The 71,562-nt window shown below is 40.6% G+C and overlaps 3 protein-coding genes across 6 annotated transcripts; all 3 read right to left on the bottom strand.

Annotated features, from left to right (window-relative positions):
- Positions 1–19,521: 19,521 nt before the first annotated feature.
- On the bottom strand, positions 19,522–33,812 carry LOC113019738 (SHC-transforming protein 1). Of its 3 annotated transcripts, XM_080302333.1 has the most exons (13): positions 33,536–33,812; positions 32,621–33,340; positions 29,517–29,587; positions 26,156–26,216; positions 25,938–26,057; positions 25,783–25,836; positions 24,245–24,296; positions 24,022–24,148; positions 22,259–22,442; positions 21,386–21,458; positions 21,066–21,162; positions 20,820–20,967; positions 19,522–20,734 (listed from the first exon to the last, which is right to left on the bottom strand). In XM_080302333.1, exons 2-13 carry the CDS (start codon positions 33,311–33,313, stop codon positions 20,570–20,572), a joined length of 1,845 nt encoding a protein of 614 aa, XP_080158459.1. In that variant the 5' UTR covers positions 33,314–33,340; positions 33,536–33,812; the 3' UTR covers positions 19,522–20,569. The 3 variants fall into 3 exon arrangements, with proteins under 3 accessions (XP_080158459.1, XP_080158468.1, XP_080158456.1); XM_080302342.1 differs by having other exon boundaries at positions 25,783–25,833; positions 32,621–33,806; XM_080302330.1 differs by having other exon boundaries at positions 32,621–33,805.
- A 2,337-nt stretch (positions 33,813–36,149) lies between these two features.
- On the bottom strand, positions 36,150–52,796 carry secisbp2l (SECIS binding protein 2-like). 2 transcript variants are annotated; one of them, XM_026163538.2, is made up of 18 exons: positions 52,587–52,796; positions 49,436–49,629; positions 48,058–48,385; positions 47,801–47,939; positions 47,004–47,227; positions 46,315–46,339; positions 46,045–46,160; positions 45,617–45,727; positions 45,400–45,510; positions 43,074–43,241; positions 42,768–42,909; positions 41,973–42,148; positions 41,759–41,891; positions 41,488–41,650; positions 40,562–40,782; positions 38,653–38,807; positions 38,298–38,517; positions 36,150–37,840 (listed from the first exon to the last, which is right to left on the bottom strand). In XM_026163538.2, exons 1-18 carry the CDS (start codon positions 52,605–52,607, stop codon positions 37,245–37,247), a joined length of 3,243 nt encoding a protein of 1,080 aa, XP_026019323.2. In that variant the 5' UTR covers positions 52,608–52,796; the 3' UTR covers positions 36,150–37,244. The 2 variants fall into 2 exon arrangements, with proteins under 2 accessions (XP_026019323.2, XP_026019327.2); XM_026163542.2 differs by having other exon boundaries at positions 46,045–46,157.
- Positions 52,797–53,055: 259 nt separating this feature from the next.
- On the bottom strand, positions 53,056–60,759 carry cops2 (COP9 signalosome subunit 2). The gene is made up of 13 exons (XM_026163550.2): positions 60,601–60,759; positions 60,009–60,122; positions 59,830–59,907; positions 59,615–59,740; positions 59,432–59,521; positions 59,269–59,346; positions 58,813–58,987; positions 58,507–58,685; positions 58,029–58,081; positions 55,748–55,845; positions 55,582–55,664; positions 54,639–54,697; positions 53,056–53,569 (listed from the first exon to the last, which is right to left on the bottom strand). Exons 1-13 carry the CDS (start codon positions 60,652–60,654, stop codon positions 53,425–53,427), a joined length of 1,332 nt encoding a protein of 443 aa, XP_026019335.1. The 5' UTR covers positions 60,655–60,759; the 3' UTR covers positions 53,056–53,424.
- Positions 60,760–71,562: the final 10,803 nt, after the last annotated feature.

The following is a 71,562-nucleotide window of genomic DNA, read 5'->3' as shown; positions in this document are numbered from 1 at the left end:
CCATCCAATGGGCAACGGTAGTGTGGAACGTTTTAACAGGACACTGGGCAACATGATTCGTGCCCTCCCTCCTGATGCGAAACACGACTGGCCCCGGCGCCTCCAGACCCTGACATTCATGTATAACTGTACTGTGCATGAGACAACAGGTTACGCTCCTTTCTATCTCATGTTTGGTAGGGTCCCCCGTCTTCCAGTTGATGTGCTGTTCAAAAACATACTGAAAGATCCTGAAATCGGTTGTTATGATAGCTACGTGGTGTCCCTGACAAAGGATCTTCAAGAGGCAATGGCTATTGCTCAAGGACATGTTGACAAAGAACAGAGACGTCAGGCTGAGCTCTATAACCGCCGTGTGAAGGGGAACTTGATCGCTACGGGTGATAGAGTCCTGGTTTCCAACAGACGTGAGAGAGGGAAGCGAAAAACAGCAGACAGGTGGGAGTCCGCCATATACACTGTCGTTGGTGTGAAACCTGCTACTCACACATATGTGATCAAGAATCCTATCACTGGACAGGAGAGGGTTGTGCACCGTAACCTGTTGATGCTTGTTAACTTCTTGCCTGTGGACGTGGACAGTCACGCAGATCGCACCTTTCAGTCTTCTTCTGAAGCTGGATCTGGCGATGCCATGGATGCGACGGGATTGCTGTCTTTCTCAGAGAGTGGGGATTCTGTGAACAGAACTCGGCAATGGGTTGACAAATTGTCGGCTGCACGTTCGGACAGCTGTGAGGGCGCTGAGCCCTCTGGTCATGTTTTGAGCATGGCTGATGAGCCTGAGAGTGTGAGTGATTTGCACCATCAAGCCGGTTCAGTGACCTCTGAACGAGACTGCTTATCGGCCCCCTCGACTATCAGTCAGGGAGGGAACAGACAACTCACGCCTTCCACCCACTCTGGTCCTGGCGATGTACAACCAGTCAGATCTCGTTTTGGACGCATTGTCAAACCAGTCAATCGGTTGCTCCATGTAATGTCCACTCAAGAGGTTGTTAATGATGCAAGTCAGATGATTGGCAAAGTCTCTAAGTCATTACGTCAGGCTTTTCAGTAAGTTTTTTTTTATTTTCTACATTGTGGTTTCCAGTTTGGTGTATTCTTTGTTCCATTCTGGTTTTCCATTGCACCACCATGTTTGAACTTCGGTCCCGATGCGGGGACATTTCTTTTTCTGTGGGGCATGGTTTGTGTGGGGTGTAGACGGCATCCTGCATCCAGGAGCTGGTAGTGAGTTGGCGCCGCTCACTCTGCTTCATCCTTTTGGGGATACTTCTTGAGTTGGTGTGTCTATATAACCATGTCGGGTCTGTTTTCTTTTGGGTTTCTCTTTTGTTTTGTTGATTTTGGTGGATGCTGTGGGTTGTGCATCTTTAATTTTGAGTGAAATTCTGCGGGGGTGGATGTAACAGAGTTAGAAAATAGCTTAATGAATTTCCTCAAAATTGATGTGCTTTGTGAATAGTTGGAGCCACCTGGTGGACAAACACAGCAACTGCAACTGTTAAGGTTCCAAATTGCTGCACAGCGCATGCCTCAGCAAAGGAAAAAAACTCCCAAGCTGGTGGTAGGTGCTAGTGAGCGATACTGTTGTCAATTTTGTAATTGTATTAATGAAAACACCCTCATAGTGGTAATTGTCAACATGTATTTTGATTGTAAGCAGTACTAGCATGTATCCCGAAAGTTACAGGCATTTTGATGCATGGGTAATAATAATAATAATAATGGATACTTTATTGATCCCCATGGGGAAATTACTTGTTTTTCTCTGCATTTGACCCATTCACTCAGTGAAGCAGTGGGCAGCCCACTAAGCAGGCACCCGGGGAGCAGTGTGTAGAGACGGTACCTTGCTCAGGGGTACCTCAGGGTAGCCGTTAAGTGGATTCGAACCGCCGACCTTCCGATCATGGGGCGACCACTTTACCTACTGAGCTATCCCTGCCCTGGGTAGTAACTTTATTCACGAGTAACATTTTTAGTTAGCATGCTAAGCTAATACTTGTTAGCTAGTCGGGTGCTTTTTGACTTGCACTCAGCTCTAATGCTTCTCTATGAGATTGTGATTGTTCTAATTCTTTTTAACAGAACTGAATGTTGCAGTTGCTTTGCAGATCGTTAATGAAGACTGTGTGCTGTTTTCTTTGTACCAGGTAGGCGCTGTTAAGTATACGTTTTAATTGATGCTGTTGTATAGGAAAAAAAATGATGAACAATGATGATTGTTTTATAATAGAAAAGCTGTTTTTATATGTTATTGTTGTTGTTGGTTAGGAAAAAGGAGAAAAATAAATAAATAATATTGCTACTATACGATCACAAGTTTGGTTTCAGCTAGAACTTTTAAAATAAAGATTTTGTTGATGTTGTGTTGTATAAATATATCTTAGTCATTTGTTAAGTGTTATGTTTGGAAAAGGAAAAAGGAAAAAAACTCCCAAGCTGGTGAACTGAATGTTGCAGTTGCTTTGCAGATTGTTAATGAAGACTGTGTGCTGTTTTCTTTGTACCAGTTGCCAGAATAAAGAGGGAGCCCAGAGTAAGGGCAAGTCCAGCGTTGCAGTGCCGTCCTTTCTACATGGGCATATCACACCATTTGCACAATAGACTCTCAGAACAGCAACAGCTACACATGGAGACGGGAATCGTGCTCCTGATGGTTACGTCCCCACACCAACACATCGTCAATGTGACACACCACTCCTTCGAGACCCTCGATGACCTCCGCCATCATGCGCTGAAAGTGTTCGGGCGCTGAGTTGATCCCAAACGGTAGGCGGTTAAAGTGGAACCGCCCAAAGGGTGTGATGAAGGTGGTGAGTTTGGCAGACTCATCGGACAGGGGAATCTGCCAGAAGCCCATGTTGACATCCAGTTTGCTAAACACTTTGGCTCCTGCGAGCATTCCCGAGACTTTGTTCAACCGATGGCAGCACATATTTTTCCCTGCACACATACTCATTTAGTCCGGTAAAGTCTACGCAAAGTCTTAGCCTAGGGCTGTTTTTCTTTGGAACAACAACCATGCCGGCACACCAATCCGTTGGTTCCTCAACTCGGGTAATGACACCAAGCTCTTCCATTCGTTGGAGTTCCTCTTTTACCCTTCCCATCAGAGGCAGAGGAAGCCTTCGCGGAGTTTTGAGTGAGTACGGCACAGCATTCGGTTTGAGTTTAATGTGATAGGCCCGCTGCACTTTCCCTAGACCATTGCAAAGTTTAGGGTAAGTAGTCTTCAGAGTGTCCATTGAAACCGCGTCAACTCGCACCAGCAGGCCAAGAGCTGTAATGGCGGGCAGGCCTAGCAGTGGAGTGCTCAGGTTTCTTACAACATAGACCTTCTCTGTTGTCTGTTTCGCTCCGTAGTTGAGCTGTAGCTTTGTAAAACCTGCAACGTCCAGTGGTGTTTTTCCAGGGCCTAACAAAGGTTTTTCTGGCTGCTGGAGAACTGGTCTGTGTTCGTTAGCAAAAATCTTTGATAAGTCCGAGTCAGCTATTACAGTCACATCTGCTCCAGTATCCAGTTTGAAAGTGATTTTTGCATCTTTCACTTGTATGTTGGCTGTCCACGCCTGGCCGTCACTGGAAACTGAGCCTAGGAAGAAACCTTGCTCCTCTTCCTCCTCAATACTTTGCACTGTCTTGCTTTGTCTGCAGACTCGCTGGTAGTGACCTTTTTTTCCACATAAATGACATTTTGCATCATTTGCTGGGCACTCAGGTTTCGGATGTGGAGAGCCTCCGCACTTGTAGCATTTGTTACTTTGTCTCTTGCTATATTGCTGTTGTGTTTTGACAGTTTTATTTTTGAACATGTTGAACTTTGTTTTGTCGTGCTTTTGTATCACTCTGTCAACTGTTTTCGCATTTACATGCATTACATTTGTTTCACTTCTCAAAGCTGACTGTTGCTTTTTGATTTCTTCTGACTGCCTGGCCATATTTATAGATTTATACCAAGTCCAAGTCTTTTTCCATCTGCATGCGCTCAGACAGCCTCGTGTCGGCCAAGCCCACTACTATTCTGTCTCTTATCAGCTCATCGTGGAGCGGTCCGTAGTTACAGTGCTCTGCTAATGCATGCAAGGCAGTCACGAATGCATCAACAGTCTCATTTGGCTCTTGTTTGCGCATATTAAAACGTGCGTGCTCATAAACAACATTTTTCCTGACAATGAAAAAGTTGTGGAAGCTATCTCTCACTTTAGCATAGTCCCGTTGGTCTACATCACTTAACTTTAGTCCTCTCAGGACGTCATCCGCTTCGTCTCCCATACAATATATGAGAGTGTTCACTTGATTTTCCTCCGAGCTCGCAGACAGATTACTTGCCTGACGGAATCTCTCGAAGCGACGGACCCATCTTGTCCATTCGTGTGGTTTGGAAAAATCAAAGGGCTCCGGTGGTTGGATGCTAAACGTAGCGCTGGGAGTGCTAGCCGCGGTGCTAACTCCTGCCCTCGGACGATCGTCTGCGTCGTCATTCGGCATTTTGTTTCCACCTTCCCCTTCTCCTCACACTCGGCAGATGTATGGAGTCTTACAAGTCACACAGCACTTCTGACACCATGTGTGATTCTTACTCTGAATCTGAATAAGTACGCGGGACCACTATGTGCGGTAAGACCATCTCTTTTTACTTCCTGTATTACCATCTACCGGCATGCATTGCCAGTGCGTAACACGTAATTACACAATCAAACAGTGAACACATACTGCCCATACAACAAATGTACCAGAGACAATTATGAATACACCACAGGCACGATACCACTTTTTTATGTCCGATACCGATACCAATATCATAAATTTGGATATCTGCCGATACCGATATGAATCCGATATAGTGTTTTTTAATCAACAAAACTGTTTTTTTAATATCTTGCTGCATTTTGTATAAGTTCATACTCAAGTTTAAAAAACAACAACACTAAAGCTATTCTGTTATACCTGTATGTAAAAAAAATATTTCATAGTTCAGCAATACTGTACTGGAACTGTTTGTATGTTATTTCTCCAGGCCTATAGGGGGCGCAGGTTTGCACAGTTTGCTATGTTGAGCCAATTAGTCACTAAAAGAAGTGTGATAGGAAGTGTTTGCTCATGAGTGAAGCAAGACATGGTGTGTTTCTTCCGATCCAAAGCCACCCACTCCGTTAAATCTCTTTGAGTGGCAATATGAGTAAGTTTCTTAGTTGTGTTTACCTTTCAGACAGGGTATATGACATTATTGAAGCGATTTGGAAACATTTGATGTGTTTTATATGTCCACTTAAGTTCAACCCAAGCTAATGTTTATGTGACATTTCTGTATTCTGTATCATTTCAGTTTCACACTTTTTTGCATTAAATCCTGTCCAAATACAACACGTGCCTTGGAGGAAGTGATGCAAGAGAGAGTTTAGCTGGCTGTGAATCTCAATATAGGACACTGGGTCACATTGGGTGCAACAGTACAAATACTGATCAATCTAATAAACTTAAACCTGCACCATCCTCCCTATTCTGGTATTTGAAAGAGTACTTAGCGTAAATATTAAGCAACCTAGCTAATAGGGTTCCAACTCCCAGCAACAACAAAAATAAAAAATAGGGAATCACCCCTCACGCTCCACCTCATGATGCTTAATCAATGTAATCAACCTTAATTTGATGCAGTGTGGGAAAAAATGCACAGAAATAAATTATTTTTCAAGAATAATTAAATAGATTCAACATCTTTCTCTAACAGAACTGCAGACTGCACAGATGGTGCCTTCCCAAAGGAAAAAGTATATTAGACTTAATAGTTACTATATACAGTAATGGACTTCTATTCATTTTTACATCAAATTAAAATTTTGGGTGTCAGATATTTATTTAATAAAAGCTAGACATTTTAAATGAGAATAAGAAAGAAAAGTATGTCTTTGTGCCCCCTTTTCCCTGTTAATGCCCTATCCGCCCCCCTGGCTAAACTTTGCTAGATCCGCCCCTGCACAGTTACCAGCCGTCAGCTACGTAGAAAAAGATCCTGGTGTAAAAACTAATATTAAATAAATTCTAACAACAGCTTATCAAGCTTAAACGTGCTGCTGTTGCTCAGGCGCTGGTTTCCTCTTTCTGGTGCAAAGTGGGCCAAAAACAAACAAGAGAGACGGACTGGCGACAGAAAAGCCGATCAGCTGATCATTAAGCAGTTTCATGATTGAAGTAGCAGCAGGAGAGGGGGAGAGAGAGAGGCAGTCGCTTTACAAACATTCAGAGATGGACTTACACACTTGCTTTACTTCTGTCTGGGATCACTTTGTCGGAGATGAAATGCCTGGTTGGTAGCGAAGCTCCAAATGCTCAACCAGACCGTGGACAGGTCTGGCACAGCCGCTCTATCACATGATGCATACTGCTCCTACTGCTAAGGTTATGAGGCGAGTTACAGCGTGTCACAAGTTTTGTGAGGTGCTTTCGTGATATTTAATGGATCGGATTACATTTTTTATTTCTCTCCGATATCCGATCCAGTAATTTAGGTCAATATCGGACCGATACCGATATGTAATATCGGATCGGTCCATCTCTACCTTTAACATTTACATTTTCTCAGTTTGAACATATGTTTCTATGTTTTACTGTGGAGAAAGTATGGGTAGATAAAATATACAAATGATATACAAAGTTAATTAGGGATTTATGTGAAAACCAAACCAAAAACAAACTATGAGATGCCAAAAATTACAGTTCCTTGAGTGGCCACTTGAGGCTGGCTCCAAAAGTAGCTAAATCCTCCACACACACATGTTGTAATTTTATAAAACTCTATATAATTGGATAAAAGTTCATTGAGGTGTCTGTGGCTGTTAGCTATCTGCCAGACTTCAACTTCACTCATTTCGGTTGCTGATTTGCACCCTGCTCCTTGTCAGTGTTTATAGCATTTTATTTGTGTGGTATTTAGCACTAATTAGCAGGTATCTGTGTTTATGCATTCATACAGCCTGCAGGTTGCTGGTGTGAGTTGACACCTTAGCAAATAAAAAAGAACTAATGGATGATGTTTTGTTGGCTATGTTCAACTTTTATAAAAACGTTTGAAACTGTACATTTAACAATGTATTACTGAAGCAAAAAGTTTTTCCCTTCAGTCATTACACATATTTGTGGGCAATCATCTTTTAAGCTTTAAATCAGTCTCTTCTATCATGTAGTCATGCCGTCATGAGCCACTTCTTACAAAGGTAGTAACAGAAGGTATTGAAGTTTTAGGCAGGCTTATTTTAATGGTATTCAAACATAAATAACTGGATCACCCATACCATTCCCCCAACTTTTCACTCAACATTTCTCCTCTCTGCTGTTTTCCCTGAGTTCTCTGAAAAAAAATATCCATGTGAGCTTTTCTGTTCTCAAACATTATCTTTGCACTTAAATATTATTTGGACCCACATTTATGTGCTCCATTATAATAGGAATAATACTGGAAGTACTGTTGAGTATGCTTGGTAAAAGTGAACGACATCTAAAGCTGAACTTCATATTGCACCAAGATAACAGACTGGTTACTGGCAAACGGGGCTGGAGTGGTTTACAGTAAAACGGCCTCTCCCTGGTTATCTTGGACCCTTAACTCTCTTGCTGAACCTAACTGTGATTACCCTCTGCAAGAGAAGTGTGACCTGGATAGAAGCTGAGATGAGGGTGAAATTCTGAGTACTAGATTTTGAATTCTAAGTATTTGATTCCAAGTGGTTTGTGGGTGAGTTAAAGGGAGTCAGAGGCAGCTCACTGGCTTCAACACCAAAAAACTCTTGGCATTAGCCATCACCAGGCTTCTGCTGCAGCCATCTGTCAGTTGTGGTGAGTAAAAGTAGGCCTACCTTCACTCAAGTATTGCGCGCAAAGTGGTTGTTTCACATTTTGAAATTCAAGAAATTCAATATGCCTTCTTGCTGTGAGGCAACAATACTCCATCGCATTCAAACAACTGTGGGGATGCTGGGGCCTATCCCAGCTATCATAGGGCGAGATGTCAGGGTGTCCTGGGTTTTTGACTGAGTGTTTTGAGTTTCCTGTGTTTTTTGTCACTTTGTATTGTGAATTATGTTCTCATTGTTGGTCTTTAGTTACTTCATTGAGTCTAGTTTCTAGTGCCTAGTATTTCCCTCTGTGTATTATTTATCATCTTTAGCCTTTTGGTTCTTAGAGTTCTATGCCTTATGGTTTATGTCTCTGTGTTCTTAGTTGCTCTGTCTCCACCGTGTCTAGTCTGCATCCCAGTGTTATACTTCCTGTTTTACTTTGAAGGTCTGTGTCTCATGTGAGTGTATCCTGCTTTGCTTCCTTGTCTCGTCAGTTCTGATTTCCCCCAGCTGTGCTCTCCTTCTGTGTCTCATTTCCTCGTTATTCCCCGGTGTATTTAAGCCCTGTGTTTCTTTGTGTCAGTGTCGTGTTGTCCCTCATGCTGTGTGTTCCCTTGTGTGCATCTCTGTGAAGTTTAGTTTATATTTTCCCAGTTTCGTTTTGTATCTTTTCCTTGAGTCAGCAAATAAAGCTGTATTTTGAGTTCATCCCTCGTGTCTGAGAGCTTGCATTTTGGGTCCAACTCCTGCCTGCCACACAGCGATTCTTGACAGAACGACACGACCGGACATGAACCCAGTGGCACTCAACCCGTCAGGAGATCTTCGCCAGGACATTATCTACTCCTTCAACTGTGGCTTGAACATAAGGGGAGGGAGTTTCATCACGCTGTGGAAACAAGGCTACAGCGGTTAATTTCCGGTCTTCCTTGGCTACTAGGTACGCTCCACCCACTCGCACAGGATTTTAACCTAAACGAGCTCCACCTTCATCCCCTAGCTACTACTGCTCACCTGCCCGACTCGCCGGATGTGGAGCTGCCTGCCCCATCGGTGCTGTCATCAAAAAAGAAGCAGCGCCGCCGCCCATCGCCACAGCCAGAAGTCAGAAGAGTTGCTGGCTGTGATGAGTGAAAGAGACAATAATCAAGAGTTTTCTGACTTAGGGACTGTTTATTCCGAGGCCGTGTTTTTTGAGTCAACTGCCCAGCCTGAAGCTCAGTCATCTTCTCCGCCACTGCCTCAGTCTCCAGTGTTTCCCGCTAGCTCAGTCATCTACTCCGCCACTAGCTCCATTTTAACATCAGCCATTAACTCAGCCTGCTATTCAGCCTCCTATGTTGCCATTAGCCCAGTCTGCTAATCAGTGTTCAGCTCAACCTTTAGTTTGGCCACTTGTGCAATCCATAGCTCAATTACCTGTTCAGTCGGTCGCTCATTTGCCTGTTCAGTTCCGAGCTCGGTCTCCTACGCTGCCACTAGTTCAGTCCCCCGTAGCAGCTCGGTCTCCCTCTACTTCAGTCCCCCCGTAGCTGGTCGGTCCCCCTGTAGCTGGTCAGTTTTTTCCGCTGGAAGGTCCGATGGACCGCTTCAGCCCCCTGTCTCCGCTGGAGGGTCCGAGGGATCTATCCAGCCTGCAGCACCTCGGCCTCTGGCTTCCATGCCATCGCCTGCTTCGCCTGGTCCTGCGGTTGCTACGCCACTGTCCAAGCTACATCCAGCGCCTCAACATCGCCGGCAGCTTTCCAGGCCACTGGCTGGGCGTCATAACCGTCATGGGCAACCTCCGGACCTGCTCTGTTGCCGCTGCTGCCTTCCGCGTGGCCAGTCTCTGGATCTCCTTCGACTGCGTCGCCGCCGCTGCCTTTGGCGCGGCTGGACTCCCAAACTGAACTGTTTTGGACTCCTGTGTTGCCGTCCTCCGGGTCGGCCCCCTGAATCATTCATGAACTGCTCCCTGTGTGCCAGTGTGTTTTGTGCACGTTTTGTTTTTGGACTCTTTGTGCTCCTGTTTTTTGTTTGTACGGTCATTTTGGGTCCAACTCCTACCTGCAAAACAGCGATTCTTGACACGAGAGGCGGGGTTCACCCTGGAGAGGTAACCATTGCACGGCCAATGCATAAATTTCCACTGCTATACTCAGGTATGTGTATTACAGATTACTTGGTTAAACTCTTAGACAGAAAGACCTGGATAATCTGTACTTTTCTAGTCCGAAAATGAAACTGAAGTTCTTGTTTTTGGTTCTAAAAGTTTCAGAAACATGGTTTTAATCAAATATTGCCTTGGTTTCCATTGCTACCATGTGGAACTCTTTGATAATTTTTTATCACTATATATCCTTTAAAGTTTACTCACATGCCCGGCTGTCTTTTTTATATTTGCAACATTGCTAAAACTGGCAACATGACATTTCAGATTGATGGTGAAATATTATATCATGCTTTTGTTACTTTGAGGCTGGACTGTTGCAGTTCATTACTATCAGGCTCAAAAAAACCTAATTGGATACAAAAGAAAAAGAGTGCTAACGTGGAATAGAGATAACAGATATACATCCCATATTAACTTCTCTACATTGCCTTCTGGAGAAATGAATAATTTAATCCTTCTCATATAAAAAGTCTTGAATTATCAGCCACCTTCATATCTTAAAGACCTCATAGTGCATCCTAGTAAAACTGTACTTTCAGAGTACAGGCTTACTTTGGCTTCCTAGACTTTTCTCTCACGGACAAATTAAGCTTATTCAAGTCATACCACTTCAGTAAATGCATTCTGAGTTACTCAAGATAATCTAAAAATGTGTTCACCAGATGAGTAACATTCCCCAGACTTTTGCTCTGACCAGCATGTTTAAAACTCCTGGATTTCCCCCTTTGATGCTAAGAAAGTAATTTGAATATAACAATGCAGACATGTGTATAGGACGAGCACGCATGAATAGATGGGCTCATGCTGTATTCCCAGACTCACAGACTGATGTCAGAGTCTACGGCAGGATTGTTTCTTCGTGTCATGGTTCCCATCACAGGGTCACCCTCTGCTCTTCCTCAACACAGAGTGGGTGTCATTTACAGTAAGACACCACCTCCTCACCCCACCCTACTTTCCTCCTCTCCACCACCCACCTCTGTGTATCACCCCATCCTTCTTTCAGTCTCTCAGCTAATCTCCTGACTTTTAGAAACTGAGCGTGGGTTTCATTTTAGGGAATGTTTACTCCTCTGTCCTGAAATGGCTGAACCAAAAAAAGCCTGAAATAGTAAGACTGAAACAGAGATTAGATAAACACTGTAGAAGTAGAAGTTCTGCCTTATTGTTTCTTCACAACCCCTCAATTCTTCCCTCCCCCTCAGAATACCAACTAACTGTCATTTAGTAATAACACAACCTGCGTTTTATATTTCACTTGTTTTGCTGTATGGGACGCGAGCCGATCTCCTGCAACAACCCAAATATCATTTCACCAGCTCATCTCCCCGCCCTTGTGTTTCACATATCCCCTGGCAGTTTTTAATAGCTTAGATTGAGATTGCTTCTCACTGTGCTGTGAGCAGCAACTGCAGCAAGACTTTCTCACACTGTATGTTGTCTTTGGCTCCGGCACGCACGGTTCATTTCCTTTTGTCTTCTGCAGCACAACTGCTGCCAATATTCATATGAAATATTTCAAGAAAATGAGCTGCAGCAGAAACGAACCCCCCCCCCCCCCCTCACCCCAACACACACTCACACACACCCCACTCTTTCTTTCTGCATGGGTGTGTATGCATGTAACACGTGAGTTTGGCTGCCCGGTGCTCTGTATTTGTATTTTCTATGAGGATAATGTACTGGTGCAATTCAGATGTTTGGGCTCAGTCAGTTTGTCATCACAAATCGTCCCCTTCACTGCCACATAGCACACTACAGACTGCACACTGGTGCTGCACAAACTCAAACATAACCACAAAATAACTCAGAGGAATCCCTTCTCGTCTCCAAATGGATCATTTTCATTATGTGTACCTAGGCACTGCGTGAACTCATTTCCCTTAAATTTTGTTTCCACGGAAGAAGAAAAATTGAATTTCTGGGCTCATGAAATGTTGTAGTTGGTCTATTTCACGGTGAGGATGCCTCTTTCAAGGAAAAAGGCCCATGTGTAGGAGGAGAGGAGAAATGCGGGGATGACAGCATGAGTCATCCCTAAGAGTCCTGGGAGCTGAGTTTTAATAGCTGGTTTACGTAAACCAAATGTTTTTCAGCAATACTCAGTTGTGTGACCCTTGATTGAGAAAAGAGTACGTTACATCAGAAAAGCCCGCTACCCTAGTGTAATCAATATAAAAGAACTTGTATTAATGGAACCGTTAAACCCCAATCAAGAAAGTTTCACGCAAGCATGCACCGCATAGACCTGTTTCACTGCACCCATTTGGGTTTGTAGTAAAGTGGAAACACAGGTGTTACTAATCACCTTAATCAATGTTCTGTCCCTAAACACAACAGACCCTTAATTAAGGTGATTAGTAACACCTGTGTTTTTCCACTATTACTTGTCAAAATGGCAACTGAAAAAGTGCTTTGTACCAATACAGAGTTAGCTGAGAGAAACACCTTAACATCTCTTTGGTGAATAAAAAGGAATTCTTTCTTTGTGCTGTCCTAAGTAACTAAATTAGCCGTCATCATCTCTTCATATCACTAAGTAACACAGTATACAGGAAATGTCTGTTGTTTAATCCATACTCTTGCTAAATTAGGGGGGAAAGGACAAGTTGTTTTTATTGGGTGTGTGTGCTTGACTTTTCATTGACCCAGGTCAATGGTTTCCTGGAGGCTTCACTGATTGCTTGGCAACTTAAAAGTGAGGAGCTGAAAATTGATTAAACAGACATATGAGTAAATACAAAAGTAAAAGCTAAATACAGGAGTGTGCAAAATCTGATTTCTTTACATTTGGCAGACTTTTTTTGGTTCCAAACTGAATCCAAATCCCATTTCTTTAGATGAGCCTATGAAAATTGCCAAAGATAACGCAATCATACAATAGGCATGAAATTGTATTTTTGCACCAAAATGGTGATTCCCAAAGAGCTAGAAGCTTGGCAGTAACTTGGCAAATCTCAGCATGGTGTGCAGTGTGTTCTTAAAAAAGTTGAGGAAACTGGACAAGTGGAAGACAAAAGAAGTGGCACACCCAATGAACAGTATATGGCAATGCTCTCCTTAAGAAATAAGAATAAATCAGCCAAAGACTTGACACAGGACCTGAATGAGAAACCTGAAATTTCATTTGATCCAATAACCGTTCACTGAAGCCTCATAAGAAGAAGTAAACAGGGATAAATTAGACAAGAACTAGAATGAAAATCAGAGGCAACAGGTTTGATAGAGTGATAGATACAAATGTAAAATATTTGTTTCAAATCCTTGATGAAAGTGTGCTTACGAGGAACAGTTTCCTGATGACTGCAAGGTCCCTAGTACAATTCTGGCTCAAGCTTTTGTTGACTGCCATATTGTTTCAAGTTTGCATCACCTTTCAATGAATTTCAAATGACAAACCCCAAAGCGCGAATTTTTCCTTTGTCCTTACTTTTAGGACAACAGCAGTATCCAAGCCTTCCACTCACAGCTCTTACAATGGCCATAAATGCTGTAGACAAAGCACAGATATAACCTTAGCTGCAGAGGCACTAGTTTTATTGGCTTTAAAAATATCCTCATCTAAACTATTCTTTTGGCTGCAATGCAATGTTTTCTCAAAATGCTGAAGAGCCGTATTAAATAAAGCGAGTTTACAAAGCTACTCAACATTAAATAATTACCTTTTGGCATTTGTATTTGCATACATTTATTTTTTAGGTTGTAGTTTGTGATGCCAGGTGTTCACATGCTGAATACTCAGAGATTTATTCAGGGTCTGCGGGGTACACTCAATAGTAGCAATGCAAGCTGTTCTAGTTTGCCTATCTTCCCTCCACGTGCGATTTATGCAGAGTCAGTGTCCCCCCACAAGAATCTGACCATCTTAGGGATGGAAAACATTCCCTGTTTCCCGCTGGTGGTTCACTGCCATCTGTAAGAGACACACACTTGCAGAGAGAACCATAAACACACCCCGTGCAAAAAGACAGACAAATACACTTTACTCCAGTTTTAATGTTATAACTTTATTTTAGGACATCAAGTATGAATGCATTCTTTGTTTGCAAAAGGAAGAACAGAGAGGAGGTGAGGAGGATGCCTGAGAAGGGGATTGTTACTGCTGATGAAGAAAGAGCAGTAACAGAAGAGAAAACAAAGAGCTGTGGCTTCAAGGCTTTTTTACCTTGTTGTGGCCTTGTTTCCTTGTTTCCAAGCATAAATCTCACTACTGTGAAAAAAAAAATTGTAATAATTTATCACTATGCTACCAACTGCAGGAGGCTTCATTTAAGTACTATGCATTTAAAACACTGGATTAACAAACACAATGACTGAGCCTGATGGGATTGTCAAATTGATGATTAAGTTGGGCACAACCTGAAAACAAGGAGCTGGAGTGGAGGTGGGTTACAAAGCTGCTTGCATATGTAATGCAAGATAATGTTCCATGTGAGGTTTACTCACTGGATGTCTAGAAGAGTATCTGCTTAGCTATCAGCTGATGCGGACTAAACATTGAGAGCAGCTGATTTGCAGCTGAGCCTCCTAATGCAATTACAAACAATAAAACTGCAAGAACATATCCTAATCCAGACTTTTGGGAGATTTGTGAATTGTACTGTAAATTACATGAATAAAGTCAGCACCAGTCACAAATGGATGAAAGACTGATTTCAGTTTATATACTGTAGTAAACTTTTACGAGAAGGTTCCCCTGAAACTTTGAGACCTCTGTTCAAAATCTTTAGCAGGAGTTCTCTTAAAAAGTGGGGAAAAAGACGTGAATTAGGGTGTACTATTAATTATGTCTTTTGAGGTCCTATAGAGACCACAGGTCCTCCGGAGCAAAGACAGAAAGTTATGATAAAGATTTACTGAAACATCCGTCCTGCTGTTTGCTCAATTCCAAGCCTCTGCTTGAAAGACAGGGGAGAAGCGTGAGCTGCTGGCCAAAGCATGAGCGAATGACAGAGGAATGGAAAGCAAAAAGAGACCAACACTGGAGAAGTCGCCTTTTGAAGTTGGCCAACAAAACAGTTTTGATTCAAGTCTCCCACATCTGTCTGCTGCCTCGTGCAAAAATCCTGGAATCCCCCACCCCCTCATCATCACCGTGTCACACACACACACACTCACTCACACAGAGACACACACGCATGCGCACAGACTCATTTCCAATGCACCGGCACAGATCATGAAAACAAACATTTTCAAGGAAGTTCTTTAGCCAAGTGGCAGATAAGCATGGCTGCTAACTGAACATGATCATGCACACCCTTGTAAGTCCATCTACACATGCACAGTTAGAGCACACACACACATGCACAGTTGGAGCAGAAGCTAATGACATGAACTGACATTGACCTAGTTTCCAGTGGGGCAATGATAAAGAGAGAGTGGAAAGATGAAGATTTGAAAGAGGTTAAGAAACTCCAGGGCATTTTGTGCTCGAGGACAAAGTGTGTTGCGCATGTGTGCATGTGTGTGTGCATATGTGTGCGATTCCACTCAGTAAGGCCTGCCAAGCTGCCATGCTAAGCCAGGGTAAAGAGCCTGTGAGCACAGGGAGGTAAAATCTCAGATTGAGGGCTGCTGAGGAACGAGGCAGTCGCTGTGGGGGTTACGCACACACTCATCTATTCTACACAGACCCGAGCCAACAGCAACTCACTGTATACTCATTTAACAGAGACTCGTGGCTCTCTCTCTCTTTCTTTCACAGCACACCCTCACTGGTCCCTGACTTGTGGAAACAGGAAATAGAAACAGGCACAAAGGCGTCGGTCTCTATATTTTTTTGTGCATTTTGTTTGCAAATCTCACATGACTCACGTGTCTCCACCTCTGGGCTGCCTCTGGGGGAACATACATGTAGATTTTGGCATGGCAATAAGTGCTGCAACATGGCCCAGTCAGTGGGCCAAGTCTTGCTTTGCTTCCTTCCAGATCTGAACTCTGTGTGACTCTGATAACATTGAAACGAGGAACAATTTCATGCTCTCGTATTCTGGGCGCTTTTTATGACTTTAATTGTTCCATTAAGGCGCTTCAGGGTCTGGGAATGCTTTGTCATTTGAGCAATCTGTATGTGTGTATGTGTGTGTGTGCAAAGTTAATGCCCTCAGGCTCATCAGCACTCAGGTTTATTCTGCAAAAGGACTTCAAGTTCAGGCTTTTATATTAATGCTCTGGATCTGAACTAAATCCACAGAACTTGAAGATTTTTTTACAAAAAGTTTATCATTTCCTTTTTCTGAGGAAACGTCTCGATATCGGTTCAAAGAACACACTCACACACATATGCACTAACAAAGGAAAGCTCAACATGTGCTTACACCATTTAAGGTAAAGTTCCTTTTGTTGGTCGAGCTGAATATTTAAATTACTCTAACAGTAAATCTTTCTGCAAGCGAAAACTCAAGGCCTCATGGGCTCATGTTGCGAGGTGGAGGGAGATCTCATGTCCAAGGGTGTCTGCATCTATTACTGGGGGTCATGTTCTTAATCAGATGATTGAATAATGAATTACAGCTTGACACAGTGGAGATTTTGTGAAACGTACTGGACATTATTCAATTATTTTAATTATTGGGTTCGAGGGCTGTAAAAGTTATGCGGTGGACCACAACCCTGACTTTTTTATTATTAATTATTAAACCGATGGTTTCCTGGATTAGTTTAATAACTTTTTTGGTCAGAGCAAGTGATAAATTGGTTACTTATCCATTTTGTGACATTATATTCTTTGTCTTAACGGTCACTTTTAAGATTTTTGTTGTTGTCTAGTCATCCACAGTGGCCATTATGTATTAAGTGGTTTCCACCAGGAATTAGGTCCACCAGGGTCTTTCTGTGTGGAGTTTGCATGTTCTCCCCGTGTTTGCATGGGTACTCCAGCTTCCTCCCACAGTCCAAAGACAATGCAGTTAGTGGGGTTAGGTTAAGTGGAAACTCTAAATTGCCCATAGGTGTGAATGTGAGTCCGAATAATTGTCTTTCTCTTTGTGTTGGCCCTGTGACAGACTGGCGACCTGTCCATGGTGTACCCTGCCTCTCGCCCTAAGACAGCTGGGATTGGCTCCCACGAACCTGAAGCGAACGGATGTTTGGAAGGCTGGGACCAAAAATGTCTCAGTATTACCATTTAAAACCTCCTGATCATATATCTATTCAAATGTTGAATGTCCAACCTTCTTTTTTTCTAACTGAAATATCATCGGTGTCTTTGAAGTCACTTAAAATTACTGCCTTTCACTGAAAGTGCCAAATTTCTTTTTATACCAGAGTAAAAATATGCTTTTATCCTGCTCAAGAGTCCAAGAGTAGAGGGTTATCTATAGACAAACATTTCCTTTGTTCAAATTATCAACACCAGTCTGATAAATTGACTGTCTTGTACAGTTACACTCCGCAGCTTTGCAAGCTAGGGGCCAGAGGTCAAATGGTGACCTCGCAAGTTTGACAACATGTGACCCTCACCAGGCCTCACAAGTCTGAAAGAATGGCATCACACACTAGGTCATTGTTGTTTTTGGTGAGTTGTTCTGGGTGAGGTCCGTGTGACTCAGAGAGAATCCACATGGGCATGAGCGAAGCAGGAAAACCGCATTTCTTGGTTGTAAAATTATTTAATTTCACCCTTGTGACAGCATTCATATTAAAAGATGATATCTGATTATTTTATTTTGTTTGTTTGTTTGGACAGAGATGCATTCAGTCCCTGCCTGTTTACTGACTGTATCAAATGACGCAGATATCATTATTACATTTACCTTCTGCATAAAGTGTTCAGGAAAACACGGGGACAATATTTCAAGTGTGTTCATTTCCTGTTCTTTACCAAGAATTGTGGGAAGTTAAATGGCATGTAGGTTCTGTGATAACATCCAAAAGAGTTACCGAACAAAAGGCTTCGAGTGTTGCTGTTCTTTAGATATCCTATCAGTGTTTGTCGCTTTTCTCTCGGTTATTGGCAGAGCAGTTTATTTACCCATCAACCGCCAGTTGTTCCTCAGTCTCAGCCTGGCAAACAGTGCTGAAGGTGATTAGTGTGGGAGAGACCCTCCAAGTCTCTCTGAGAGGGCAGCACAGCCCCAAACAGTCCACTGCATACTTTGAGCATACAGTCATTTTCTTTTTACTACACCGAAATCTACAAGTGACAGGGTGCTGAAATCTGAGGGAGCAGCGCTGCAGTTGTTGTTATAGGCTGTTTATTACCAGCTATTTTCACTGATTTTTCAGACACATCTGTGTGAATATCATTAAAACAGACACTGAAATGCAAAAAGGTTTCACTCTTTGTATTTAGCTCTTGTGAATTTGCTTTATATTGCATATAAGATTAAATGGAGATACAGTTTTAGAAAACTATCCAGATCTATTTGACCAATCAGGGGAAAATGTGCTGGCATAGTATAGGATGAAGAGCTCTTGTAAAGACTGATAGCGCCACCTTGTGGTGTGAAATATCCAGTGAAACATGGATGCAGTGAAACATCCTTTTGTTTTCTTTCAGTAAAGAAGAAATAATTAGATATTATATGCAAAATTTTAAATAAAATGAAAAATCATAATGACTTTTAAGAAACACACATTGTGTAAAAATGTTGATTTCTTTATATTTTCCAAGTGGAAAGTAAGTTAATGGATTTATTGAAAGATCTGCAACTATACATGGAAATATAGTACATAAGGTAAAAACTTAGACAGCCGTTTTGTCGTTTCTTTAACCAGTCTTCAGGAATAGTTCTCCAGGCTTCTAGAAAGGCCTTCAAAGCTCTTCTCTGAATATGTAATAATGTGTTAAATAAATACGCTACAGTGTTTTTGATAATGCGATTAATGGTTTGATATTCACACCTTTTGACTAGGATCTGATGTTCTGGGGTTTTCTTTAAAGTTGGGCTCAATTCTGTCCACTTTAGTCCAAATCATTTGAGGCCACTTATTTGAAATGCAAGGGAATTTTTTTTCTCCTTGTTTCTTTTTTATCTATCACAATCAAAAAGCTGGTAGTGTTTAAATTTAGTAAACTAATGAAACAGAGTAAAACTCCCAAGGCCAAACCTAATCATGTTCAATAAAACAGCCAGAATCTTTAAAATTGTTGCACAAAGTTGCAATTAGCATGCTGATCCTAAACATGGAGTTTACGAAATAATAATAATACATTTTATTGGCTCTTGCTTTCAAGCTTCACCATGTGAGCTCAGCCCATGAAGTACAGAAGATGAATCATCCATAACATCAACTTTTCTTCTTCTTCTTTTACCTTCAGAACTGCTTTAATTCTTCATGGAACCGATTCAGCAAGGTGCTGGAAAGATTCCTCAGGGAGTTTGATCCATATTGACCTGATAGGATGGCATGCCAATATGATTCAAAATCACTATATGTACATGTGGATGTGACGATTTGTCAGCTGCATATCCACAATGTGAATCTCCCAATCCACTAGAATCTCGGTGAGTCAGCTGGTCGTATTATTCTGAAATAATAAGATCAGCCCATCTGACAAAAATAACCACACCACATTCAAAGTTACTTAAATCATCTTTCTTTCCCATTCTGATCCTCAATTTAAACGTCATCGTCATCCTGGGAATGTCTACATGCATGACGAAGGGGTTGGTGACTGTATGTGTATAACAACTCATAATTATGCAGGGTATCTAAGGTTTTTGTAGTAAATGGGGAAAAAAAAGAAAATTTCAATACAACCAAGTTATTCAGTTAAATGTTATCGTGAATACAATGACATCTGAATGCTTTTAGCTTTTCTAAATTGAACAATAATGTGGGCAATGTTGTGAGGAACTGTTTATTTTGTGGTACAATCCCTAGTCACTCGAAGCTAATTCCATTAGTTTGATATCTTTTTGTTGTGGCGTGAATTGACTGGAACTCTTGGATGGACTGCAACACGATTTCAAAACAAAGTTCTGTTATTCTGGTTAGAGGTTTAACGTCAAATAAATCACCAACAAAATCCGATTTAATCACTTGTGTAAAAGACCCAAAGATGTGTTTAACCACATGTAATGTGGACCTAAATGGGGCTTCTAGATACAAAGACCACTGCAGTTTCATATTCAGTATGCAACAAACAAGTGGGATGAAAAGTTATTTTTCTCAAGTTAAGCATGGAAAGTGGGAACGAAAACAAAAGAAAATCAAAACTAATGAGCACGAGACAAATATAGTATATAGAAAAGGATTTGGAAAGCCTGCCAACATTCTGGTTATTTCCTGCCAACACCAGAGACTGTGTTGAGACACTGAGTAAATAATAGCAAACTGCCTGAGAGCGAGACAGGATGTTCTGCAGGCCAAAGGCTGTTCTCAATACAGGCACAAGCAGTGACTTGAGAGTTTACTCAAACAAAAAACAAAACACACAGTAAATAATATAATGGGCAAATAATGCAAAATTGTCCCAACAGTTTGGAAAAATGATCACAGCTCACTGGAAATTATGTCCAGGGGTGCTCTTCTCTTGAGGCAGCTGAAAGTGTTTAAAGGTTTAAAAGTTCTTCTTCTTCTTTTTGTTGTTGCTAGGCCTCTCTGTGTTTCATCTCAAAAACCACTGCTAATTCAAGACCATGCATCTGGAAGTCTGTGAATGTTTGTGTGTTTGCAGGATCGGCTGTTTCAGGCACAGCTCGCTGCTTCCAGCAACAATGGGCATCTGATTCTCCATGTGGAATCGCACCAGGTGGCCAACGCTCAGAAACACCTGATCACGGGTCCGCACCTGGTCAATAAATGGAAAATATGCTTAAAAGTTGCTTTCTTTCTCTTCTTTAAACGATATTTGAAATCCACCAGCAGAGCTGTACCTGTCCATGTGGATCAACCAGCAGTAGGTGTCGCACAGTAGCTCCCTCCATACCGCTGAGTACATACTGACCAGCGGCAGAGCTGCTCTCTCTGACCAGGAAATCTCCGCTACAGGTGAGAAGCGACTCCGCCTGCTCTCTTCCCAACCTGTGATGAAACAAACAAAATTCCACGGGAGAGAATGACCTTGGAATTAGCAGCATTTTGACGCATCACTCATAGTCAAACAGATATTGATTACCAACCTGCCGTGGAACCATCCTTCTTCCTGGATCAGCTTCTGGACCCGCGTCTCAGTGAGCAGAGAGCGTTGTTCAGTATTGATCTCAGACTGCTCTAAATCTGATGGAGATTAGATAGAGGAAGAAAACAACAGTTGAAAAGCAACAGCTTTAAACCCCAATTGAAGCACTGCTCACTTTATTTGATTTTTAATAACCAAGTTAAAGTAAAGTACAGTTTCCTCTGAATCATAGAGGCATAGAAGTCATAATTGTACTTGAGGGACACATGCATTATATGGACAAACTCGAAACTGGACTCGGATAACGCAGTTGATTTTCACCTGCAGGTGGAGCTGGAGTCTCATCTGTGATGGAGCAGTTCTCATAAAGGGAAACAGGCCGAGGGAAACGGACCTGCAATGGCACACCATGAGTCATACACACCAGACACATATTGTTGGCTGTGCACGTTTGAACGTGTGTGTGTGTGTTTAGGGGCAACTGCGCTGGTAACATTTTAGAGATGAGCAGTCATGACAGGAAATTATCATCTGGTAATTCTGGGAAGTGAAGAAAACTTGTGAGGTGATGTTTGGTGAGAAGTAGCTCAAGTGTTTCTCCTCTGGGATCAACCTTTGTGCTCAATAACAAGACCATAAAATGTGCTAGTGCACTGTGTGCCTGCTATCATATTTAATTATAACAACATCGTTTCTATATTTCTTCACAAAAAAACCACGTTTTGGCTGCCATTTAAAAATGACCTTGTATAAGTTACAAAGTCTCCTGGAAAAGCATTTCAGCATTTACAGCGATTACTGCAAAGTAATCAGATCCAGCTTATCTGTTGGCTAAATGCTAAAACTTTTAGCCAATGCTAAGTTTGTGAACTTGGTCCATAGATGTGATTATAGTCTACAGTACATCCTATACAATATAAGTTTAAATAATGCAGTCTCATGCATTGCAACATAATATGTTTCAAATTGTAATGTGACAAGCTATGACATAACACTATCAAAAACTAAACTGTATTCATGCTAGTCGACCACTTTAAAAATGCTGAAAAGCACCAAGAGATGTGGTTTTAAGCTTTTACAACAACAATGGGAACTTTTCTTTCTGAACAAATTGTGTTCAAGGTCCTGTCCTTATATACACAAACTCAAGTGACTGTAAATTATTAGTGCTTTGGTGTTACAGGTAAGTCTTACCCTGTGAATGTTAGCATCTTCTTTGCTCTCCTCTTCTGTGACCTGAAAGTCTTTTATTCCACCTGGGTCTCCTGGGTTCACATTGTAATAGTCACGGTGTTCATTGAATTCTCCTTCCCGGTTTGCCTTTTGGTTTATTATTAACTCTTCTGGGCACCATTTGTGACAGATTCTCAGTGCCGGTCTGAATATACACATAGTGTTGAGGTATTGGTAGAAGGAAGGAAGGACAGAAAAGACAGATACATTTTAATATCAGATAAAGATACCCTGATATGCCTTCCCTTGCTAAACCATGAATTAACCGTAATTAATGAAATTTTTTTGAAACCTGGGTTCAGTTTCACTTGCCCAGGCCTGATTACCGCCAGACCTGCTGAATCAACAAATCACCTAAATAGAACCTGTCTGACAAAGTGAAACAGGCTAAAAGATCTCAAAAACAACCGATAAACAAACTAATTTACATATATCCGGGTGAGATAGTGAGAGATAGTGGTGAACCTTCCCAGGAGTGGAAGGCACACAGGCTCATCTCACATTTGCCAATTAGCATCTTGATGACCCCCAAGACTTTTGGAAAAATATTCTGTGGCCCGATGAGATAAAGCTGAACTTTGTGGAAGGTTTGTGCCCCAAACATGTCGGTGGTAGTGTAGTGGTCTGAGGCTGCGTTGCTGCTTCAGGAGGACTTGCTGAAACTGCTGGAACCATGAATTCTGCTCTCTAGCAGAAATACCTGAAGGAGAACGTTTGGACATCAATTTGTGCCCTGAAGCTTAATGACGCTTTGGTTTTTTCAACAGACCATAAAGTCCAACGCCGAATGGTTCAAAAAAATATTGATGGGTTATTCAAAGTCTGGACTTTCATTAGGCCAAAATGATCTGATTGAGATACTTAAGCATAAATCATGCTTGTTTAACATGAAAAGTATGTCTGAATTAAAACAATTCTTCTAAGAAGAGTGGGCCAAAATTCCTCCACACCTCAGTTATTCTAGTTATCACGAGTGCTTGATTGCAGTTCTTGTCGCCAAGGGTGGCACAACCTGTTATTAGATTTAGAGGGCAATTACTTTTTCACAAAGGCCCAGTAGGTTCAGATAGTTTTTAGCCCTAATAAACCAAACGTATCATTTAAAAACTGCATTTTGTATTGATTATGGTTCTCTGTCTCATATTAAAATTTATTTGTTGATCTGAAGCATTTAAATGTAACAAATATGCAAACATCAGGACGGGGGCCAATACTTATGGCACTATATACAATCATACATATACACATATATTCAGCTATACTTATATGTACATATGAATTCACTCAGAGTCACTGACATAATAATAATAATAATAATAATAATAATAATAATGTATACTTTATTGATCCCCGTGGGGAAATTCCTCTCTGCATTTAACCCATACGCTCTGTGAAGCAGTGGGCAGCCATTGGGCGCCCGAGGAGCAGTGTGTAGGGATGGTAACTTGCTCAGGGGTACCTCAGGGTAGCTGTTCAGTGGATTTCGAACTCCCGACCTTCCGATCATGGGGCCACCACCACTATCCCTGCCCCATACAGTAAATACTGCATAATATTGTTTCTATATTTAATAGCAAATCCATAATATACTATAATATTTATGTATATATACACACATGCATATATATATATATATATATATATATATATATATATATATATATATATATATATATATATATATATATATATATATTCACATATATACATGTAAGAGCTATAACCTGGAACTGGTGGACAGGACCGATGGTGTCTGGCTGAGAAGGTGGCGGAAGCGCGTCTCAAAGGCCTGACCGATGCTGTTGATAACCTCATTGGCTTGACCCTCGGGACACTCCAGGATGTGACAGGCTGCCATAGAGAGCAAAAGTCAAACATTATTTTCATAACAATCAGTAAATTGAAATTTGAGTGTAAGGCCAGCTCAAAGCAAACTCTCTCTCATACCTCTGTCATTGGCAAGGTCTTTAGCTACATAAGCAATGTAATCTGCCATGTCCTGTAAACAAATTGAGAGAGAAAAACACAATAAAAGGCATGATTATAAATTATAAATGCAAAAAATGACTCGATAGACTTTTTCCATGTGGAAAGCTCGATTTCAATTTATATTTTAACCCATTATTTTCAGTTAATGTTCATCCACGTGTACGCTTCGTCTGAAGAGTTCAGCCTAATACAAGAGCACAGTAAGCTGAATATGGTTCACCATAAAGCTTCTGTGTCAGACTGAATTTAATTCCCCTTTGCTATCTTTCATGTGCCCAAGCCAGCTGAGCAGAGGCTTAGAGCACACTACAAGATTAGTATGGTTAATTAATTAAAAACGGTGAGCTATAATCCCATCCACAGCTTTGCTGGTGTTGTCTTTCCCAGAGAGTAACTACCTTCTTATTTTCTCTCATCTTTAGTCAGTGTATATTTCTGCACATGATTTGTAGTGAATCTGTGTTTGAACTAAAAGGCCAACCAAAATGCAGTTTGACCTAGACAGCAGCTAATAACCACATGCCCTACAGACAGATCTGCATTGATTTTTATGTTCATTACACACATTTTTAGGGCACAGGAAATTTTCACTCAGGCCAAATAACTTGAATCCTGTCATGTGGATATATGTGCGCACAGAGGGAAACAAATTAAGAAGAATAGACCTGAGTAATTAGTCTGATAAGCGCTTGGCAAGGTGTAAAGATGATGAAGGCAGTTAGCTCTGATGAGTGCATAAGTCACAGCAAAGGATTTCATGATTTGTCGCCTTTAGCAATTAATTAGCACAAGAATTACATTCAAGAGTTTTACAATGAGCCAAATTAAGGGTAAAACCGTAAACAGACACATTTATTAAATGACTCAGACTTGAAAGAGTAATCCTTAAGAGAAAACTCACAAGCAGTCACATGATTAATCACTGCTACAGTTCTAGCAGAAATAACCCATCAAATAAAATCTTTTCTTTATATTTGCCAGCTCTTTTATATAGTACCAACAAGCTTTAAACACTTAAGGAGGTGGTTGTCAAACTTTTCTGGAAGGCTTCGCTTCTGAAACAGGCAAAACATTCACGTGACACACTCCCAAGAATGAAGAATCCAAATTAAATTGAACAAAATAAAGGTCAGTATACCCCCAGCACACTCTGAATGCTGGGGATAATATACTGTTGAATATCAGAGGTTCTTTGCATAAATCATATTCATTAAAATTAATCACAAGGGAATGTTTAGACATTTTTGCCAAAGTCTGAAGTTTCATTTGTAGCATGCTTTCAGATGCTGACCTTGTACCACTAATTAAAAGAGCAGAATGATCAAGAGTTGAGGCAGGAAATGATTTAATCCTCCATAAATGGTAGTACACCAATGCAATAATCAGACTAAATCAAATTACTCACTGTGTGTGTGATTGTGCTCTTGCTACCCTGTTTGTGTCCCTATCTGATCATCAACGTGTACAAGGGGAAAGATTTGAGAATATGAACATACTGAATCTCCACCGGAGGCAAATGAAATGGTCTGCATGGGGTGGTGGGCAATCTTCTGTGAAAGAGAAAAGAGGAAATGATACAATAGCAGATAGGTTTGCCAGTAAACCTGACATGAGGCTGTTTTGATGGGGTTTAACATGCTGACACTGTCACCTGTAAGGACGAGGCAGCGATTAGAGTCATACTGTCGGTGGAGACAGTGAGGATGATCCTTCTTCCAGAAAACTGCAGGTTTGTCTGACCCAGAACAGAAGACAGTCCCTTGCAAACAGGCTAATGATGACAAAAACCACTGTTATTCCAGCTGAACGTGGCAGAAAGAGAGAGTGTGTGAGTATGAGTGTGTGCCTGTCTGTGTACACAAGCCTTACCCTTTTAGTTTTCACTGCTGTTTTGAGCAATGTCCTCGCACAAAGTCTGCTGATTGCCTCTCTGCACACAAACACATAGACACAGATCAGCATGTACATAAGCACATGCACACAGTAACACAGAGATACCTTTGTATGTGATCTGGTGTGCCCTGCGGACATGTGATGTGCATGTGAGAGGAAGAAAACTACACTACAGAAAGCACATATACATGCACTGCTGGAAGAATGTAACCAAATATACTTACTCAAATGCAATACTTTATTACTTTAGTTTTGGAGTACATTTAGTACACACAACCAAAAAAAAACCCAACATATTACACAAAAGGTATCCTTTTATCTGCATGTCGCTGTGAGTATTTGATTCAAAAGCCAAACATGACTTAGTACTTGGTGGAGAAACCCTTGTTGGCATGCACACTGATAAGACATTTCGTGTAGTTGGTCACTAAGTTTGCACACATGCTCAGCATTTCTCTTCCCCCAATCTCAGCACTTTCTCCCAGTCCTTCTCTGAATCATCTAAATGTTCACTTAATACGAGCCTGTTCATGTGCCTTGTTAAGCATGTGCTACAAGACTTCAATCCACTGCATATCGCAGTGTGTTCCTAACAGTGTTCTTGGTGACTGCGGTCCCAAGTGTCTTAGGATTATTAACAAGCTCCTCCAGTGTAGTTTTGAGCTGATTCACCATCTTTCTCAGGATCATCCTCACCCTGTGAGGTAAGATCTTGCATGGAGCTGCAGACCAGAGGCAACTGACGGTCATTTTAAACTTCTTCCATTTCTGAATAATCGCAGCAAGAGTTGTCACCTTCACACTGAGCTTCTTGCTGATGGTCTTGTACCCCATTCCATCTTTGTGCTGGTCTAAAATCTTGTCCCTGATGTCCATTGACAGGTATTTGGTCTTGTCCGTAACAAGATGAGATCAGGAGTATCCGTAATTGATTGTAATCTGTGTGTTACATGTGCACACAGCTAATCGTAGGAGCAAGAATTCTGGCTGGGTGATTAAATACTTATTTCACTCAATTACATGCAAGTCAATTAATAACTTTTTCTGAATTTTTGGTTAATATTCTGTGGTAAACATGTACTTCAACAAAAGACAGGAACATAGGGTAATGTATATAAGTGGAAGAAGATGAATACAGGTGGACTACATCTTATGCAAAAGCTGCAACCTGAAAGAGATAGGAGACTGCAGGGTGGTGGCAGGAGAGAATGTGCCAGGCAGCATTGGTTAGTAGTCTGAATGATTACTTTGGAAATCAAGAAAAAGCGTTTGTGAAGACAGAGCCAAGGATTAAATGAGAAAGAAAGAAAGAAGAATGTTGAAAGAGTTGGTCGGTTGAGAAGAGGTACCAGATGACAGGAAATGGAACAGCTGTAGTACTTAGGGAAAGTCCAAAAAAGGTCTTTGGTGTATTCTCTGGATGGAGGATAGAGGACGAGGAGACCTGGTGGTGGAATGAGGAAGTACAGGAAAATATTCCAAGGAATAGATTAGCAAAGAAAAAGTGGGATATCGGGGAAATAAGAAAGTGGACAGCAGCACTGGGAGGAAAGAGAGAAGTAAAAAAAGGCAAAGGAAAAGGCTTATACTGAGTTGTATGCAAGATTCAAAAACTTGTATAAATTGGCAGAGGCAGAGAGATGGAGCTGGAAAGGATGTGCAGCAGGTTAGACAGCGAGACAGTGGTCAGGTGTGCAGCTGGAGGGAAAAACGGGTTCAAGGTTGGGATGGGATTACATCAGGGATCAGCTCTGAGACCTGAGGTTGCAGTGATGACGCACAGGTTGACAGATGAGGTCAGGCAGGAGTCTCTGTGGACTACACTGTTTCCAGACAACATTGTGATGTGTACTGAGAGTAGAGGGCAGGTATAGCGGATATACTGGATATTGAAGATAGAGCTGCAGGCAGGAGGAAAAGAGGAAGACTGCAGAGAAGTTTCAGGGATGTAGTGAAGGAGGACATGCAGATTGGTATGACAAAGGAGGATGGAGGGTGAGATGGAGGCAGGTGATCTGCGCTCCATCTTAAATGAGCTTTGGCTTAAAGAAGGTACAGTAGCGGCCTTTATGGATCTTTTTTTTTTTTAACTGCTTTTGTTTGTTTCTTAGTTTGTTTTTAATTGTATGGCATATTTTCAATTTGCATTTGTGGACCAGGACACAAACTGTCTACACTAGCAGTGAGTTTCAGCTGCCCACACATGGATTTCCACTATAAAATCTGTGTATTGTCTATTTTTAATGCAGTGCTGCCTGAGGTCTTGAAGATCACACCCTTTCAATATTGGTTTTTGGCCTTGTCCTTCGCCAATGTCTCTCTGGATTCTTGGAATCTTTTAATGATATGATGAAATCTTCCAATTCTTTGCAATTTTGCATTTAGAAACATTATTAAATTGTTGTGCTGCTTGCCATTGCCCACGTGGTCTTTTACAGTGTTACGAAATCCTCCTCATCTTTATTTTTAAGAAGTCTAACTAGTTGCAAGATGTTGTTTTTGTTAATTTGCTTTTAGCTTTTTACAAATTCAGTTTTCTTGTAACTTATAAATCCTTCTTTTAAGGATAACTTGCAATAATCACTGTAGTGAAGAAAAAATTACAGAAGAACAACAAAAAAAAAACATAACTAGAATAGCTGATCACAAACTTCCATCTGCAGTGTTAAAGCAGTAACACTTCAAAATATTCCTGGTATGTTTCTTTTTTTAAATCAAGTCAATCTGAGCTGAGATTGTATCTCTGACGCTTGGGTCAGCGAGGGCAAAGCAAAAAAACACCCCCACGCGCACGAATGGAACATCCCACTACCTAGGAAGCAATGCTGATTTCCAGGAAGACCGTTTTTCTTCTTGAAAACACATTGTAAGAATTGGATTGAGGTTTGTCTCCCTCTCTCTCTTTTAATAAGACTGAGGGATCATTAGGAGGAAATTCATCTAATTGGATTTTCTGCTCCATCATTCAACAGCGCTTCTGTAAACAGAGAGGGCTGTGTTATGGCATCCTGCACTAGGATTTCAATATCAAATGATGAGGAGAAAGCCCCGTTTATGAAATATTATACATTTAATTTGATTTCCCTCTTTGAAACATTTTTGAAATAAGCTACACATGGTTAGCTTGGCAAATATATGTTAAATGAGTTCAGGATAAAGCAATTTTGCTCACTTTTTTTCCTCATCTGTGTGCAAGCGAAACAGCACCTAATCCATATATGGCATTCCCCTGCAGTCAGGATTATGTTGCATGTATTATACGTTCATGTATTATATCATTAGATGTATATATTCGTATTTGTGTTTGTTAGAAAGGGGTGCAGAGAGGACCTCCTACCGTGTAACTTGCATTCTTGTATCAAAGTCAAGGGTTCTCATGGACTGGGTCACTTCCACACTACCCATGTACTAGAAAAACACACAGAAAAAAAACAATGGAAAAATATATTATAATAATAATACTAGTAATAAAAGTCTCAGGAACATCCAACAGAGTCCTGAGGACTCTGAGGTGCGCACTTTCAACAACAATTAAAATATATTAAAGAAACACAACACTCTTACAGGAGTCTGGTCACTTTTCATGAATTTTCTGTTATTGCATCCTCACTTTTAGTTTTTATGATGGAAGAAAATGATTCTGCAGAAAAGGTGAAAAGTTCATGAGCTGATTTGCGGCAGACAACATAGATTTACACATAGCTGTAACGAGTCAAGAGGAATGGAAATAACTGGGCCTTCGAGAAGGTTCCAGAAAGCTGATAGAGAGAGAAAGTGGTTTTATGCATTGTGTTTAAGTCATTTAAGTTCCATCCATGTGCGTTCTTAGAGTTTTGTGGCTGGGAATGGGAATTTTGTTTTAAAAAAAAAGTGTAATAGAACACGTGAGACGGGATGGAAATGCTAGTTTGAAAACAATCAATAAATTAGATACGCAGAGCAGAAATTTAAAGTTCATATCCAAATTATGTCATTGTTTTCCTGAAATCGGTTTAACTTCTTAAGGAATGTATTCTGAAACACACTGGAGTTGTTGTTTTTGTTTGTCTGTTGGTTATATATAACCATGCTATTAAAATAAAGGTATTTTAGTTATTCAGAAGAAAGTACCCCAGGGTTCTTTAAGTGATGCTTAAAGAGATTTCACAGGACACTGAAAAACTAACTCCACCTTAACTGCTTCCACTGGCATTAAGAAGGTAAGCAGGTGGTGCTAATCAAATGCGCTTAATTAAATGATCATCTGGAAGTGTGACCACCACTAAAAAACCAGACATTTTGGTAGTTTGCTGGTCTGGAGTATTCAGCTATGTTAACACTATGTCACTCCAGGGAGTGGATGTCCCAGCAAACCTAAGAGCTACATCTCAGGTTCTACAGATCTCAGTTAGGATGTGAAACGTTAAAGTTCATGACAGTACAATTAGAAAAGGACTGAACAAGTTTGTTCTGAGTGATTGCCAAGAGAAAGCCTCTTCTCTCTAAAAATAAAATGGCAGCGTGGCTTAGGTTTGCAAAGTTCCATCTGCAAAAACCGCAAGACATTAGGGACAATGGCCAGACAAGTCCAAAGCAGAAATGTGTGGCCATGATGCACAACGACTGTCAAAAATCAAACACAGCATATCAGCAAACACAGCTCATACCTACTGTCAAGCACAGCTGTGGAGGGGTGAAGATTTGGGTTTGTTTTGCAGCCAAAGTACCGGAACACCTTGCAGTCACTGAGTCAACCATAAACTCCTCTGTATAGCAACATATTTAGGAGTCAAATATGAGGCCATCTGTGCAACAGCTAAAGTTTGGACAAAATTGGGTGAAGTAACAGAACAATGATCTCAAGGACAGCAGCAAATCTACAACAGAATTGCTGAAAAAGAAAAGACTAAAAGTGCTGCAACAACCAAAAGTCCAGAATGCAACACAACAGAAAATGCTGTATTGGAAACTTAAGAGAGCTGTGCATGAACGAATGCCAACAAACCTCAATGAACTGAAGCAACCTTACAAAGAAGAGTGGGTCAAAATCCTTCCACAACAAAGACTGATAAAATCATACAAAACAAAACAAAACAAAACAAGAAGACCTCTGAAAGCATAAACCTCTGCTAAGGCAGCTCACTCTCTGTGCAGTATTTACTTTAAAGGGAATGTTGTACTCTGTGTATATTTATATTTGTTCTTAGTTTAAGAAGTTTGTAGTTTCTTCCATTTTAAAGGGAATTTTTCTTCCTGTACATGCTCGTTGTTGGAGTTTTCTCTGTATTATTGTAGGGTCTTTACCTTACAAATAACATTATAAATAACATTTAAAAATTAAAACTGAATGACAGGCACACAGTCCTTGGCGGAGGTAGTGATTTGCTACTTTGAGTTATTACTGCCCAAAACTAACCTTTAAAATCTTTGTAGCAAATTCTGATTGGAATACCCAAGAAATAAGTAAGTCTCAAGCTTACAAAAGCAAAAGCAAGATGGCAGTTTTAAGCAAAGCAAGTGAGCAGAAAGTAAAAGCTGTGACTACATTTTAATGTGCGACCTGTCAGCAGATTCTAACCATGCGACAAGTAGCCAGTACAATCTTTACAGTCTTACTTTAGCTTATTAGAATGCCAGACAACTCAGAGTTGAGGTAAATGTTGACATGTGTCTGACTGTAACTGAATTTATCAGACTATATAGATGTGAGGAAGACAGAGAAGAAACCAGGCAATATTCAGGCCATGTGCTCAAATACACTATGACGAGTCCCACTTCTACTGGGCAGGAAATTCAGTATCGCAGACCTCATAGGCTGGAGGCAGGATGAGTAAGTCCATTGATAAAAACCAGACTTAAATCAATATATGTATACATGGGTGGGTTGAGCGGGCAGAAGAAACATATGTGTGTGCTTGTTTATAGAGGTCAATCAGACAGTCCATTCTCATTTCCACCAGTGGTCAGCTCACAGGCCTGTGTGGACACACCTCTGCCATCGGGACAAGATGGGTTCTGTTCTAGGACAGCATGCTGATACTAGATATATTCACACACATGCATTCACACACATAGCAGGACTGAACTAGAGGGAAGCAGAGAGCTAGGATGAGTCACTACTGCCTACATAGGAGGCTCTAACTGAGGAGGGGAGTGACTGTGAGTGTGACGGTGTGGATAGAGCAGAGAGTGTATGCATATGTGTATTTTCCATGTTCACGTGTGTGTATTTATTTTGGCCGTGGCACTAAGTAAACAGTAATTTAACACTGCTGAAATCTGGCATATCTTTAGGTCATGACGACTTGCATAGTACAGAGAAAAGGAGCTTGCACAGCATTTTGGTAATTTCTACACACAAAGAATTTTACACACATTAACAAAATTAAGAATATGAATTACTTGGGCAAGTAAAATGTTGGTTTACTCTATCTGATCATGCACATGTGCAGGGTCAGGTACCTTGATGTGATGGTGAACTGCTCTGCTTCCTGTCCCCACCACTGTACGATCACCTTTTGCAGAGGAAATCTTCACACAGCACAGACCACCTCTGTGATGTGAGCAGGGAGGATATCCAGGGGTCCAAGGAAGGCTTGCCATCCGTTGTAGGGTGATAGGTCTTTTTGTGCAGAGCAAAGCAGGGTGAATTAGATTTTGGCCCGTGGATAGGGGAGCGTTGAGGGAAGCGTGAGTGCAAAATCTCTCATTACTTCCTGAACCCCACTCTGTTCTGGACAAGGGTTTGTCAGTAGGGGCACTGATGCTTCTGCCTCTGGCTGTGTCTGTCTGTCCTTTTAGGCCTTGCCGGGAAATAGGGCTTTGCAGTCGGATGTTGGCCATGCGGGGGATGAAATCCCTCAGGGTGGATGGTCCGTGGTGTGTAGTAATCCCAAGTCCCAGCTGACTGAATTCAGAGTCTAAGCAGAGGTCCTGCTTCAGGGGCAACATTCCCTGGGGGTTCTCCTCCAGAGATGTTGGAGAATCGTTGCGCAGTCGACTGTATTTAGTACGCTTCAGCATACCTGTAGAAGATGAAAAAGAAAGTGTCAGAATCAAATCAGCCGCACTGTGATTTTCATTGTACTGATTAAGCGACCTGCCTGGTAGGAGTCCCGTCTGTGATTTCAACCTGGATAAGGTTTGCTCTCTCATAATCAGGAAACAGAGCAAAGGAGAACGCTGAAATAAATGTAAAAAAAAAAAAGGAAACTTGAAAATTCAGGTCACCATTAAGGAATTTTAACTAAAGATTTTGGTAAAAGGAGATGAAGAAATAACATCAGGTTTCAGGAGCGTCTGAAAACTATCTTTGTGTCGGGTGCGCTCTGTCGTCAGATCATTTAAAGGGAATCCTGCTGTGCAGATTCAACTCACCACTGTAGGACTCTGGGATGTCCTGTTAAGTCTAGAGTCCAGTCTGCTCCACTCTAGTCATGCAGAGTACAGCCCCATCCTACTGACCCACACACTTTCTCAGTCAGTTGCCAGGCTCCCAGCTTCACCTTCACATCAACTTTCCTCCCCTCTGTCTTTTCTTTCTGAGGCGCAGCAGGATTGTGCAGCGTGTATGAATGAACTTTCTCTTTTTTTATGAATGAGATCTCGCTCACTTCCCCTGTCTCTCTCATGACGCTGCATGCAGATGAATGTGTGAATGGAGCAGAGGAGAGATTGACAGACGGCCCCCAAAGGCTCTCTTTCTCCTCCCTCACCCATAAACTACCATCCAATCACAGGCAGGCAGGGTGACTCATGCTGTGCACATACACACACACACACACACACACACACACACACACACACACACACACACACTCACACTCAGTATTACACTGAAGCAGTGCTCCATTCCTTTCTTCTAACATGACTTCCACCTTAGAGATGTTTTAAATAAATTATCATTAATTTGGCTTACTTTGGAAAATAACATTTTATCACTGGTACCATGACTGACATGATTTACACAATAAAATGTACCCCATAGTGACTGTATTGTTCAAATTAACACACAGGAGGAAGAGGATTTAACTGAAGCATTTGCATTTCCCTTTGATCCCGATCAGAACAATATTCCAGGCGCCATTTAAACAGTGTTTTACATACTGGTGTTATTCCTGATTGAAAGATTGTCTTTCAGATTGCAGCGGTGCAGCCATACTCTCAAATTCCACAGTAAAAGCATTTTAAACCATGGAGCTTTACCTTTTTCCATAAAATAATAATTACACACCACTAGCTATTGTCAAAGAGTATGCAATATTGAAATCTGAGTGATGTCTACGGCAGAGTTTTGTCCCTTCCTAGTGGCCGTTTATTAAAACTACAATCTATATGATGTTGCTACCACTTTTTTCAGTAATCAGCTGGTCTGTTAACTATAAACTTGGAGCTGCTTTGTTTGGTAGCTCTGTTCAACTGCACATTTACGGCAACCACCACGCTGCAGCAAATCAGTGTAGCTCTAGGGTTTGGAGAGAATGATCTTAAAAAGAGAAAATCAGAATCAGAATACTTTGTTTTCTAGGGGAAATACCCAGCGAACGGCAGTTCAGTGGGAGAAAATACTTATGTCAGAGGAGAATGGCCAGACTGCTTTGGGCTGAGAAAAATTCAAATTACTACTCATTACAACCAAGGTAAGCAGAAGAGCATCTCTGAATGCACAACATATTGAATCCTGAAGCAGCAGCAGCAGCTAACATGTCCATCCCTTTACGACCACAAGAGCAAAATCAGTTTTATTATGAAACTCATAGCGGATTAATTCTGTTGTTCCTTTTCAGCTCTTGTGCAGTGTTTTTTGATTCATTTGGCATTCATTTGAACTTTTAACTAATCTAATTTCTAGACTTTTTCATCTTTTATTGGTTTAAAACTTAGTGTTTGGTTCTTTTAACCTTGTTATTGTGATCATTTTTCTTTCTTTGTGGGGATCTTCAGGCTGCATGTGTTTATGAAAGAACACACATTTGGCTCTTTATAAATAAACCCAAATTAGGTTAACAAAGGAGAGAAGATGAGGCACCAGTCAGAAGATTTTCTTAAACAACATTTTAATGATGTTAATCATCAGTCCATAGGTTAAGAGTGACAACAGGGTAATGAGAAACAGCCTCTAACAATGCTGTTAATGATGTACAGTCTTAAGGAGACCATCTTAAATATCCATGTAAAGATGAGAAACACGCTGAAAAAAGTACTTCATTGAACCATTTTTTTTCTTTGTTCACATTAGTTACAAGACCTTTACCAGTACTGTATTTACATAGTGCAAAAAACACATTTGCTGTCAAATAACATACTTTAAACACTTTGATGGAAGTCATACCAAAAAAATGCCTACACAGCGTACCTTGAATCAAACTAGAAATACTTTCAAAATCCCAAGTATGATATTCAGTACACCGTCGCGTCCCATCTCCACATTGCATACAGCCTGACGTACTGCATCACTGTCGACGGGCCAACACCTCTCCATGATTCACGATCGAATACTTTTATCTAATTGGATTCCAACTATTACAATGTTTAACCCACCAAATGGCTTGAAGAACAGGATGATTGTATTTTTTAATACAATGCAAAATCAAAATCTCCTTTGTACAATTATATTTACAAAGGCATGTGCATGACTTGGTGATGACTTATTTAACTAGCGGTAGTGAAGCACTGAGGATTTTAGTTTTAATCAAATGTTGTTTGAGGGGGGGGGGGGGCAAAGACAAATTTCTTTAGTTCACACGTTTGTCTTCCAGCATCCAGTTTCCCAATTATTTCATGAAGCTGTAAACTACACACTCAGGCTCAGTGCTTTACTATTGAGAAAGTAACAACCAAGTTGTGTCTCATAATTTACTAGGGAAAATGTACTTTCGGGATTGATTAAAGATCTCAGTGTTGATGATAATGATGCTGGGAACCTTGGTAAGAGACGGCTTGAGAGCCCCGCCATCAGAGAACACGAGTGAGTGGAAAAAAAACAGGAGCATTTTTCTTTGTTTTGTTTTTTTTATGAAGCATGGACAGCATCTAGGAACTAGGACTCCATTCAGAGGAAAACAAACCCCAAATAATTTGACAATAGGCAAGATCAATATGACAAAACATTACATATTGTAGTAGAACCACCTAGACAAGGTTATATTCACAAAGCTTGATTTGCTTCTTAGAAGTTAAGTAATTTAAATCATCTGAATACAGAATGAGACACTTATTTATTTAAACATTAAAAAACACAGACAACTGATGCGCGGGAGAGGTTTTGGTACAAAGACAGAACCCCTGACACTGTAATATTCGGTGATGAAAGCTAATTGCCAACTAAGCAGTTATAAAGAAACGCCCTCTCTCTTTCTTTTCCTCCTGGAGCAGCGAGGTGAAATTAAACACACAAACACACACATTATTTACATAGCTAAAGCCAAAGGACAGAGCAAAATAAATGCAAACTGTGCCTCCAAAGCGCACACGCAAACACACAAATACTTGCAGAGCTGAAAACCCTCCGAGCTCTGAATAAAGTTAAGATGTGAGTTGAAAGGTTCCAACCTTCCTCCTCTGTGAGCTGCAGACACCAGCTCAACGTCACTGAGCGCTCATCGCTCGCTCCCACAAATGTTCCTGACTCTGAAAGAGTTCAGCTGTGGAGGAGGGAACGCTCCACCCTATATTCAAGTGTTGCAGGTTATGGGGCCAAAAAAAAAAAAAAATGAAAAGAAAAATAAAGAGGGCATCCTTTTAAAATCATCAGATGAGTTTTGGTGTGAATCTATAACCCTCAGACTTTGTTAGCTGTTTGGTCTGTGACTCTGTGTGGTTTTACATTGGTCAGTTTCTCTGTAATGTGTGTGTGTGTGTGTGTGTGTGTGTGTGTGTGTGTGTGTGTGTGTGTGTGTGTGTGTGTGTGTGTGTGTGTGTGTGTGTGAGAGTGAGTGAGTGAGTGAGTGAGTGAGAGAGCATTGGTCAGCTGGGTGGATACCTGAGATTATGACTTGTGTCAGGGGCTAGACACAAAGGAGGAGGGCTGCTGGTTGCTGTGAAGAGGGATGTGTGAGAAGGAGGGAATGTACGTGTGTAAGTGATTTCAACCAGTGGGCTTTTTAGCCTCCGCTTGTTCTTTGCCTTCCATCTTTGTCTTTGTGATCTCTGCTGAATCAAGGTCCTCATCATCCTCACTCTGTACCCTCTCTTCTCCATCCTCTTCCTCCTCCTCTTCAGTACTTTCTTGGCTCTTTCCCAGCTGGAGGTTTTCCAGGGTCTTGGACACCCAGGATTCAATGCGGCTGCTCAGAGTGGGCACTTCTACAGAAATGGGTTCAGGAGTGTAGTCCTCCTCCTCATCCTCCTCTTCCTCAGCCTCCTCCAACATCCCAGGAACCAGGGTGGAAGTGGTGGAAGTGATGGATGAGTTCAGCGGCCCCCTGCAGCTTCCATCCAACGAGCCTGTCTCTGTGCTCTGCTGAGAGGCCAGCTCCAGCCTGTCGTCAGCTCGGACCTCATCTCTCTCTGGAGCCGGAGCCCTGGGCTGGGGAACGGTAGCGCCAAGAGGGGCGGTGTTGTTGGTAACTGGCGGGGCCTGACTGTCTCTCTGGGTGCCTGTTAAGGGTGAAGGGCGACTCAGCTCGCTGTCTACAGGCTCTGGGGCATCAGAAGTCTCCATCATGCTCCTCCAATTGGTCTCTGAAGGAAAAATACAACCACACGGTCCATTTTCTCAGATCACCAACATTACAGGTGAGGAAAGTAACTCAATAAACTACACACTACACAATAGCTTAAAAACATTACACCAGTGGTCCCCAACCTTTCACATGTTTGAGTTGTTAATACTTCCAAATAGAACTATCTGAATTTTATTCAGGAAAAAAAGTCTAAATTAATGAAAAGTCGAAGAAAACAACCATATTTCTCTAAACCTTAGTGTTGCCTACCTTGTTTCCCCATTAATTATCTCACCATCCCCAGGATTTATCCACAGAAAATTCTGTTCGACCTTTAAACCTAGGTTTGTAACAACTAATATACTGTACATTTAGATAAACAGAACTCTACTCCAACCAGCTACTACTGCCAAAGAGGTTCTTTGATAACACTGATAACATAAAACAAATAGTAAAGAAACAGAAACAGGGCTTACCATATTCCTTTTCATTAACCTCTGAGATGGGCTCAGAGAAGATGGAGCAAAAGGAGATGGCTGAAGCAGCAGAGTGGTTGCGGGAATGCCCCATGTGATGAGGGACCTTCTTGTCATTCTTCAGAGCCTCCTCAGCCTGCTCCTGCTCCAGAGCGGACACCATGTCCTTGTAGGCCTTCCTAGCCTCTTCGGTTAAAGAAACTAAATGGTTGAAGAGTCCCTGAGAAAGGCATTTAAAAAAACAACAACAAACAAACAAACAAACAAACAAACAAAAAGATACAGAGAGCTCATCATCATCACCAACTTGGGCAGATTATGTGGATAAAGGTTTAAAATGACATGAGTGTCCTACCTCAGCTCCAGAATAGTTGAAAATGCCCACAACACTAACGGGCACCAGCTTGTTGACACAGCGTCCGAGAGCTTTTCTGCCCAAGGCGAACACAAACGGGATCTCCTGCTCCCTGGCCATCGCAATTACATTGTATAAAGCTTCATCCAAACCACCTGCAGCACAGAAAAACAATCAGTGACTCAAATGTATCACACTCGGGAAGAAGAGAAAACTAAACAAAACAAAAAACCAACACACACACACACACACACACCATTTGGAGCTCCCACAGTGACATGAGTGACGATCACAGGTTAATACGGGTTAATCTTTAAAGCTCACAAAACAATTTCAACAACCGCCAGATAGCTAAAACAGCAAACAATTAAAGAGCAGGTAAACAGACTCTGCGCAAAAACGTATACACAAAGCGCAGACTCCCCCGGTCACACAACGGCACATACGCGGACATGCCGTCGGGTGGTGAAAGACGATATCTCACAGATTCCCAAAACTGCACGTTTTGTTACTCTCTGACCAAAATTCACTGATCCAGCAGCAGAAGAAAACAAAAACTACGCGTCATGTTTGAAAAACATTGTCATGTATTCCCTCTTACTTTTGCCATTTTACTTCCACCATGATAACAATCACACTTCCTCCTCTCTCTCACTTGACTTCAAGACCAGATTCCCATCAAAGATCTGTTTGCTTTTTATGGTCAAGTCTACTTTTGTGTTCAGTGTTGGGTTTTTGTTTTTTCCTCCCCGACAAGAAAGCCTAATTTCTGCTGTTCAGTACTGAAGAAATGTAAACTTTTACAAATTATGCCAAATCACAAAGCACTTTGCTGTGTCTCTAATAAAACCTCTGTAACTTTGCTCTGCTTCACTTCCTTCCGTTTTTGATCTACTGCAGAATATTTTCAAGGTGCTTATCTGCTATAAAAAGCCTGGCCAGGAAAATCTCCTTCATATTTTTTGGTTTTATCCTCAATTACTCTGACACAAAGGCATCTGCTGTGATGCTTGCACCTCTGATTAAGTCTAACAAGTGTCAGCTCTGCTTTTGTACATACAAACTCAGTGTAAACGATCTAATTGCAAAGAAATAGTCAAATAATTTGGAATTAAATATTTTTAATTTACAAGGTTTAGATAGTACAAGTCCAAGACAAATGCTCATAATTCTGATTTTTCTGACTGTCCGAGTCAAAATCGAATAGAATAAAATGAAATCGAGACCTTGTGAATCAGAATTGAATTAGTTGTAGAAATCAGTGATGGTAACCTGCCCTAATTAGATCTCAAAAAATCTAATTAATCTAAAGCAGATAAACCGGCTTTCATATAATAATAACTGCAGAGCTTGCCCAGTATGGCCAGCAGGAAATGACATATCTTGTGGCCATGCATTACTAACATGTGGCTATGTGCATTTGATCTTATGGTCACACATTACCACATTACTTGTGGTAATGCAATAGTACCTCTAATATCTCGTGGCAACAAAATAACCACATTGGCCTAGCAAACACAGGTACTGCATTCCCCTTCTTGAATCCATTTTTGGTTGAGCTTCGTCATTGCTCAGTGTGTGAGCTGTTTAGTGCTAAATAAGTAGTATAGTTTTTTTATTTAGCTTTTTTTTATCATTTATTTTTTTTGTTGTTCCTGAAAATGACTCTATTAGGCCACAAACAGTGAATTAAAACAGGCTGGAGAGCTAAAATATGAAAACTGCTGTAATGGTCCTTAAAAACAGACATTTCTCTGTTAGCTGCAACATGTGACTGATTTCTAATTGCAACATAAATATATTAACAAATAATCATATGAACTCAAACCTATTGGCAGCTCAGCTGGTCAGACCTTAGACAATATGACCCAATATGGCTTGATGCTGGAGGTAGTACTGCAATAATCACCTTTGGCCTGAATCTTCTCACAGTTGGGAGAGATGATGACACACTTAATCTTATGAAGCTTCATGTGCTTGGTGACCTCTCTGAGACCCATGACCAGGCGACGCTTGGATTTAGCCTTGGTCGGATCCTTCTGGTAGACTCGCTCCTGGAAGCGAACCAGTTCCTGTAGCAGCAAAGTCACGCTCTCATCGATCTCTTTGCTCAGCACTTGGTTACAGTACCTGCAGAAGAGGGAGGGAGAAAGAAAGAAAATGAAAATGACAATAAAATGCTAAACATTCTTTTAATTGTAACAGTTAATTGAAGAGTGTCTTATGGCTAACAAAAAAGGACTAGGAGATATCTACTTGGGACTGACTTATGTCCTACAAGGCTTTAAATGACTTTCAAAGTTTATGCAGCTCTTCGTGACAGCTTTGTTTGCCTCTTTGTTCATAATGCTTATGCTACTATACTTTGCTACTGGAAGTTCTACTGGTGTGGTCTGGGGAACAAGTGTCCTGGGGGTCATAGCTGAGAGGAGGAGTGTGGCTACAGAGGCCTTTTGAAGACTTAAAAGCTAAATCTGTTCTAGACGAGTGGGTTGGCACAATAGGCCCACATCAGGGGCCAGAGAGGGACAATGCTGTATTTGTGACTGCTGGCATACATTTTTGCCGAGAGAAGACAATGCGCTCGGCATCTGTGCCATACTCTACAATTCTTTATTGTACAGATCCACCCTTAAAAACACCCGATAACATTCAGAGTATGCGTCTTACAAGCAGAGGCTCTGTGATTTTTGAGTGGGGCAAGTATTTGCTTTACTAACCAGTTTTGTTACCACACTGGGTTTTTGCAGACATTCCAGGCATTTCTTACTAAAGGTCTGCCCCATTCGATAGTCACAGTTATTCAGTTCACGCGGGGTAATAGTGAGCACTTACTCTCTGAAACGTCGGCTGTGGATCTTTGTGATGGCATTTGAAGCCATGGGACTTCCGATACCCGAGCTGGCAGGAGAACCTTGGGACACTGGGGTGATGCTGTAAGGAGAGTTCTGACTGGCTGGGGAAAGGGATGTATCACTGGGCACACTCAGACCATTTTCTGGATCACAAAAAACAGACCACAAATAAGAATGAGGAACTTTATAACGGATTAAAAAAAGAAAAGCGTGGGTACTGAATTACTTCACTTCTTGGTAATGACACTGACCTTCCTGAGAAGCAGGCTCTTGTGTAAGATCATCAGTAAAATGTAGACACTCATCCCCATGTTCGTCATGACTTGATGACTCTTGTTCTGCACATGGCTTCCCTTTCTTCCCCTCACGTTCCTTCAAAATAATCTACATAAACAAAGAGAAAAAATAATGTCTAACACAAAGGTACTTAAAGAGAATTTTAATATACTTTCTTAAATTATTAACCTTCTTGAGGGCTGTTGGTCGTTTGACTTTGGGGATCTCTCTCTCCTTCCCTCTCTTTATACGAGGTGCAGTGGAGTCCAAGGGATTTTGCGGGGTCGAGTGCGACTGCTGATGACCCCTCAACATAGACGGCACACTGGTAAAGCCTGAGCTGTGGAAGGGAGTAGTTGTTCCAACTGCAGACAAAGAGAATGAAATCTAAGTATATGTAGATGTGTGTGAACATAGGGGTCGTGATGTTTGGTTCAAGGCTGCATGACAAATCAAATTTTTATCTTGATCACGATTTTTGCTTCCTGCAATTACATAAACATGAGCAGGTGGGCAACATTTAAATTCCATGTTTTGCCAATTAAAAAAATGCAAAGCAAATTAAGTGCTGCCTAACTTCGACCACATGCCAATCACAGCTGCTCCCCACTGTGTGCAGCTTGAAGTTTCCTGCACTTTATGCACAGCAGAAGGCAAAGAGCTTGTAACTCAAAGCAGCCAGTTGCTACATAGTTGTTAAATGGAGTACTTCAGATTTATCCTGCAAGCTGCCTGAAAACACACGACAAACTGCAGTAGAATTAATGCCAAAGATCCATGTCCACTAAGAACAGTTACAAATGCTTTAGGAAAAACGTTTCCTCTCGTGCAGTTAGTTTTTTCAAAGTAGCAAAACCCATGCTGTATTCAAAACGTCACAGGATATAAAAGGGATCTCATAGCTGTTGAATGCTTTGCTGCATATGTTCACATCCATCGTGTGGGTATAATTAATTTTTAACATATGATTAACTTTCCCGATACCTGTAAAAGACAGTGGCTTGGTATTGGTGAGTTGCCTGGCTTTCATAGCCTGCTGTTGCTTCTCCAAAGCTGCCAGCATGTCTCCCAGGTCAAGCTCCACAGAGGTTTTGCTCTTTTTCCCTGCTGCTTTGATAAAAGCTTCCTGTCAGATGACAAGAGACAAAAAGTACATAGAATTTTTAAAAGGTTAATTACAACTGAAGAATACCAGGTTTGTGTGCTAAAAATAATAATATAATATTTTAAGGCCATGAAGTGGTGAGTTCCAGCCTGTTCCAGCCCAGGGAACATAAGCAGAGTTCATACCTGTAGTTTCTTCTGCTCCATGCTGATTTCAGAATATTCCTGTGCAGTGGCCAAGGCAGCAGCAAGAGCCTTTTTCCTCTGGCTTTTGGCCCTCTTGGGAACAGAAGTGGTGATGGGGATGGGTGTCTGTACAATGTTGATAGGGGAGTTTTCTGGCAGATTTTCCAGCTGTTATGAAAGTAGATGCACACATTAGCAAAGATGCAAAGATTTCCCAATACAATATTTGGTGATTTGGCTGCATTGATACACAACCATCAGGGGACAACAACAACAAAATATCCAGCTGTCAGAAAACAATTTTTCCATCCTGTGTGTGATTTGGTACATCTTAACTGCACTCTCAATTTCCCCTCAATCATGTACAACTTCAATTATCAACTACATTTACACACTGAAAGACATAATTGTGTCACAACTGAGTGATGGTGAGTAGGAGGATACACTCCAAATGTTTGTACTTATTTAAGGAGGTGATGTGCACTGACACTAGTTAGATAAAGAAATCTTGCTGGACACTTTGCTATATACACAAAGTATGAAGTAATAGTTAGCCATTATATCAAAACGTTTGCATTTCCTATTTTTTTTAAATAAAAAATAAAATAAATTGCTTATATAAATCACATTTAACTATTAATGTAGAAAAAATAGAATGGCACATCTGTTCATGTTTTATGTCAGGGATGGTATCACTGCCTGATACAGGGAGTGCAGAATTATTAGGCAAGTTGTATTTTTGAGGAATAATTTTATTATTGAACAACAACCATGTTCTCAATGAACCCAAAAAACTCATTAATATCAAAGCTGAATGTTTTTGGAAGTAGTTTTTAGTTTGTTTTTAGTTTTAGCTATTTTAGGGGGATATCTGTGTGTGCAGGTGACTATTACTGTGCATAATTATTAGGCAACTTAACAAAAAACAAATATATACCCATTTCAATTATTTATTTTTACCAGTGAAACCAATATAACATCTCCACATTCACAAATATACATTTCTGACATTCAAAAACAAAACAAAAACAAATCAGCGACCAATATAGCCACCTTTCTTTGCAAGGACACTCAAAAGCCTGCCATCCATGGATTCTGTCAGTGTTTTGATCTGTTCACCATCAACATTGCGTGCAGCAGCAACCACAGCCTCCCAGACACTGTTCAGAGAGGTGTACTGTTTTCCCTCCTTGTAAAGCTCACATTTGATGATGGACCACAGGTTCTCAATGGGGTTCAGATCAGGTGAACAAGGTGGCCATGTCATTAGTTTTTCTTCTTTTATACCCTTTCTTGCCAGCCACGCTGTGGAGTACTTGGACGCGTGTGATGGAGCATTGTCCTGCATGAAAATCATGTTTTTCTTGAAGGATGCAGACTTCTTCCTGTACCACTGCTTGAAGAAGGTGTCTTCCAGAAACTGGCAGGAGGACTGGGAGTTGAGCTTGACTCCATCCTCAACCCGAAAAGGCCCCACAAGCTCATCTTTGATGATACCAGCCCAAACCAGTACTCCACCTCCACCTTGCTGGCGTCTGAGTCGGACTGGAGCTCTCTGCCCTTTACCAATCCAGCCACGGGCCCATCAAGACTCACTCTCATTTCATCAGTCCATAAAACCTTAGAAAAACCAGTCTTGAGATATTTCTTGGCCCAGTCTTGACGTTTCAGCTTGTGTGTCTTGTTCAGTGGTGGTCGTCTTTCAGCCTTTCTTACCTTGGCCATGTCTCTGAGTATTGCACACCTTGTGCTTTTGGGCACTCCAGTGATGTTGCAGCTCTGAAATATGGCCAAACTGGTGGCATCTTGGCAGCTGCACGCTTGACTTTTCTCAGTTCATGGGCAGTTATTTTGCGCCTTGGTTTTTCCACACGCTTCTTGCGACCCTGTTGACTATTTTGAATGAAACGCTTGATTGTTCAATGATCACGCTTCAGAAGCTTTGCAATTTTGAGACTGCTGCATCCCTCTGCAAGATATCTCACTATTTTTGACTTTTCTGAGCCTGTCAAGTCCTTCTTTTGACCCATTTTGCCAAAGGAAAGGACGTTGCCTAATAATTATGCACACCTGATATAGGGTGTTGATGTCATTAGACCACACCCCTTCTCATTACAGAGTTGCACATCACCTAATATGCTTAATTGGTAGTAGGCTTTCGAGCCTATACAGCTTGGAGTAAGACAACATGCATGAAGAGGATGATGTGGACAAAATACTCATTTGCCTAATAATTCTGCACTCCCTATATAAGAAGGACACATACACAGCCCTTATATTCAAATGATGGCACAGAAAACTGTGTTCAAAAGGGGTTTTGCCTTACCAGGTTTTTGGGCAGCTTAGGTTGCGTATGTGTCTGAGCTGGAGTTGATTCTGGTTTGTTGCTGCGCTGAGCGGCCCCACCAGAAGCAAGATCTGGAAACTCATCTTCATCCTAGCAAATCCACAGAAATCCATTTGGCACAAAATTCAAATTCTCTAAAAAAAAAAGACATGTCATGGTAACAGTACTGAGATATTCACAGATAACACTCGCTCACCTCAAAGTAGAGGGGCTCTGGAGTGAGGTCTGTGCCTGTGACTGCTACTGGCGGATGTCTTTGTTCCGACTGGTTGAGTGGCATACGCCCTTGACACCCACTGTGGTAATCCTGAAAGGCAGAAACAGAGAGTGAACACACCAGTCAGACAGGGTACCACTGATATTCAACAAGTTTCTCAACCCCGGTCTATTTGTGTAGCTAGTATCAAAGGAGGGGAACTTGTTGGGAAAGGAGGCCAGAGCAAAAATAGCAAAATAAACTAATTCACACATATAGCTGACTCAGTATTTCAAGGCATCTAAAAATGGCAACAACAAAAAGAAGAATGCTAATGATTTATGTAATTTTGAAACATGACAATTATTTCTCTTTAAAGTACATTATGCTGAACAAGTCTGTCTCTGCTCCACTGGGATCTATTTTACCTGTGAGAAGTTTCTCTGCTCGGGATTCTTCCTCTGATCTGCTCTGTGAAACTGACCGTTTCTGTCCACCCAGGACTTTGAGGTAGCCTGAGATGCTACATTTACCCAGGTACCTGCTAGTAAATATAAAGGGGGGGGGGGGGGAAGTATTTCTCATACAAAAGGAGCACCTCCATCCTTTTTAATACAATAACTACAGGATACGTAATAGATATCAGTATAAAACACAAAGTGAAATTGAGCTCAGAAAATATCTTAGACCACACTTACCAGTCATTACACCAGCCTCTACTCCCTATAACACACACAGACAAAAGGACAAAAAAAAAGCTGAGCCATTTGTGTGTTTCACTACGTGGGCAAATAAATTTAAAGACTTTAGTACAGCTCCCTCATTGGTGTTAGCTCTGCTATGTACTTAAATTGGCTCTATTATAACTATAATAGCAAACATGAAAAAGAAAAAATAGACTAAAAGAGAAATTTGGAAATGTGGCACTTTATACTACATTATACTTTTATTATACTTTTTCCAAGTATAACAAAAACAAATCCTCTGATTCAAAGTGCCCTCAGCACCTTTACTGTAAAATTGTAAATTAATTTAAGCTACATCTGATGAAAAATGTACATGCTACCTATCACTTTCGCTCATTAGTCCATAGGCTTATGCAGCTTCTAGGCTGTGTGTTGCTCTAAAGCAATCATTTAAGTTCCACTCTAAGTACACATCAGAACATATTTTGACAGATATCACATTACTAAAGCTAGAGACACTGTAACTGACCTTTCGGTGTGACTTTAAAAATATTCAACTTCCTCTTCCCATCTTACATCTGTACAGCTTTGTTTATTTTATCCTTCACATGATTAGAGTTAAAAATATCCTTTGCTGATAAAATATATATTTCAAAGGTAAGTTTATTGGTTTTGGAGGACTTTGTCAGTAGGCAACATACCATGGGTGCTGCTGCGTTCTCTGCTGTTCTTTGCATCGCCCCGGTTCCCTGGTTATGTTTGGGGCTACAGTAGCCGCTATCACTGTCTATATCGGCTTCACTTGCACCAGTCTCGTTGTAGCTTTCAGCTGGATGGGAAGCCCGTCTTCTCTTTGTTCGGTTTTTCCACAGCAGAGGACTTACTCGCTCGGCAGCACAACGCCCTGATACCTCACCTGGGAAATCTGAGGACAAGGTAGAGGAAACTTAGACCGTCAAATGTAATAAAACTTCAGTCAACTTTACTCCGACCATCAATGTGACATTTTATTATTATATGGTTGTAAAATCCCAGCTGTGGAGTCAAACTATTTAAACAGGCTTGTTAGCTCACTCAAGCAAAAGAAATATTGCTGACATACTTGTCTGCGAAAGGTTAACCTCTCTAACTAGAAAATCAGCATTCCACTTTTTTTTGTTTTTATTTTTTTTAGAAGCACAGACATCACCAACATCAACCTGTAGGACTAGACCCAGCTCTTACTGGTATTGTGTCCTACTTCCTCGCTGACAGGAAAGAGTCTTGTTGTTACGTAAAGCAATTAACTCTAACAAAGTCTGGAATGTGTTCAACTTCAGCTTCCTTCAAGCTTCAAAAAGGAACATGACTGACCGTAGTCATATTTGAACTCAGATTATTCAGTCTTCAGACTTAAAAGTCTTTCTTATTTGACATTGTTTATTGTTACATAAATCCTGCATACAGCCTGAGTGCTAGGAATTAAACATATCTTTAATTATAGCCACAGTATTCGTACCGGTCTGCTGTGCTGCATCCACCAACATTACGGTTTTAGTCCTGCCATCCGGCCCTAAGGTGCACACCTCCTTCTGTACAGCTACACTCCTGGTTGGAGGCCGACGACCTCTTGTAGGCTGGCACACACCCAAATGTTGCTGTAGAACAAAGAAAGGGCATTCTCACAAAGTTGATAGAGATAAATGGGGGCAAACGTTTTAGTGTGGAATAACATCAGTAGAACAAAATCCAAATAAAGCTGTTGATCTTCTGCACCTTTGGGAGAACATTAGACCGGACCATGCCTCTCCCCCGCTGACTGGTCATTCCATATGCTGGCCCCAGTGCCATGGGTCTTTCACTGACATCTGCAGACACAGGACTGACCACTCCAGCTTGTACTGGACCTGGATAGGTGCCAGGGAAGGGCTGGTAGAAGCCCATCACAGGTGGGCATGGCGCAGGCATGATTTGGTAGTAAGCGTAGTCATTAGAGACAGGCGGCTGGGGAGAAGACAAGATTGGGTAGGCCAGGTATGGACCACCAGGGGTAGGATTAGGCTGCTGCCAGCGCAGCTCTCCTCCATTATACATGGGATGTTGCCTGTGGAGCAGCAGAAAAATGACATGTTGGATTATTACCAATATTACACCCTTTCAACTAAACGCAACCATGAAAATCAAGCATGTCTTCTCCACCACAGGGTTTTTGTGGAAAGCTGTCTAAAGCCAGCTAAAAATTTTCTGTAACAACTTAAACAGAACAATACTCCCTTCCCTGAGCACACTAAACAACAACATACAGTACACCACAGAACATTGCATGTTAGCTAAATATCGGCAAATACTGAAATTTTTTTATATACCAATGCATCTCTACTTTGTGGAATTTGTTTCCAGTGTTTAAAACGTGTCTTCGTTTTTTTTTTTTAAACATGTAGCACTGCTGGGACAACTGATTAATATGTCCTCTACAAAATAAGAGGGCTATAATGGAAAGGTTATCATATGTAATGCTGGTTTGTAAGAGGGTACATGCACAAAATACACAAATGGTGATAACGATCCAGTTGACATTTTCACAGCCAGCCTGCTATAGTGGGCATTTCCTTGCATTCAAATTGTAGGGAAGGAAACAAAAGAACGGATGTTCGCAGGATATAACAGATCACTCAGGACAAAGAAAGAGGGACTGGAAACACAGATTACCCCTCGATATAAACTCTCTAAAGCTATGGAGGTTTCCATTCATAATTAAACAGTCTTACATTACAGAGCAATGTAATGGTTCAGAATCAGCGCATTGTTTCAAGGATCTGATCAGCATCTCGTTTTGTGAAGCACAACATTGGGAATGAAATGTGTGTTTTTTTCAATGACTTTAGTGACAAAGAATAAATGAGTTACTCCAAAAATAGAAGTAGTGGCGAACAGTTTAGAAGAGAGCAGATTGTTCTTATGCAGTTCAAAAGTCACCAGACTTCCCACAATGCTACAGGGTGTGATATTTCAACACTAGCAACACTGGAAAAATCCATAATTATCCTGAACTGGAACCACCAGTCCCATCAGCTCAGAGACAAGAGTTGGGGTTTCAGCCTTAAAGGTTTCAACCATACCCAAATGTCCCCTCATTTTGGGAGAGTAACACTACCTGTTGGGTTGGTTCTCCTGGACAAAAGGGTAGCAGGTGATGAGGTAGCTTGGAATGGGAGTACTTTCCACCCCTCCACTGCCTCCGCCCCCTCCTCCACCTGCCTCGCCAGAAAGACTCATGCTGACTAGTGATCCGTCAAGACCTTTCTTCTGTGGGATGAACGGTTCCACTTCAGGTGAAAGCTTCACATTCTGCACAGAGATGAATGAAGAAAGATTAATGACAGATGCTGAACAAAGGCAGACAATATTTGGCTCCATGAGAAGACGGAAACATATCTCCACCTAAGATCTATTTTTCAAATTCTAACTAGTCACTGAGCCAGCTGATCACATTTTCCACACATGTAACTAAAGAGAGCAATGAATAACATTATTGTACTGTTATTGCAACCCCACACCTACTTGAGATAGCTGTAGAATGAAGCAACAGGTCATAACAATATAATCATGAAAACCCTTCTATGTTCTCTGCCCGGGCAGGTTTGTGATGATTGATAAGCTATCGCTCTCATGTTAAAAAAAATTCTAGCTAATGGAAACACTTTACAACCTTAATTCTAAAAACACTGCAAAACAACACTGACAGGGGACAATTTATACCCAGGAACATTAATACTATAGCAGCAAACATCCAAAAGAGACAAAGTGCAATTCACTGACTACCAGCAGACTGACCAGTGTTATGTGTTTTGTAGTAATCATAAACTATGCCACACATTTCCTCATACAGTTTCTGTTGGTTTACAGTCTTAAAGAGCTAAAAAACAAAACAAACAAACAGGAGGGCCTTAACACAAGGACATAAAACTTCATTGAGATCAGATATGACTTAACACCCAACTGGAAGGGAGACATACACAGAACACTTGCCGTTTATATGGTCGACTGAAGCCAAGAGGAGTTTGGAATATTTTTATGACACATTTATGTCATTTATAATGGGTGTTACCTAACTAGCAATTTCTATTCATTTTTATTTTTAGGGCAATCGCAATTATACATTCAAAGATAATGTTTGAGGCCTTGAACGTTACAATAATTTAAAAAAAATTAAGCAAAATATAAGTTAAAAGTTCAGTTCCAAACTCTCCTCAAAATGTTTCCTTTGCCATTTGTCTAGAAGTAATTTGCATTCAAAGTAGAAGTCAAAAACTTTACTTAATATCATGTCACCAAAGACGCTTTACAGCTTATTACATGCTCCTTAAATGCTTGTCTGACGAAATAAACAAACAAGAGGTCCTGGTGAAAAATAAGCAAAACACTAATGCCCTGAGGCCCCCCAAAAAAGACTTGATTTGAAATACATTTGATTAATATTAACAAAATGCAAAATATTAAGTAAAGCACTACGGACCAAATATAACTACCCCTCTTGTGCGTCATTAGTTTTTCCTTTATTGTTTACAAGAGCCGGACACACCTCTGAGACCGTGGTCTAAGTTGCCATTTTGCAAAAGATGAAGAGAGGTGACAGAGTTCAGAGTACAAAGATGGCCCCTCACTTCTGTGAAACTGTGGTCGGGATGCATGAATGGAGTATCAGTGCAGCCAGGGGATGTCACAGACAGCTATTGTCTCCCACTGCTATTGTCTGTGGGTAGTTACCACCTTTTCTTATGTAACCTATGGAGCTCATTAAATCTAAAGAGCGTTATGGTAAATGGAGCCTGCTCTGCCAGTTTGGTGACGATCACACAGCCATAAATGAAAGATTCTGAAACTCCCAGACCCCCAGAGAACGGTAGCAATGTCCATGACCAGAACGATACTTCCCCCAGAGTTGAGAACTACAGCAGTAGTTCTAAATGTATGCAGTTGCATACTATGGCTGACAGGATGATGTTACAGGATTAAGTTTGAGAGGATAAAGTAGGGACAGTACGACAGGATAAGCTAATTATCAGCCAAGCCACAATATGGAGGCCTTGTGTGCACTCTGGGTGAATCTTGCATTTTGAACAGTAGTAGAGAATCCAGCTAACAATGTGAAGGAAGACATAGCTGGTCAGAATTCATAGCTTGATTTAACCTCGTTTTTGAGATGGTTAATGCGTCAGCTGTGATTGAAAAAAGGGCAATGAGGTCAGACCCAGATGTGCATCCCTTGGGGATGATGGACTGGGGGGCTACTGATCTCACAAGCCTTTGTTTGTGCAAGCATTTATTCTCACACCAGCTGCTGTCAAACACCGGCAAACAGCATGCGATTGTGTGCTGAAACCAGGGTGGACAGCGAGAATGTTACACATAAATTAAGGAGAAGAACATCATCAGCATTGTCACATGTATTTTCTTAGAAAAAAGGATCGCATTTGACCTGTCTCATCCAGAAAAATCACCAGGAGGGAGCGATTTTGATGCCAGGTTATTTTGAGAGACTGGCAACAAAAGCCTCCGAACAGAAAAGTCAACTTTCTGCATAGCTAACAGCGTCAGAGGAATGACAGACATGCAGAAGAACCAGACATTCCTCTGCTGACGACCCATGAAACCTCTCCGCCTCTCCGATGACAACAGCAAACATGCAAACATACCCACCTGACTGAAACCTTTTTCTGAAGTCTCGAAGAAATTACGATCACAATTACACAGTTAATTAAAAAAAAAAAGTACTGCTACCGCCCACCTATCGCTCTGACTAAAATGACAAGCACCCTCAAAGAACAGCAAAGGTGTTAGCTTTAGTTAGCAAGCCGTGCTAACATTTAAGCAAGTCTGTCCATAACCACTGGAGTACTGCCACAGATATATTCCCAAGACAAAAAAAAATGACCAGAAACAAAAATGCTGGAACAATAGAGAACAAACACACCGTGTGCTACCTTAAAAAAAATCGCCCTTAACGCTTTAAATGCCGTTAGCCGTTTTACTATTAGCTTCCTAGCCAAATAAGAGGAGTGCTTTTATTGCTGTCGCTTGACAAAACACCGAAGCTCATTGTAGCTTTAGTACGAATAATGACACCAAAAAGCTCATTTACGCAACGAAGCCATTTGAATTACACTATCGCTTTAAGAGCAATGCAAAAAGGATCCGAATTTTTGGGGCCTCGATATAAACTAACGTTATTTATCAATTTCTAAAGGCTAAAGCGTTAGCAGCACTCCAAAAAAAACCCCACACCAATTTGAAATAAACTGTACCTTGTTGTCACTCGCGTCCATGTCAGTCACCGACGCCGCGCCAGACCGTCATCGACCACAGTGTGGACGTCAGGATTGAAGTATTTTTAATTTCTTCATTGTAAATATTAATAACCAACAGTCACTCACACCCAGTTTCTAAGCAGACCCCCACCGTTAACTGCTGCTGCTGCGTCAGCTAGCTGCGCTCTCAGCAGAGTAGCTGGTGTCGAGGAGCGGACTGCTGTCAGGGGGAAAATGGGTGTCACCTGGAACGGAAGCCGCTGAGGTCCAAAAAGTTTCAAGCGACTGGAAACCGTTTTACGTCACGAGTGCACAAAAAAATCTTCAAAGGGGAAGTCAAAGTAACACGAAAGAAAATGCTAATGAATCTCAATGCTAACAGTTTCAAAACCTTTATTTATTCAATTCTACTTGATCAAATTCCCAAAGCACAAAGTTTGTAGCTAGTCAAAGGCAGCTGAACTCATTTAGTGCTGAGAGAAATCTTTATTACCAACAGGCAACAGCATACATTAAAATACTGTGTACAGGTTTTCATACACATTTGGAGGTTTTGTTTCACAACTTAAGCAACTTTGTGTTGCACATGAAAGGATTTGCCAATTAGGAACACGGAAAACAAAAACAAGTGCCAGTGATTTCCTTTTATCAGCACAAAACAACACACTCTGAACACTGTCTTAAGAGTGCTGGAGGTCTTCTTGATATTGACGCATTCTCAAAGCCTGTGCTGTGCCTCTTGACTCAGAGGATAAACTTGAAGGAGCACAGTAGCTTAACTTTATGGATGTATTCAAACATGCCATTTCTCCTTGTCTCTTGATTTTACAGGCCATCATGTGAGCTTGCTAACAATGGCTTGGTTCAAGGAGTTCAGCTGATTTGTCCATTTGTCTAAAGCTGTGTAACGAGCCCCTCCTCTTTTCTGGTAGTCCAGTTCTAGTAGTTGGTTCACCTGGTCAATTCGTCCATGGATTGTGCTGTGAAGGAAAAGGAAAGAAAAGTATCAGTGTGTTTACAAGACTTCCACTTGATTTTATATAGGAGTTCAGTGGATTTTTAAAAAGTGCAGCACTAAAATGCAATTTTTATTTTTAAAAATACCATTACCATGTGATACAATAAAAACACATAAGAAAATACAGAACACAAGACCAATCAGCGAGTGTAACTCCCCAACGAAGAGCAACGGCTATACTAAATTTTTTGCTTTTAATACAATATGATGACATCACCCTGTTATGGCATCACTGTGACATTTTGTAGCGCATGAGAAAAAAAATAAAACAGTTTTTTGTACAGCCCTCTCCATGCCTTGTCATGACTACCCTATATGGTTTCTTGAATTTTTTTTTCTTTCCAAAGTCAACAATGACCTTGGGGCGCTAACAAGGTCCGTCAAGGTTCAAATACTTAAGCCAACATAGGTACTAATATCCTCCAAGACCCAGAATATTGTTGTTAATTGTGAGTAATATAACGTTTTTACTGATTTTCACATTGAACTTGATTTCCACCTAAATTAAATCAGCTCATTATTGGAATCTAACATCACCCAAAATCTGATATCTTGCAAACTGTGGACACTAGATTACTAACAAATAGACAAACAGAGGAACAAGCAGAAGGAAGCGATTACATACGCCCTCCTTTCAGAGGCAGAATAACTGAGAAGACAAAGAAGCAAAACATAAAGATTTTAGTTTTTGAAACCATATTTAGGAAAAGAAAATAATAACTGTGGTTTTTCTTTTCCTGATACTTTCAATCTTGTAGCAAAACCTTGCAGATGACAACAAGAAAATGACTAAAAGTAAAAACACGCTGTGTGTTGTTTTCACATCTTGGCATGTCATTTACACAAGCATTTACGTAAGGTCACTGTTACAGTAAGACTGTAAATTAAACTGAAGATCTAACTGAAACTGTCTATTCATACCCGCCTTACTCCCTTATTGGCCAAAGGATGCAAAATATGAGGAAGTACATCTATCTACAGGAAGGATCTTTTTTCTGCTCAATTTCTCAGCACACATGTGAGAAGCTTACTTATCCAAGATGCACTGCACCAGCAAACTCTCCACGTCGCACACATCAATGTTCAGCTCCTGAAACACAAAGGAAGAAGTGAAGACCGATCCACTCAGATGCACGCCAACAAGTATACCTAAACATTCTGAATTATTAATAATTCCCCTACTTATGTGAAGATTATCAGTTTATCAGACACTTTAGCTCTCTTTTCTGTTTTAAACCAAACGTTGCTAATCAAGGTTGAAATAAACAGGGGAAATAAACCTACAATGTACATTTCAGTTCTTTTTTTTGTTTGAATTCACATTTTTACATATTATACCACAGAACCATACTATTTTAGTACTTCTTTCTGGAGATCCATTAATGTGATTATATACCTGTTGACTTCCATATGCTGATTTCATCAGGATAAAGTTATGTTGATGCCAAAACAGTATTTTATTTACTTCTGTTATACTTGATTCCATTAATCTTTAAAGACTGAAAGTACAGTGACAGACTGGGAAGGGAAACCAAATTTTCCTTTCAGTCAGAAATGTATGCCTCTCACCAAATCAGCTCCTTTCATCTGTGCCGGAATGACAGCTGCACATTCCAAGGCAATGATGTTAAACTAAAAGTAATGGAGCTTTTTTTACACCTGAGTCACATTTACACCTTTCTTCCCATAGTGTATACACTGTGTTCAGTTTTGAAAGCGAAGACTGCTAGACTGATAATAAAGAATGTGACGTATAACCAGAATCAACAACATTTCAACATGAGATTCTGTCTGAACACCATCTTTGTTCTGTACTCCACATTCAGCCTTTTGGTCTTGAATATGAGTGAATGCTTTTCAGTAGAACCCATTTAAGGTCTAAAAAAAATTCAAATGAGCATAAATGGTTATCTAAAGAGGAAAGACTACAGACAGAGTCAATGTATGGGACAACTTTATTGCCCTTGGTCTTACCTTTGATATGAAAGGGATGTGTATTCTTGTGTACGGTTTGATGAGTTTAATAAGTACTTGAGTTCTAATATTGCGCAGGAGTTCTGCAACAGAACATCACATAATCAGATACACTTTTCAAACTCATTCACTGAGCACGTGGACTGAAGTCACGTTCACCACTCACCCTCTATGTGCTCTCTGATGAAAGGGTCGTCCATTATGTTACTGTGATTTGTTTTCAGGATTTTCTCAAATTCAGTGATGTCATTGTTCTGGTAGGCGCTGAAAGGGAAAACAGTCACTGTTGTTTTACTGTATTTATGGTGTCCCCGTGACCCACACACAAACTCTCATCCTGAAAGCTGTCAAACACATTGCGAAAATGTTACATTTTTATGTAAACACCATTCTTATTGCAGTTTTGAGCGTGCATTCCGAGCTTCTTGTTTATGTAATAAGTCTTAAATTTAATCGTAGAACACAAGATTGTGCCTGTTGTTTATGCAAACATGCAGACTAAAGAGTGTAAAAGAGGAAGCAGAAGACCAGTAAAAGTTTCAGGAAGACAAAAAAAATATGGGCTGATCATTTATAAAAATCCTCTTACTGCTTTGCGAGCTGCTATGAATAAGCCTACTACCACTAATTTTGTTAATATATCACTGTTCAGGCTATTAAAAACGATTACAACTAGCATGCAATTGCACAACTTAAATTATTAACCCACACACCCTAAGTAAACCTGAATAGAACGTGGGATTTCCGAGAAATGATTTTTATACATGATGTGCCTGGGACTGATGGCAATCTCTGCCAGTTAAAAGTCTCTTTTTGTGTTAAAGCTTGTTCTCTCCTTACAGACACGGTTTAGTGACGGAGCTGGAGACAGTGTGCAAGCAACAACCACACAGTGATCATAGAGATCATTATGTAATAAAAACAATCTGGCCCTTAGCAGATAAATACAACTACTAAGGATCAGGTAGGTAAATATCACCTCAGATGAACTACAAAACAATACGTTCTACATTGTCATTATTTATTTAACAAAAACTAAATCAAAATGCAGAAGCAATCTCTGAGAAAAACTAAATACATCCTTACTATTTCCATAGAAATCCAGAAGGTAAGTAGGAGCACGTGCTGTGAATCAAATATGCTTGATTAACTGATTATTAGCAAGTGTGACCACTTCTATGAAAGCAGATGTTTTGGCAGTTTGGAGCATTTGGGTGTGTGTTAACACAATGCCAAGGATGAAAGGCATCATCAATGATCTTTTGTGTTGCTGCTCATCATATTGGGAAGGTTTCTAAGGTTTCCAAACAATATGAAGTCTACCATACCACTGTTTTCACAAGTGGAAAAAATTCAAGACAAGTGTTTTCAAGAGTGAACATCCCAACAGGGTCAGACTGTGGAATGCTCAGAGGTTTTGCAAAAAACATCCACGAGCTAGATCTCAGACTCTACAGGCCTCAGTTAACACGTTAAATGTCAAGGTTCATGACAGTATAATGAGGAAAAGACTGAACAAGTATGGCTTGTTTGGAAGATCTGCGAGGATAAAACATCATCTCTTTATAAAGAACATGACAGCATAGCTTAGGTTTGCAAAAGTGAATCTGAGCAAACCACAAGACTTATGGAACAATATCCTTTGGCTAGAGGAGGCTAAGGTGGAGACCATAGCAGAAAGCAAAACCTTTTAAGAAAACCAAACACAGCATATCAGGAAAAACACCTCATATCAACTGTCAAGTTCTGCATTTTGCCCTATTTTTTGTTAAATAAACGACGACACAGTATAATATGTCATACTTTGTAGTTCATCTGATGTTCTATTTAACTCATTTTAAGACCCGTTCAGGACTAGATTATTCTTATTACTTGTATGTAATAACTTATAGCCCTTGTTAACTAGTACTGACTTAGGGTTTTCCATTAGGTGGTAGTACCTGTACCAGGTACTTTTTTTTTTAAAAACCTATTCAGCCAGGGTTCCAACTGATCTGAGGCAATCCAAAGATGCGACATCAACAGACTAGCCACCGATTGCCTAGTCAGTGATATCGCTTAATCAGGCGCGACAGCATCTCGTTTATGAAAATCAAACCAGACATTTTTGAAACCCCACAACACGAGAAAAGGCTAAAAAATAAAACAACACCATGGTCCCCGTGTCTGACAAAAAGCAATACACCAACCAGAATATATACCATCACTGTTGCTGTGGTATTCCTGTTGCATACAAATGTCATCGAGGGACTTTCAGCTAAAGGAAAATGACCAAAACAGAGTAGAGTCTAGTTGCATTGAGTCGATCTGAGTAAGTACTAGCGGAAAAGGTGTTTTTTGGATTAAACAACACCTGCACTATTTTTTATGTTTAACAATTTGTGCGCTTAACTAACTTTGTGATGCATGCTGTACTATTAGTGAATAGAATATGAATGCATGCTTACCTTACTAAGTTTGTCATCGCTAGGATCTCTGGGTCATTTTTGTATGGTTTGGCCTTGGGGGGGAAAAAAAAGGACTTATTTGCAGCTTAAGCATAAAACATTATTCATTCATTAACAATGCATACGAATGTTACACGCACAAATCTGTGACTGATCAGTATTTAAAAATTTAGCCTTGCCTCAGATCATGCATACAAACAAATGAACCCGATAACAATATTAGCAGTTCGCACGTTTCATGAATGCTTCAGTAATTCTGCATGTGCACTTTTTTTCGTGTAAAAACAGTTCAACTTACAAATTAATGAATAAAATCCACTGGATGCCTTTTCAAAATAACAACAACAACAACAACAACAAACCCTGCAAAAACATATGGCAACCAGCTAATCTGTGTGTTGTTTATATTACTAGATACACTCTATCACCATTTACGGAAAGCAACCTTACAAAAAATTATAAAACAACTAATTCCCACCTCTTGAGAGTCAAAGGGGTTAATTCCAGACTTCATAAGCATGTTTGCTAAGACCAGATACTTCAGGCATGTCGTCCTTCGTGGGCTTCCAGACTCGTCGTAGTTTTTAAAGGCCTCAAAGAAGTCTGTGTGAGCTTTCTCAAATTCACCCTCCCTCAGATGCATCTTCCCACCACACTCTGGCCAGGACCACAACAAAAACAAAAAAGCAAAAACCACAAGTTATGCAGCAAAAAGCTTGACAATATATAGTGTAGCAGTTGCACATTAAACTATGCAACTGCTCTGTGAGCTACGCCTTCATACCTCTAATAACTCCCATTATGAGTGGATGAGGAATGGCAGATTTAATATGAAGGGACTGCTCATACAAGGCTTTCAATTTCTTGTTGTTTTTCTGTGCTGTGTACATTTGGATCTCTAGAGCATAGATCTCCAACAGCTGCGTGCCTTTCTTTAGGTCATCCTCGCCATCATCTGTCTGTAGTTCATAAAAAAAAAAAAAAAAGAGAGAAGCAACCATTTATTAAATAATTACTATTGTGAAATATACATACGCTTCTAACATACCAGCAGCTTCATGATAACAAAAGTAGTGAATAAAGACTTATTTGAACTCTTAATTAAGAAATGGATATTATCTCAGCCTGAAGTAACCGGGCAACCACGTTGCATTTAATTAGATCTACAAGACAATGCTGTGATAAAACCAAAGACACATATTCCATATTCTGCAAAATAAAGATTAACAGAACAAATTACCTGACAGGACTGGTGTAGTTGTCTAAGGATCTTTTGCAGTTTCCCATATTCTTCTCTTTCCAAGTACAGTTTCCCCAACTGAATTAAAAAATAAAGTCTGAACATTTATTTTACTAGAGAATTATTTAAGACTACCTGGAATCAATGGGAAATCGTTGTATACCTTTGTATTAGTTTTGAACCACAGTCTGTCATTTTTTGCATCCTTCAAAGCCTCCAGTGTGGTTTCATAGAATTCCTGGAGCAAGTCCATCTAGTGACAAGAGAAGTAGATTTTAGAAAACACTGAACACGGTAAACGCTTCAAGTCCCCAAAACATATGCATGTCAAACAGTCTATCCACACCTGTTTGGAGGTAGAGATGTAGTCCAGAATGGAGTTGATGGACTTCTCTGAGTAGTTTCTGGTAACAGCACTTCTTATGTACGTGAGAAGCTGCTTGTACCTGTTCATCATCTCTGGAAAGTTTGTCTACAGAGTTGAGAAACACATTAAACCACCTCTCAATAATTTGTGGGGTAAGTGTAAAAGAAAATGGTGAAAGGTTTTACAAAGTATACCAGCTTAAAATTGATTTTGATCATCTGTTTAAGTGCTTTGAACCCCCATTCTCCTTTCTCTCCTTCTAGTTCCAGCACCTGAACACACCAAAGTCAACATACGTTAGTAAATTCCATTTTTAAGTAACTTAAATAGAGAGCTACAGAGAAGAAATTATTGTTCTGGCGTATGACTCCACCTTCTGGAAACTGCTAAGCGCTGCTTTGGGATCATCTTCCTTCAAGGCTTTGGAGTTATAGTACTGGTTCTCCAAGTCCACATTTGGCTCTGAATTGCTGTCCTCTGAGTATTCCTAAGTTTAAGTATACAAGAATGTAAAAACTTAGATCGCAAAAGTCACTTCAAACGTATAAAACACATGTTCACCACAAACTCTCAGCAAGTTAACGCAAAAACTAAGCATGCCAGACCGCCTGTGAAAATATTCTATTAATATTAACCATGAGCTAATGTTAGCTATTGTCATGCTTGCTAGCTAGCCAGTTGACTTGATTTTCCTGACTGCAGTTCAAATCCAAATGACAGCTGGATACGCTTTAAACTACGTGTTTAAAGTATATTAATATCAGTTAGCAGCATATCAGCCAAAACCAACTATGGATAGCCAGCTAGGAAGCTAACTTTATTCATTCGCTGTCAACTTGGTGCTAGCCAGCAGGCTAACTAAAGCGCTAACATTAGCTAGCATGTACTGTCGGGACTTGTGTCAGCGCTCAGCGGACAAACGTTAACAATATTCAAGCAAGCAGAATAATTTTATTTATAAATACCAGGTCGTAATCTTCTTCATCATCGCACATAAAATCATCTTCCATGTCAGACATCTTGCTGGTGTTCCTTGTTGTTATTCACAGACAGACTACTGTAGCCCGGCCTGTGCTGTGTTTTGCAGCAGTGAGGTGATGGGTCGGGGCGGTAAGACGCAGGGTACACTTCCGTCTATAGATGGCGCTGTTGGATCACGACTGATACGTGAGGTTTCACGTGGACGTCATAACGTGACATGACAGTAAGATAATTTTTATAACAATGCTTTTGACTTGTTGACTAGATTTACTGTTAGTGGAAGAAGAGTACATTTACTCAAGTACTATGGTTAAACTGAAGTGTTTTGATTTCAAAGGCAAACCTTGTCACTAAGAATATGAAATTTATTATTTTAGATTTAAAAAAATCTAATTGGCCTTTAAGCGCACTAACATTGTACTAATACTAATGTAGTATTTGAAAAAATGTACTTTTTTCAAATAAGTACAATGTATAATGTACTTTTTTCAGCTAGTTAACATCCACTTAAATTCTATCTGTGTTTGTTAGATTTCAGTTAGCTCTGTGAATCAAGTTCACGGCAACAGGATTTCGTGACTCCTCAACACTCTTGGCTGCCACACAAAGAGCCCGTTGGCAGCATGTCTTCCCGCTTTAGCCTCTCTGTCTCACTTAGGGGGTCATTCCACATTGAACCATGTGAAAGATTTTATTTCTGAACTGATTTAGTTCAAGTTGCAAACATTTACGCAATCATCTTCCTGTGTCATCAAGTTATGTGTCATAAGTTTATTTAAAAAAAAAAAAATCCTGATGAGTGTGGGTGAAAAACTAAAGTCGATCATCCTGCGCAGTCAGGTTGGCCATAATATTTACAATGTCCAGACATGAATCACTAACATCAATACCAGAGGAAAGAAAGTTAAAGTCACAGACTGACTAAGTTTTAAAGTATCAAAAAGGTTCATATTTATACTCCATATGCAAATGTATGTGTATTAATGTGCCATAGGGCGACCGTGGCTCAGGGGGTTGGGAAGCGTATCTGTAACCGGAAGGTCGCCGGTTCGATCCGCGGGCTCTCTGTCCTGGTCGTTGTGTCCTTGGGCAAGACACTTTACCCTACCGCCTACTGGTGTTGGCCAGAGGGGCCGATGGCGCGATATGGCAGCCTCGCTTCTGTCAGTCTGCCCCAGGGCAGCTGTGGCTACAACCGTAGCTTGCCTCCACCAGTGTGTGAATGTGAGAGTGAATGAATAGTGGTATTGTAAAACGCTTTGGGTGCCTTGAAAAGCGCTATATAAATCCAATCCATTATTATTATAGTTGGGTACTATCCCCAGTCATTTATCATGGAAGGCAGTCATTGCATTTTCTATATAATGTAATTCTGCAAATTTTTAAATAGAAAGAAAAATGTTCTAATTGGTATGGACATGTATGCATTTGATGCAATACAGTTTGGGTGCACCTCTTTATTGCATGCATGAAATGCGTCATTCCAGCATCAGTGGTGTGTGTGTCTTTTGTCTGTCATCATTTCATTAATTGCACTAGGTTAGCATCAACACAAAAGCTTCACAAATAAGCAGTGTTTCTCTGCACAAATCAACAATTCCAGAAAAGTTGTGGGTCTGAGATAAAAGACACATGGGTGCTAACATGCCCTGTTTTGTAATCACGTCACCCACACGCCTTCTCAAATTAGATGGCATCTTCACATACCTAAAGTGCAATGTTATGGCCACAGGCTAAGTAATGTTGTAACACAGTGACGGTCTCTAAAAACTGCATGACCCAGCTGTGGTGAGGACATGTTATAGTATTTGAAGGGCAAAGCTCATTCTACTACACTTCAAGGTCCAACTTAATGGATGCCAGGCATCCTCTGCACACGGCCATTAACAACCAGAAGAGTCTGTTCAGTGACAGGTTGCTTCTCCCAAAGACAAGAACTAACAGACTTAAAAACTCCTTTGTCCCACACGCCATCAGACTGTTTAACTCCTCTCTGGAGGGGAGAGGGAGGGGAAACAGGAGGACAAAGGAGGGGGGAACAACTAAGCTGTAGTGCCTCTTCACCTCACTGTGCAATACCTTTTGTGCAATACTTTTGTAAATAGTCAACGGTGCAATAGACTCAATACTTGAAATGTGCAATTCACTTGTATTTTTATTTTTATTCCTATTTACTCTATTTATCCCCTTCGTATATTTTATTTATATTGTCTCTGTATTTATATATATGTGTGTGTGTATATATATATATATATATATATATATATATAATATTCTGTAACTCTGTAACTTCTGTCGGTGCTGTGCTTTTTTGGAAATCGAATTTCCCAGAGGAACCCACCCGAGGGATTAATAAAGTTCTATCTAATCTAATCTAATGCCAGAGACTTTATTTATCTAATTGAGTCAGGCAGACGGTATAATAAACACAAGTTCATCATGATGTTTAACCTTTCCATGCAAATCTGCAAAGCTTATTCAGCAATCCAGAAGTGTGGTATTAAACCTTATAAACACACATAAGCATCCCTTCTTATTTTCAGTAACTGTTTAGGATTAATTGTTAAAATTAGTACAATGATATTATTCCCTTGGTATCAATGTATACACTACAGTTCATAAGCCGTTTAATTTTTTTATGCCAAAAAGTGTTTTATGTTGAGCCTAATAACCTTTGCAGAGTTAATTTAATCACATTCACGACAGTCTAGTAAACATTAGAAAAGTCTTTAATACATCTCCATCATGGCACGTGACAGCAAACGCCTATGTACCTTTCTGTCTCTTTTACTCCTTCTCTCCTCCAGCAGGCTGCCTCTTTTATATACTTTTGCCAACAGAAGAGCCTAACACATTAGGCCATTGTTGTCCCTATGCCAACTCCCTTGTAGATGATTACTCACGTATTAAAACAAATGCACAAACAATCACACCCCAGCAGTATGCAGGGTTGCAAACCTTGTGCAGTCTACCCTTAGGCGATCATAGCGGCTCGTACTTTTAAACTCGAGCAAGATGCGTGACTAGCCTGCTTGTTTTTCTCTTTTTACTTTTTGGTAGATGTTTTCATTTTTACAAGGTATGTAGAAGCGTGTCTTAATTTTATGCAACGGCTTCCATCATTTGGGGGTGTTATTTCAAATCCAACTTCCAAAGAGCTGCAAAGTCACTGCAGCCAAGTCTACACACACTCCTTATGCTTCACACGCTAACATAGTGTGTTATGTATTTGCTTTGTGTGGCCTATAGGAGATGGGTGAGCTTGAAAGTGTTGGGTTATATATATGTGGGAGTGTTATATAAATTTACAGAGGTTTCAAAAATACTATTCACTAATCACTTTATTCTGCGTTAGGTGAGTTCATGAAACAACACAAGATTTAAACTAAATATTTAAACTTCTGCTAATTAGAGTATTGGTAGTTTCAATCCTGGCTGCTCCAGTGTGTGTGCCAAAGTATTCTTGGGTCCTTGTTGCTCTCTGATGCATCCATTGGTGTGTGAATGTTAGTTAGAAAATGCATAGAAATAAGTTGCTTGTATCAACAGGTGAATGAGACACGTTATATAAAGAGCTTTCAGTGCTCAAGCAGAAAAGCAAAATATAAGAACCAGTCCATTTAATATTGGCCTTTGTCATGTGTTGGCTGTGCTGAAGCAGGAAGTTGGACCCAAATGCAGGAATCAGGAGGCATGGTGTGAACTCAAAAACAGCTTTATTGCTGTGTTCTCAAAATACAATTACTCAAAAAACTAGCAAACTCAGAGGAAGACATAGAAAACACAAAACAAACACTCGAGCAGCATAAGGGCAGGTAAGATGACAACGTGACAAATAACAGAGGGAAACTGAGGACTGTTGGGGTTTTCTATGAGAGAGAAGACAAATATGCTTAAATGTTAAGTTTTCACAATTTATTATCAAAACGTTTCGAATTTCAAATTAGCTTTATATGGCTCCATGGACTTCCTCTCTCTGTCTCAGAGACAAAAGCTGCCACGCCCAGGTAGTATACACTTATTGTGGGTCACAGAAACTGAATGTTAACATCGGTTGAAAGAGGTGAGGGTGGCCTCAGGTCTGATAGCAGCTCATGTTTCTTCTTCTGCAGCTTTCTGGGCATCTCCTTATTTGGAGATCCTTTCTGCAGGCAACACTCATGTGACTTTTTGCAGGAAGTACAAATACTTCATTATTGTACTTAAGTAGAATTTTTTAACACTATTTTCTGTACTTCTACTTAAGTAAAGAATGTCTGTACTTTTACCACCTGGAGATAGAATACACCAGGAGACCAAAATGAACTGCTTCAGGGAAATGAGACAGAGGGAAGCAAATTAAACATAACCCACAGAAGATGAGAGACCATCAAAATACAGCAGGAAGCATAAACACAGAGACAGAGACTGAGAAACACCAACTGACAAGATAAATACAAGGGAATTAACACAGGAGAAAGGGGGACACAGTGACAGGACAAGGAAGCGTACATGAAACATTATAAACATTAGCCAACTGTAGGAACTCTAGAAAATCCACAACAAACTTATAACACTGGGTCAACTGACCCAGGACTATGACGGAGCCCTGGACCCTCAGCCTCTGGTTCTGGTACAGGCTCTGGGTGCCCACGATACTTGAGCTCAGGTTCCGCCTCAGGTGATGGGTGTCCCTCTGGCTTAGGTGCAGAGGTAGGCCGGGTCCTGGCTGTCCTCACCCTAGGAACCAGGATGGGTGCAGGAACTGACTGAAATATATACTGACTGGCTGGAACCAGCCACCCCTACCCGAGGAACTGATGCAAGTGCAGGGACAGGCTGGGCCATCCTGACCTCACCCTAGGAGCAGGGACGGATGGGGTGGCTTCAGGCGCAGCAAGAATCTTTAGGAGTTCAGGGTGTGGTGCATAAACATTCTCCAAAAGCGGCTGCTCTGGAACACAGCAAACAGTTTACGGAGGTGTTGGCTCAGGAGCATAATCAGTCTCTGCGGAGGTTAGTGTCCTTGCACAATAAACAGTCTCAGATTTAGCTGGCTGACTACCGCAACAAACAGTCTCCAAGTGGACAGTTTTATGAACACAAAAAATTTGTTCAGCATTGACCAGCTCAGAAACAGAAAATGAATCAAAACACTCAGACTCCATAACATACATAACATTCCATAGGCTCAGGAGACACCACATCATTGTTGAGTTACTCAGAAACCAACTCAGTATTATTGTTCTCAGGCCCTGGAGGTGAATGCATGGGCACAGACGTTGCTGACACAGAAACAAAGCACATCTATAATTCCTAGCAGAATATTTTTCCCGATACCCTGGCTGAGCAACAGAACACACAGCGACAGAAAACTCAGACTGGTTACCAGTTGACACAAAAGCAGAATAAACACAACTTCCCCCACAGAAAACTTGGACCTCTCCTTTGCCCACTTAGATACAGAAATGTCTAAATCTTTACCAAAATTTGCAGATTTACAGAATGAAAAGAACCCTGATACGTCTGTGTAGCACTCTGCCACCGTCCCCGACACGACACCCAAAACACACACCCACACACAACGGGAAAGAGCTTTCCGGTCTCTGTCTCACTTTTTATTTATATGTTTATATGCACAAACGTCCACATATAAGTCGGAGCTGTCCACTCCGTTCGGCTCCAGTCCGCCTGACACTCTCTCAGCCTCAAACAGACCGTCTCCTCCAGGCACCAGCAGCTACTAAAATGAGGAGAGCAAAGTAATCAGTCTGACCAGCATCAGCTGTTTCTGCGCTGACACTGTCCCCTGAACCTGCTGCTCCACACCTCTCCTGCAGCCTGGCCCCAAACCACGCCACACTCTGCCTCGCATGAGCTTCCAGAGGATCGGGCAGCATCAACTAAGTGGGATTGCAGGACGTTGACCAAACAGAGAGCTTCTGAAACTCAGAAACCCCATGAACAAGTCAAGTCAAGTGAATTTATTGTCATTACACAGTGAAGCTAGATGGCGTTCTTCCAAGACCATGGTGCTACATATTACAGACAATCAACACAGGACTACATAAAGTTCAAGTGTGCAAAAACAGTGCAACACTAGACAGAACAGAATGATACAGACACAAGGCAGTGCAGACACAGTGCAATAGAAAAGTGCAACAATGACAGTGGGTTGTGCAAAAAGACTGAGCATTGTGCAAAAAGTAACTTGATGTGTGAAAGTGTGCATGTGTCAGTCCAGTCACTGAGTGCTGAGTCTGATGGCTTGGGGGAAGAAACTGTTTTGCAGTCTGGCAGTCGGGGCCTGAATGCTTCGATACCTCTTGCCAGAAGGCAGCAGGGTGAAGAGTGTGTGTGAGGGGTGTGTGGGGTCCACAATTCTGGTGGCTTTGCGGATGCAGCGGGTGCAATAATTGTCTGTGATGGAGGGAACAAAGGCTCCAATGATCTTTTCAGCTGCTCTCACTAGCCGCTCTAGGGTCTTGCGATCCGATACAGTGCACTTACCATATCAGACAGTGATGCAGCTGCTCAAGACACTCTCGATAGTCCTCTGTAGAAGGTGGTGAGAATGGGTGTTGGGAGGTGGGCATAGGATTCCAGCAGAATGAGCTATTTAGTCTCAGGTACAGAATTCTTTTTCAGCCGATGAGAGCCCCTGTTCCTTGAACGGAAAGTGTGAGAATTCAGAACTAAAAGCTTGAATTCTGAGAACAAAGATAGAATTCTGAAATGAGCATAAGTAAAATAAGAATTCTGAGGTAAAAGGGAGACATTCTACATTCGAATAACGTTAGAATTCTGAGAACAGAAATAGAATTCTGACAAGACTAAGCATTCTGATGAAAAAGTCAGAATTCTAAAAGGCAAAATCAAACAAGAAAGTGAAAATTTTGAGGTTAAACCCAGAATAGGATTATGAGAATGAGGTGAGAATTCAGAGATACAAATGAGAATTCTGAGGTTTAACGGAAACTTCTGGGACTTGAACTAAGTTAAATATAGAATGAAATGAAAAGTCAGAAAACTTATGAGGTAAAACTCAGAGTACAATTGTGAGAACAATTAGCCTCAAAATTTTTAGCTTTTTCTCTGAATTTTGCCTCTTGGAATTCTGAGGCAAAAATCAGTATTCTAGTGAGACAGTAAGCATTCCATCTTTGTTCTCAGAATTCTCACATTGTTCTTGGAATGTTGCCACATAGAATTCTCATTTTTACCTCAAAACCCTGAATTCCATCATAGAATTCTTACCCGGTTTGTAGTATGGACTTTACCTCTGTCATGATCCTGGGTTATTTGACCCAGCGTTTTAAGTTTTAATATATTTTTATGTTAATGTTTTATGTTTAAGCTCGTTAGGTTATCTAAGCTCATTTCTATTATGCCTAGGTTGCCGTTAGAGCTCATTGTTTCTTAGACTCCCTTTGTGTTATCACCCCCTGTGTTTAAGTCTCCTTTGTCAGTTTGTCATGTTAAGTCTGCTTGTTTCAATCAGTCATGTTTCATGTCTGCGTCTCATTATGTTTCCTGTTTTATTGTGAAGAGTCTATTTCCATGTTCAGTGGGTCTAGTTTCACTTCCCCTGTGGCGTCATTATGTAGATTCATATCAGCTGTTTCCCCATGTGTTTCCACTTCCCCTGATCACCTCCTGTGTGCATTTACGTTCCATGTTCATTGTATCTTTGTTTGGGTCCTCCATTCACACTACACACAGTCTGGTCAATTTGAACAATCTTTGGGAGCCAAAATGTAGAGAAAAAATTACTTAGTGCTTTTCTCAACATTTTGGCTGTTAATGTACATAATGGAATTGCTTCTGAGAATCTTGTCGCTGAACACATCACTCTGAGTATGTATTGGTGTCTGGATTTAGTAGACACAGTGGACCCATGAAATCCAATATTACTTTTTTAAATGGTTCCCCTGAAATAAGATGTAGCGGAGCATGTGGGATTTGTTTAGTAGGTTTCCCCACCAGCTGACATGTAGTGAGTGAATGTCAATATGCCACCACATCAGCCTTCAGCAAAGGCCAAAATAAATTGTGCAACACCTGGTGATAAATTTTGTTCACCCCGAGGTGTCCCGGGGGGTTGGTAGTGACGGCAGATTTGAAACAGGGAGTCAGTGACGGGTCATTTTGCTGAGCAGTTATTAATGCATCCCTGTTTAACTTTAAGCTTAGCTCTTGCCATCAGTATTGTCACATCATTGCCACTTTTTATTCTACCACTCTTAGTGGTGGGAAACTTCTTCCCGTCTAACGTAGCCATGAATGTGTCAGCGACATCAGTAACATCATCAAATTTGCGCGATTGCACACGAGTAATGGTACAAACACGGAACACACCTGCTATAGGGGTGGCAGCACTAGTGACAGAGGTAACAGGCATTTCAATCACTTCAGGCGCGGGGAAAACTTTCCCACCAGCCAAATCATTTCACAGAATAAATGAAACCCCTTTAATCTGTAACTGGGAGCTTTAACATGCCCCGTTGTTACGGGCGAATGCAAATGCACCTTATGTAGTGGCACCCGAAGAATGCTCATCTTAATCCCCCATATCAACACATTTGAATCACAAGCAGTTTTATCTGACAACGGCAGTGCCTGTTATGTCCAACATAACAGGCACCTTATCCTTCTTCTCCCACGTCACAGAAACTAAACCTTTGGAAATGAACGGTTTGAAACGTGGCTCTATTTCAGCATCTAAATTCTAAATTCCATGAGTGGAAAGCATTTCGGGCAGAGAGATAGATTCTTTGCCAGGTCTTTGAATTATGGACTTTACCCCATAATTTTCACTTACCTGTCGGAATTTTGCCTCTTACAATTCAGAGGCAAAAATCAGTATTCTGATGAGACAGTAAGAATTCTATCTTTACTCTCAGAACCGTCAGATTGTTCTTGGAATGTTGACACATAGAATTGACAGAATAGAATTGTGAGAACCATGTGGCAATTCTCAAATGAACATTAGAATCTGAGATAAAAGTGAGAATTTCATAGGTTTTGAGAATTCTTTGGTAAAAGCTGGAATTCTGAGCACAAATTGAGAATACATTATTCTGATGAGACAGAGTGAACTCTAACAGGCAAGTTTCTGGCAGGAAAGTAAAAAATCTGAGGTACAAACCAGAATTCTGAGAACACGGTGAGATGAAAATCAGAATTCCCAGATTAAAGTGAGAATTCCATGAGTCAAAATTCTGAGACTAAAGTAATGATTATGAGGAACAAAGTGATATATCTTGGGTAAACCTGGAGTTCTGAGAACAAAGAATTCTGAGAATAAAATTCACTATTCTGATGACACAGATGCCTAAGAGGCAAAATTCTGAAGTTCTGAATTGACAAAGAGTTTACTATTTGATTTTCATAAATGTAAATATGTCAGAACATCTAGCTAAAGATTTCCTTACAGCACAGAGCATGGGAATATCCCACCCATCTTTACTGATGTGACTTCTCCCTGACAATGGGATGGCAGGGAAACAGCTCTTAGTTGCCCTGTTTTTATTATTCTGCTTTGTAAGAGAAAACAAAAAACAGATGTGACTCAAAAGCCAGTCCAGCTTTTAGGTCAAATCCAGGATGCAGAATGTAGGATGGGACTCTGTGAAATATCCATCATCCCTCTGTCCTTTTCTGTCTCTCTTTACGTGTTACTTCATGCCTTCTCCCTCCCTTTTGGCACGCACATTTCTGTAGAAAGCTAGAAAATCAAATTAGAATGTTTAGTATGTTTCTACGTATCTCAGATGTCAGTCTGAGGTTATAGAGGTTATGGGTATTGGTGGTTTCCAACCTTATATTCATGCAAAGATACATGACCACATTCGGTCAAAGAGGAGTGACAGAGTTTTTACAGAGTGAGTCCACAACAATAAACTTACCTTCTGACATCATGGAGCTGACCTGCCAGAGTATTGAGATTTATGTATTTAGCTTTTAGCCAAGCACAGAAGAGCCGCAGCTGTTGAAAATTTCATAAAAAGTGTCAAAAGTTGAGTGATAAAACATTCGCTTGGATATAACTCCTGTCCTTAAAAGTCTTGCATGTGTTTTGAGCTTCCACACACTTAAGCATAAAGATTTCTGAAAGCTTTCATGTCTACTTTTTGTGCATTACTATGTTCTTATGGGTTTTTTCTATTACTGTAGAAAGTGCAAATACACTAAATCAAACAAAAGTAGGTACAAGTCTTTCTTCAATTCTGTTCTTTCTGTTATTTTTTTAATTAAAAAACTATCTTACAAGGTTTATAATGTTGTCTGTACTAAAGAATCTAGCAATGACTCTTTCCTTGTGGACTTAGGCTGTGAATGATGCGCTTTCTGACATCAGTTTCAGTGCAGTTCTGATTGTGTTCACCTGTTTGTAATTCTGCAGTCTTTTCCATTTCAGGATGAATGCTTTAAATAAGACAAAGGGACACCAATTGTATAAGTAAATTGATTATAACGAGTGTCTCTCAGCTGTTGAATATCTGTAATGTGTGAAATATGTTTCAATTTGCATTTAATTGGTTGTGTTTGAACTACCAAATAGTTCACATACAACTGGAACTAATAGACTTAGGTTTAAGTCTATACTACATCGATACTAGTATTGCATCATTTTGCTTCTTGAGTAATTTCTTACACAAATCTTTGTACTACAAGGTTTCTGAGATAAAAATGTTTTAATTTTAATGTACTGCGATGGCTGCAGTTACAGCCACACAGTGGTAATATCAGTGTAGAGACTTAAACACAACACTGCATTCACATTTGTGTTTCTTTAAATATAGGAATTAATTTACAGGATAATAAATAACTGGTTTGGTTTAGAATTAATTCACATATTCACATGACACTGTATTCTAAAATAAGTGCGCACATTTTAGTTTACACTGTTATGATTTAATCTTTGTTTTCTGAGTTACCTTAGTTATAGCAGCTCCAGTCCCCTG

The sequence above is a fragment of the Astatotilapia calliptera genome, chromosome 1, assembly GCF_964374335.1.
Source record: "Astatotilapia calliptera chromosome 1, fAstCal68.1, whole genome shotgun sequence".
NCBI classification, from domain to species: Eukaryota; Metazoa; Chordata; class Actinopteri; order Cichliformes; family Cichlidae; genus Astatotilapia; species Astatotilapia calliptera.
The sequence above is the reverse complement of the archived record's forward strand: the minus strand, read 5'-3'. Positions and strand labels throughout refer to the sequence as shown.

Excerpts from the sequence above, each read along its gene's own strand:
- cops2 (XM_026163550.2), bottom strand. The coding sequence starts at position 60,654 with ATGTCTGACATGGAAGATGATTTTATGTGCGATGATGAAGAAGATTAC. Across the intron at positions 59,908-60,008 it reads CGCTTAGCAGTTTCCAGAAG|GTGCTGGAACTAGAAGGAGA; the intron begins GTGGAGTCATAC and ends TGGTGTGTTCAG. Across the intron at positions 55,846-58,028 it reads GCGATGACAAACTTAGTAAG|CGCCTACCAGAACAATGACA; the intron begins GTAAGCATGCAT and ends TTTCCCTTTCAG.
- secisbp2l (XM_026163538.2), bottom strand. The coding sequence starts at position 52,607 with ATGGACGCGAGTGACAACAAG. Across the intron at positions 48,386-49,435 it reads CAGGAGAACCAACCCAACAG|GCAACATCCCATGTATAATG; the intron begins GTAGTGTTACTC and ends GCTGCTCCACAG. Across the intron at positions 47,940-48,057 it reads GGTCTAATGTTCTCCCAAAG|CAACATTTGGGTGTGTGCCA; the intron begins GTGCAGAAGATC and ends TTTGTTCTACAG.
- LOC113019738 (XM_080302333.1), bottom strand. The coding sequence starts at position 33,313 with ATGAGAGAGCAAACCTTATCCAGGTTGAAATCACAGACGGGACTCCTA. Across the intron at positions 26,217-29,516 it reads ACAAGAATGCAAGTTACACG|AGAGGCAATCAGCAGACTTT; the intron begins GTAGGAGGTCCT and ends GTTTGTGTGCAG. Across the intron at positions 24,297-25,782 it reads TTGCCTCCGGTGGAGATTCA|GACATGGCAGATTACATTGC; the intron begins GTATGTTCATAT and ends ATTTGTTTACAG.